At 37.6% G+C, this 72,089-nt stretch overlaps 1 protein-coding gene across 1 annotated transcript; it reads left to right on the forward strand.

The window, feature by feature from the left end:
- Positions 1–29,012: 29,012 nt before the first annotated feature.
- Positions 29,013–55,841, forward strand: LOC135221491 (uncharacterized). Its single transcript, XM_064259233.1, has 4 exons — positions 29,013–29,220; positions 51,266–51,404; positions 54,377–54,548; positions 54,725–55,841. Exons 1-4 carry the CDS (start codon positions 29,022–29,024, stop codon positions 54,920–54,922), a joined length of 708 nt encoding a protein of 235 aa, XP_064115303.1. The 5' UTR covers positions 29,013–29,021; the 3' UTR covers positions 54,923–55,841.
- The last annotated feature ends 16,248 nt before the right edge of the window (positions 55,842–72,089 follow it).

Below are 72,089 nucleotides of genomic sequence, written 5' to 3' on the forward strand. Positions count from 1 at the left end.
GTTGGATGGCCCACTCTGCTCTCCCTGTTGGAAGTCCCGCTCCGCTCTCCCAGTTGGATGGCTCGCTCCGCTCTCCCTGTAGGACGACCCGTTTTGCTCTCCCTGTTGGACGGTCCGCTCTGCTCTCCTTGTTGGGCAGAAGCTCAGCGCCCCCTGTGGGACGGTTCGCTCCGCTCTCCTTGCCGGACGGTCGCTCCGCTCCCCATGTCGGACGGTCACTTCGCTCACCCTGTAGGACAGACCGCTCCGCTCTCTCTGTCAGGGGGCTTGCTCCTCTCTCCCTTTCAGACAGACCGCTCCGCGCTCCCGTCGGCCACTCCGCTCTCTGTTGGCTAGCCTGCTCCGCTCCCCCTGTTTGATGGCCGCTGTTCTCATAGTTGGAAAGTCTGCTCCACTCCCCCGGTCGGACAGTATGCTTTTCATTCACCCGTGAGGGTGTGGCACCACTGCCCCGTTGGCCTTTCCCCTGCACGCTCCACCTGCCAGTGGGACTCCTGATGACTCCGCTGGTACGATCTCCGACTCCGCTTCCAGCGAGGCTCCCGCTTCCGCTGGTAGCCTCCGGATAAGGTGTCCAGCCACTCTGGAGTACTCCCAATCCCCATTGTGGGATCTGCTCGGGATTGAAGGGCAGCGATGATGAGTCATTCCTGACCACCCACCTGCTGACCTGATGGAAGGACTGGGTCCTGAGGTGGGGAGGCGCGGTTCTTGCTCACCTCCCGTGGGGCTTCCTGGACAGGGAGGCGGAGGTCCTCTGGAACACTCCAGGCTCAGGCAAATCCCATTCCCCAGATTGCCTGGTAGAAGAAGCCATCAAACAGGGTATGAAGGCGAACCAGGACTCCGTCTTCTACAGGGTGTCATCCTCGGGAGGTTACAGTGCCAAGATGAAGTATCGAGCCACAGAAGCAGAGACAAGGACCCAGACTGGGGGTAGGGGCCCCCTCGGGTATGTCAGAATTGTCTGCAGGGGACTGGGACCATCAGGGAACGCAGCCCTCCTCCAGGACCGCTAAACCCTTCCACTCGTCTTTTAGAGCCATGTCAGCGCCTCTTGCAGAGGTAAAGGCGGCCACTTCCCAAGGAACTTCCCGACTCGATGACTTGGGTTGGGGGATGCCTCTCCAATCATTGGTAGGGATGGGAGGTTCTAGGGCTGATCCCTGGACTGTCCAGGTCCTCAGGAACGGTTACTGGATCCCCTTCTGAGACGTAAACCTTCCCTGACGGGGGAGCCGGACAGTGGGGCATTCAGCCCCCAGACCCCTCGCTCTGTGCTGGCGGTCTTGAGGGAAGGGAACCTCAAGGATTTATACTTTCAGATCCTAGTACACTCCTCCAGAAGGAAATACCTCTGTGTAAGGTGGGAGGGATTGACGTACCAGTTCAGGACCCTCTGATTTGGCCTAGCCACGGCGCCGCAGGTATTTACAAGGTTATTCTCCCTCATGTCTGCCTGGGCCCACAAGAAGGGCATGCATCTCCTGTGGTACCTGGATGATTGGCTACCCCTTTCCTCCTCAAAGGATCTCTTGAGGGAGCATAGGGACAAACTCCTGAACATCGGCGCTCATCTAGGTATCGTCCTGAACTGGGAGAAGTTGCACCTCGAGACTACCAACAGGATGGTGTAATTGGGAATGGATCTAGATACATTATAGGCCTGGGCATTCCTGTCGGAAGAACGAATTTCCAACTTCAAGGGCGTAGCGACCCCCTTCCTGACAGACACGCCCCGACCAACTCGAGAGTGGCAGAGGCTTATAGGCCACTTCGTCACCCTGGAAAAACTAGTAAACCCAGGGAAGGATGAAGATGAGGGCCATCCAGTGGAACCTGAAGGATGGGTGGGCCTCAGGCGGGGAGACCCTATGGGATATGATAGCTCCCTTCGCTGGTGGTTAGTTGATGAGAACCTCCAGCTGGAGGTTCCACAAGTGGATGTCCCTCCAGAGTTGCTCTTATTCATGGACACATCGAGGGAGGGCTGGGGAGCCCACCTACAGACAGAAATGAGGGGGGGGAGTGGTCGGAACTGGAGCGCGAACTCCACATCAACAGCCTGGAGCTCCTAGCCACCCTCAAAGCGCTCTGTGTCTTTGAAACCAGCCTGTGGAACAAGAGAATGGCAATTATGTGCATCAACGCATCCGTCGTTGCTTATGGCAAAAGCAATGGCGACTGAAATCATGACCCCTCTGTGCCCTAGTGGGCACCGTTCTAGAGTGGGGGGAGAACGCCGGGATCTCCCTGTCAGAGAGGTTCATTCTGGGAAGAAGGAACATAATTGCCGACGGACGCAGCAGGCAAGGCCAGGTACTAGGGGTGGATGGTCCCTACACCCGGAAGTAGCGGGCAAGTTGATCGGGGGGTGGGGTACCCACTCCACGGACTTGTTCGCAATGCAGCTGAACCACAAGCTCCCGGTGTTCTGCACCTTCGGTCCCGGACCTGGCAGTGGTGTGGGAAGACGCGTTCCAGCACCCTTGGGACGGGCTAAACCTCTATGCATTTCCCCCCTTCAGAGGCCTCAGGCAGGTCCTCAATCTACACCGGACCCCCAAAACAGGTTACCAAGCGAAGTGGAAGGTCCTTGGGCCCTGGTGCAAGGGCCAGAACTTGGACCTCCTACGAACCAAGATTCCCCATGTTCCAGAATTCCTAGTCCATGGGAGGGAGGACAAGGGGCTCTCCATCGCAGCTATCAAAGGGGTCAGGGCGGCCTTGAGCCAGGTCTTTTATCAAAGTGGGGTAGACCTGGGGAATTCCAAGGACACCCCCCTACTCATTAGGGGATTCAAACAGACATGACCCCCCAGGTCCCTGTCAGTACCTCACTGAGACGTGGCCAGGATCCTGGCTGCTCTGGAAAAGCCCCCTTTGAACCGCTTAAGGATTTCACAGACCGAGAGCTCATCCTCAAGACGGTCTTCCTCTTGGCTTTAGTATCCTCCAAGAGGGTTGGGGAGCTTCATGGCCTCTCCTTCCAGGTGTCCCACTCACAGGGTTGGAGAGAACTAACCTTCAAATTCGTACCATCCTTCGTAGCCAAGACACAGAACCCATCAGTGGTAGAAGAGCTGTTTGGGGAGTTCTCCATTCCAACCCTTCCCGAGCCCGAGGATCCCAAGGGCCTGCTCCGCGGCCCAGTCAGGGCAGTGAGAACGTATCTCAGCAGAACGGAAGGGCTCCACCCCAGTGTTCAAAACCTCTTTGTCTCTTCCGGGTGCGAGAAGAGGACGGTCGCGAAGAACACCATCTCCTTCTGGTTGACCTACGATGGAGTAGGGCTGGTCCACCCACAAGGTGCAAAGCCCCATGACTTAAGGGGTATAGGCACCGCCTTGTCTTTCTCCAAGAATCTGGCCGTCGGTCAGATCCTACAGGCAGGGGTGTGGACGAGACAGTCCACCTTTATGACCCTAATATTACCTCAAGGATGGTGTGAGGAGGTCCCTTGATGCCTTGAGATAGGGCCGATAATATATGAATGCAAATGTGTGTATGGTGTGTCCATCCTCCATACCTACCCTGCTCCTCTTCCACCTTTCCCTACTTGGCCTTTGAAGTAATCGCCAAAATCCCTCAGTCTTCAGTCTATGAGAGGAATAGTAATTTTTACAGAACATTCCACTATACTCATAGAGTTTTATTCCTCCCCTACCCACCAGTCGTGATTGCCTCCGTACGGAGAGGGGATCCCCACCTCCGCACTAATCCGGCAGAGTGGGTCTCCCTCCTTTTTCCCCCTTCTCTTGCCTTCCTGAAAGAGGTTGACCTCTTCCTTGTAGGGACTCATCCTTCCCTAGATATTCCCGCCTCCTAAGGATTAAATCCCCTAATAAAGTAGTTCGGGGTAAGTATATGTTGTCGGAACAAATCACAAATTTTAATTAATTTGTATTTTTCCTAGCTATACTTACCCCAAACCATGAAATTTTTACGCCCACCCTTCCGTCCCTGCATATCTAAAGGCAGGAGCTCTAGGGGTGTGGAAAGGACTGCAAGTTTTCTTTTTTCAACGAAGAATTCATAGTCAGTTTTCATATCCAAGCATCGGCTTAGCCAGAAGGGGTCAATGCCCATGAAGCCCCCTACCACCAGAGCCCTTGCTCACCTTGTTGCTCACAACATTGTTACTTGCTATATGGACCATAAATAAAAAAACAAATATATAAATATTGAACCCTGGCTATGCCACATCATCCGAGAAAATGAAGTTGCATTTAATTAAAAAATAGTGCTAAATGTGACCATCTATTAAAATAAATAGGTAGAAATGTAAATAACTGATAAACAAGGACACATATCATTGTGTTGCGATGATTTTGTTGAAGAGGTTGAATTTTGTCAATGCAATCTCGCACTACTCTACAGCTTGAGGAAACCAAAAGTACTCAAGACACTTTCATCAAAGATGTCAAGCAAGTCACTAATACATTTGAAGATATGGGCAATCCGTTTCTGGATGGATCAGAAGACCTGCTTATATTATTAGACAGCCATGAGATTACAGATAAAAAAATAGTCAGAAAAGTGCGAGAAGCTGAAAACATTGGAAGAAAGCAGTATGAGAATTTTATGCAACAACGGTTCATTGATCGAAATGTGTCACTTTATGACCCTATCCCAAGCAATAAATTATCTATATTTCAATCACCACAAGTGTGCAAACGTGACCCATCTCTTCTGAAAAGTGACTGGGAATTGTTTTCCAGACTCTTCATTTCTTGTCGAATTCACGGAGGAAATATGAAAATCAAGCAATGTCACCATCTCTCTCCGAGTATGGAAAGCAATGGAAAGCTGACAAAGCTGGTTTGCTGCCCAAACTAGAAGCAGCAGTTCTGGCCATGTGGTGTTTGTTTGAGATGTGCCCAGGTGTCAGTATCACCAAAGGATTGGTGATGGTTCATTTCTTGCTCTCAGAAGGTTGTAGGAATTTCAACGATTATGCGGAAATGGAGGTCATGCCATACATTAAGAAGGATCTAGAAACTGTGCACAGAGTTGATATTGTGTGGGATACTTAAAACAGTTTGAAAGCTGTCACCAGAGAACGGAGAGGGGATGGAAGGCCACGTAGAGTAAACAGCTGGCAAAATTTCCTGAGTAATGATACAGATAAGATTGAACTACTCCATTTCCTGGACACAAAGTGCAAAAACATGTCCATTCCAGATGGAGAGCAGATCTATCTCACTCTGGAGGATGAAATCATTGCTGTACCAGATGTCGATATTACGTTGTTATCCCCATGTCCTCATGAGGTAGCTGATACCAGAGTGAGCCTTTATGCATCTGATGCAGTCAAGTTAGGTTTTGGAAGAATCAGCATTAGGACAAATGACAGATGTTCGGTGCCGAGTATTTGCTTTTCACAAGAACTGAAGGCCTTGAAGAACTATGGGTACAGTTTGGTTAGGAAAGTCGAAGAGGAGCATTCCCTGTCATGCCACTGGATCAGCACTAGGGAAAGAAAAGTCAAGCGCCCTGATATTTTTTCACTCATTTACTGGATGTGACACAGTGTCTTCATTCTTCAACTACTACAAAAAGTCGTCATTTATGACATGGAATTCATTCATACCCAGAAATCACAGGGATTTTCCAGGCTCTTGCAACAATGCCAAGTGAAGCTACAGAAGAAGAACTACGAATGATTTAAAGATATGTGCTACTGATGTATGGCAAAACTAGCAGCGAGAAAAGCGTAAACAAATGCAGGAAAGACTTCTTCAGTAAAATGTCAAGACAAATTGAGAACATCCCTCTAACACATGGCACACTTCTACAACATACTAAACATTCCAGTTTACAAGCTAGCTATGTATGGGTTCAAAGCACTGTGCGAATACCTTATTTACCAAACACACAGGATTGGCTTGTACTATAAACACAGACAATTCCCTATGGGAACCTTTGTGGGCAGATGTTCCAGAGGCCAGCAAAGCTTGCAGAGAACTTAATAAGTGTCATTGCAAAAGTAGCTGTAGGAAAGGTAGTCGGTGCAGCTGTACTGGGGCCAACCTGAATTGCACTTCATTGATTTTGACTGACAATACTGAACTGCGGTATTGCTGTAAAAATAGCCATTTATAAAGATGATGCTTACCATGCCAGACTTTTGTACATGTTCAGATCTGATTGCTTCAACTTATTTAATTGTCTAAATGTTTTCAACTTATTTTGTTTTAGAAACAACTCATCTCTTAGATATTGAACAGAAATAAGAATTGCCCAACTGGAAAAGTGCATATATAGATGACATATATTGGTCTTTCTTGGAAAATGAAAATTGGAATTAACTTAGCTTTTCTTATGTTCCTCCAGTCATAATCCTTCAAGCAAAAAGTATTTACAAAGTCCATAAATGACATAAGAATTTTGAGATGGCTCAAATGTTTGGTCTTGGAATTTCCAGTGGTGCCCTAAGGCAATCCAGCGCCTCAGTGGCGTGGTTGGTATGGTTTTGGCGTTCCACCTCGGTGGTCGTGGGTTCGATTCTCGGCCATTCCATTGAGGAGTGAGAGATGTGTATTTCTGGTGATAGAAGTTCACTCTCGACGTGGTTCGGAAGTCACGTAAAGCCGTTGGTCCCGTTGCTGAATAACCACTGGTTCCATGCAACGTAAAAGCACCATACAAACAAACAAACTAAGGCAATCCTATTCTACCATGAAGGGCCACCAAATGATAACTCATCGTTTTGCAAAGTTTCTACAAAAATAGAGAAGGGACAATGCTCTGTAATCCCTAGGGATTATGAGTTAGATAATGGGCATTTATTAGGCATCATTGGTTAGGGAAATAGATGTAGACAAATTTTTTTCTTACTTTTGCAGAAAATGAAGTTAAAGATGTCTCCCTGCACCAATATCAGTGGATGAGTCATTTAAGCCTAGTTTGCCCTGAATGATAGGCCATAAGGGAGCTAACTGTTGTTTTTCTATTTCTGATCCAACTACCATGACTCTATCGCACATATCCCCTTATACTGAGACCCAAATGGCCTAGAGGAAATGGGTCTATATCCAGAATTGGCCATATGGGTATGTAGTATGCCCCTGAAGTTTCATGCTTTTTACAGGATGTGCACAATATGGTCATTTTTAAGGCCTCAACAGCTGAACTAGATTGACTTGACGTCTACTTATGCAAAAGTCATTAACATTTCACGAGAACTGTTATTGCAGATTTGCAAAAGTATACGCAAGCAAGTAATGATGACTTTCTCATGTCTAATTGCAGGTACTGTGAGTTGCTTTTATTACTCTAAATGATTATAGTATGTTGAAGTTGTTTAACTGCGATCTAACCAACTTTAAAATAACGATTCAGGGAACGTTAACTTGCAACTCGGGGGAGACAATACTAAACCATGACCGAGGACATTAACCAAACTATTCTACTCTCATTTTTATCTTTTTTTTTTTTCTTTTTTTTATCGCCCATCTAATGAACATGAATGTCACTAAACTTTCGATGAATGCTGTCTACTATATTACAGCATCTTGACCACACTGCTCTGTAGCAGGGGAGAACAGATATTTGGATCGACAGATGGAAGCCCCATTTCTCTACCACGACAAAATAAAAAAATATTATATATCTGTTTAGCCAGTGTCAAATAATTTCTAGACATTAAAAGTAAACGCGGTTGTTTTTTGTTCTACGCTATTTAAAAAAAAAAAAAAAAAAAAAAAAAAAAAAAAAGTTTCCCTATGGGGTGAGTAAAGGGACATAATGGTTTGTGGTACCTTTTCCCTACGTATACTAATTTCCATTCGAAGCCTTATTCATAAGCAATATGATTTCAGGACTAATGGTGATCGAGGTCGGGAGTCACGAGATGTCTTGTAGTGTGAAATCATTTTGTTCCACGCAACAAAAACAAATAATATAAAGCAGTCTTTTTTTCTGACATTCTTAAATATGTCGGTGGATTTTGCAAATTAATCAGTAGCACTGCACATCTCTTTCTTTATTACAAATGAGCAATAATTAACGAAAACCATACTTCGCAAGAGATACTGGTATTCCTGAACTTGAGGACAGAAATTTTAAATTTTCCGATTCCTTCAGGCTAGGAAATACACAAAACCAAATGATGTTTCTTAGTCTTAATGTCAGTCGTCAAGATTTATATAAAATATGATAGCAACAGAATTTTAAAAATATACATTGTAATATGTGTTAACATGCACATATGGAAGCCCCTGGTACACCAATTTCATAAAATGGAGTGGATCTGCAACGTTGTTCTGCATTTACCATTTCATGAACGATCGTTCAAGTTGCGCAGTCACCACCATATGAGTTTTGATCGCACACCCCCCCACCTCCCCCACCAGTGCGGATTTGGTAATGAGACCAGTGCCAAATACAAAATTAACGTTTCATCCATCACTGCTAATATTTCCTCAATATTTCATCTTTGGAATCCAGTAGCCATAGTCTCCAGTACTAAAAGGAAATATGATGGCCAATTCATGACTTATCTTTTTTCTCTCTCCCTTTTGCTTCTCAATTTCGCAGCGTTTATACGCAAACACACACACACACACACAACACACACACCACACACACACACACACACACACACACACACATATATATATATATATATATATATATATATATATATATATATATATATATGCCAAAATATGTTGGTTTCACAATACCACAAGAATTTTTATGATTTTACCTAAGGTAGACTACTTATATATTTTGATGTAAAATTAGTTTTTAAAAGTTCAAATACGGTATGTAATATGCTGATAAAGAACTCCCCATTTCCATCAACCTGCTGCCTTTATACAATTCCTTGGAAAAATTATGATAAGAAAATACATTGGTGAAGCTGGCAGAGTTGTCTACTAGATTGAACCAACATAAATATTCGTTACAACAGGACAGACCGGAAGCAAAAGAAATTTTATTTTGTAACGATTATTTTAAAAGGAATACAATTGAATCTGCCTTTATAAAGACGTATTCCGGAAAACTTTAAAATCTTATAGATGAAATAGTGAAGAGTTTTAACACTGTCCTTTCATTTTTTGTACTTCTCAATTTCCTTTTTATGTATTTCTTATTGATATGACTGTTATTTTAATATTAATTTCGTTGTCGTTTAATGGTGATTCGTTTTTAGATATGTTGTTACTGACTATTATTGTTACTATTCATAATTGTGAATTCAGTTGTTTTATAAACTGGTTGACAAGTAATCAGTTTTTCATTTCTGTAAGTAATGGGGTCGTAGGACAATTGCTTTTCTTCTTTTGACTTGTTGAGGGGTTGAGTAGTTAAGTTATCTGGACGAATAGTGTTTCTGTTTGTAATGACCTTATTATACATATCTTTAATATTTTTGTTTTCTTCAGTTTGCTTTCGTGTGAGCTTTCTTGCTCATTCGCTTTGTATCCTATATTACTTTGTGCCCCGAAGCTGTGTTAAATACACGTAAGTACTTTGCACTCTGCCTTTTCATTTTTAACTTTAATAGTGGCTTCAGCTATTTTGTGCAAATATTTTGGGTTATTAAAGAAAAAGTAATTTTGAGCAGAAAATGTTTTGCCGGTGAGGGGAATTTTAAAATAACCGTTATCATTAGCGCTGCTTTCACATAATGGAGGTTGGTAGTAAGAAGCGGATAGCATGGGATGTGGGGGGAGGGTGGGGTGCCATATGGAAGGAGGTTGGAGCTATTAGGCTGATGTGAATAAAATACTTCCTAATCAAATGTATTATTTAGATTTTGAAGAAAAACTGCATGCATCATTTAATCCCTTTCCCTCTCTCTCAGTGGTATTCATTGGACACCGATGAATAAAAGTAAAATAAAGTAAGCCTAACTGAATCTCCATCAAAGGTAGGTTTGCTTCTTCATTATACGTATATAGCTATCAAAGATTCCAAATATCTCTTCCTCTCCAGTCATAGGCGTAGACCTACTCATGATTCCTAGTTCAACACTTTTGTGACAAGGCGGCAGGACAACGCGGGCTAAAATTCAATATTCACAAATGAATGTGGCTCAGTAACATTTACACTACTTACTTTATATGTAAAGCCTTACGTTACTGATGTTAGCTTATCATTTAAATTAGATTACTTGCAAGAAAAATATTCATAATTAAAACGCTATGTATCAACTTGCCTCATTCACTTCAACACCAACCACTGCACATCTCGGGCTACCCTGGCCTCTCACTACCAGCCTCCATCGCCTGAAAGCAGCAGTAATGACAACGGTAATTTTAAAATTTCCCTCACCGACAAAGGAAGCTTTAAAATGCATATGTTTATAGAATACTTTCTGCTCAAAACTAATTTTTCTCTTTCCCCAAAATATTTGCATAAACTCATGTTACACCATGTATATATGCCGTTCTCATGTGTAATTTTTTATTTCTTTATTTTCATTGCTACCAAGGCCTATTATTTTGATACACATTAACCCTTACTGTACCGGTAAATATATATCGATATGCAGCTCCTCAGGCCGGGTAAACTTTGAGGTCGGCCAATTTACGAAAAAACTCATCAATGGAAAGACGAAGATATGCAAATGTACATGGTGAAAGTAAAAAAAAAAAAAAAATCTAAAAAATTTTCCGTACCTTCCACAAGTTGAAAATGACTATTTACAACCCCTTATGGGAGCTCCTTTACAAGACAATCGTAAATTTTACCAACTTATATATGTTTTTTCTAATAAATAAATTTATTTTATTTTGTATAATTATAATTACTGCTCACACATTATCAAAACAGATAAGAAATAAAAGCAGTAACAAATTCTTAGCATATTTGTTGAAAAATATTACGTAAATTTACCGAGAACAAAGAATCAGAAACTTTTTGTTACATTTATGTTTTTTCTGATATTTCTTTGCTATTTTCTTTGTAAGATTACACTTACAACCGACATCCTATCGTAAAACACAAGAACAAAAAACAAATCATGTAAGAGAGAGATGCAGAACATTCACCCTTCAAGTAACAACTAACAAGCACTACTGAAGTCCTGAGACGCCCAGTCAGCCGCACTCGCGATCTTAGTCAATATAAGAGTTGCCAAAAGTGAATTTATGGGGTATAAAAGTATTGGCACCAATTTCCCGCCCGATTCTTTCCAAATTGATGGCTTGTAATATTGTTTAAAGGTAGGTTTACACCTACGCACTTTTGTGTTGCGGGCTGTTACGGCGTGGGACCGCAAGAAACTGCCAGAAAATTGACGCGTTGAGGAGAAAAAATGACCGTTTTTGGGCGGCATGGCGCGGACCCATGCGGTGTGTTACGGAAACGTCACGGCCTGTTCTCACGCTCTTGCCGCTTTGTTACTCCGTGTAGCGGTGTGTTGCGGGTGGCTTGCGGTGTTGTTGCGGAGTAATAATAACATAATTCATAATAATGAGACAAATGAGAAGCAAATGATGGACATAACAAAATTGCTTATACCAAACAAACATGAAAAGTAAGAAAATGAACATGAAAAGCATAGAAAGTAAGAAAATGAACATGAAAAGCATAGAATATAAGAAAATGAACATGAAAAGCTTAGAAAGTAAGAAAATGAACATGAAAAGCACAGACTGTAAGAAAATGAACATGAAAAGTATAGAATGTAAGAAAATTAAATTGGGACTTGATTTATACCATAACATTCTCAACTGCAAATATCATATATTATCAACTGAGGTCAATATGTCTCTAGTCTTGTTACTGATTTTTCATTGTTCACCTGTTAATATATCCAGTCAATGTTAATTATTGTTTCATTATCATATTTGTATGTGTTCATGTTCATTTGATCATGTTCTCAATATTTTATTATTGTTCTTTAACCTTTTATATTATTATATCATTTGATGGCCATATTTAATTCATGTTACATTTCATTTTATAGTTAAAGTTATTTTCTGAGTTCTATTTATTTCATATATCATATTTCATGTTAGATTCCCTGTTATATTTCTTCATGTAATTATTCTTTATGGCCATGCTTTTTCATTTTTCAATTTTATTTCACCCAATCATATCATCATATATATTGTCATGACATAAATTAAGCATCAATAAGGAAAATGTAAATGCAAGTCAGTATTGTAACATATTTATTACAAAAAGAAACATTATGAATGATATAAAATGTACAAAATCATTTAATATTAAGAAAATAACTAAAAAATAATTTATTATTAAAAAAATAAAATTCCATTTATTTATACATTGTCGACAGGCTGTCAAAGCGCGAATGATGCCCCGTGGTCTGTCCGGCCCATTTTATCCTCCCCAGAATGCGCGGCAACCCTCCATCCAATCGATCTATGTTTTTGTCAAAATTAAGAGGTGGTTGTGGAATTATTGATATTCAGTGTAAAGCGAAGTCAGTCATGTTTAGTACATTTCTAAAATGTTTAAAAGATCGTTGTTTTGTTTACCAAATGATTATTTATTATTGTAAAGTCAGAGCAACCTACCTTATAGAAAATGAATGCCAACATCAGGATTGCACTATTTTTACACCTAGTTTTTATGAAAGTATGATAAATATATTACGAAGTGCTAATAAGATGACCTCTAAGCCACAGATAAAATCGAAAGTGGTATATGAACATTAAATGAAAAACAGTGAATATGTTCCAAATATTGAAAAATTGTATCCACCATTCAATAACTGGAAACTAATTTGGGAACATGTAAATAATAAGTATATAGAAAATAAAATAGAGAAATTTTAAGTATGTTCATGAAGTTTTAAGTACAAATGAGAGGCTAGCTATGATGAATATAAAAGATGTTAAGGAATTCGGTTGTGCATGCATAGAAACTAATATGCATATGGTATATTTCTGTCCTTTGGTTAAGAATTTGTTATCCTGGGTATTCGAATTGCTTAGAAAATGTTGTAAATTAAAAACTAATAGCAGGTTAAGGATTTTAAAACTATATTTTGAAGCAAACTTAAAAAGGGATGAAAATACAGCAATGGTAATAATTGAAGATTTTATTTCAAGTATATGGATGGCAAGATATTTGGGAATAAGTACTGACCGGCTAATTATTAAATTTATAAAGAATGGACTGTTAAATAGTAATGTAAATATTATAGGATTTAAGTCTAATGTTAGCAAAATTTTCACAAATCAGTATGTTTCTAATTTAAAAACATATTTAGAAAAATAATAAATTGTAATATTTTTATATTATACATAGATCTTATAATGTATATACAAAATTGTAAAATAATTTTGTAAAGTAATATTTCTTATAAAAGAAAAAAAAGAAAAAAAAAAAAGTATTGAGGTTCACCTAAGAAAAAAAAAATCTACCTAGGGAGACGCTATAACATGCTGCACGCACACCGCACGCTCGCCACATGCACGCCGCACGCCCTGCAACATGTGCGCACCATTTATTAATCGTGTATGAAGGCGCCGTAAAGGTACCTCACGGGCACCGCACAGCGCCGTAACATCACGCCATAACACTCCCTCGCGGGTGGTACGACATCGCACCACGTGGGGTGTGGTGCGGTGTGGCACAGCACTGTGCGGTTCTTACCTCTTGTTGCTGGACCGGTGTGGCACGGCACCGCTTATGGCTTCGTGTGACTTCATCAACCCGCCAGACGCTGCGCAGAAATTTGAAATGATTTGAAATCTGGGCGGCATCGTGCGGCTTTAACTGTCTTCGCCTGGCCCGCCCGCTTTTGGTGCGTTTATAATGCGGTTTCGTGCGGTTTCTTGCGATCCCACGCCGTAACAGCCCGCACCAATAAAGTGCGTAGGTGTAAACCAGTCTTAACTACAGGATCAATCGGTCCACCACCCTAAACCTGTTATTACTACTCCCGAGGATCAATCCATCCATTAAGGGTTAAGAAATTAACTGAATATATAACACCTATTTTTGTATTTGTTATTATCTAAGCTTCTAAAGAATTAAAATTAGCAGGAAGTTCAACATTAACTAAGATAATGTTAAAAACCAGCCGTGAAGAAGACTAGTACCATGCTCATCAGTGGAGAATGTCACCTCCTCATCACAAAAGATGATTTTCTTCCAGAAATCATCGGCCACCGATGATTTCTGGACGATATTGTAACACAAACCCTAGCCTGTCTTCTTTGTGTTTCTCTATTATGAAGGGTTTCTTGGCAGGAATATGATGAATTCGTATCTTGGCCTCGTGTAACCTGCTACAGATGGTTTGGGCATCACCTTGAAGGGAGAGCTTAAAGTTCTCTCTTTATAACATCACCGGTTGTCAGGGGAGTTAAGCGGAGCTCCTCCAATGATCACCCGATGATGATCTTCAACAGTAGTGCAAGCATGGGGTCGTCCTCCACTTTTTTCAATTAATTTTGTATATTTCTTTTTCTCTCTGTTGCCGTATCCATCTATAAATGGTTGTTCTATTTACGCCTAGCTGCCGACCAATATCTACAATAAAAACATTAGTCTCATGCAAGCTAATGATCAATGACCTGTGAGATAATGTGGTGCGGTTGAGTCTGTTACCCGTCTTATCGGTGCAAGTGACGAGAGAGACAGTTTAACTTTACTTCTCAAGTGGGACGTCACATGATAACATACGACTTTATGAGATTTTTTTCTTTTTTATGTTTTGACAGCGATTATGGTAGAATTATTTCTATTTTTATCTATATAATTTTGCTGATGATTATTCGATATTATTTTATCAATCAAGACGATTTTGCTTTGATTCTAAATATAGGCTCTCCTTAACACTTTTGCCGAATCATCTGGCACGAAATCTTTCAAAATGAGAACAATATTTAATGTGACACCTGGGTGTTGGTCACGAAGGTCGAGTATCTGGCCTCCGATCAGTTCAGGGAGAGTAAACTTTTATACGGAAGTAATGATGTAAAGTGTTGAACGGTTAAGGAGGGATACTCATTAACCCACTGCAACGGAGACAGGAAACAATTCTATTAATACAGTAGATAAGATAAAAGCCAACCACGTCCTCAGAAAAACTAAGCTCTCTAGATTCATAAGGGAAGCAAATAATCCCTGGACTGATACCTCCAATGTACACAAAGTTTGGATGGATTCCGGTGTTTTGGAACGCTAAAAGCACAACGAACATTCGAACGGCCTTAAACGTGGTCCAGTTAGGAATGGAATATAAAATTTAGGCCGAGGGTCAAGGACTGGAACTTCTGACGTCACTCAGAGCTGAAGAGGGAAATTGATAATAGACAGGTTTCAAAGCTATATCAAGGGGAAAACCTCGTAGTTTAGTTGCGCTATGAAAACGTTTTTAGTGGAATAGGGAGAAAGAGAATATGATCAGAGGTACAGTAAAAAGCACGAAAGGAATCGTAGCTAGAGACCGAAAGGGCGCTGAAAAGTGTGAGATGCGCTGATGGCACTATCCCTTTACGAGGTTGGTAAATAGAAACGGTATGAGAGGAGTGAAAAAAAAAAAGTTAAAAGATTCACAAACACAAAACTGATATAGTATTCATCTCTCTCTCTCTCTCTCTCTCTCTCTCTCTCTCTCTCTCTCTCATATCCGAATAATTTCACGTGCAATAGGGTAAAATCTCAAAACAACTCAAAAGAATGGAAGATCACCTTGGTTAATAAGCCATCAAAACAACATGAAATAAGACAGAGTAAGATTTAACCTAAATAAGCCAGTACAGATTTTGATCTATGATTCGCTCAGTCATGAAAGGACGTTAGAGGCAGAAGTCATGCTGTGAAGAGTAAGTGATTTTTAAATTTATTGTGACAGTTTTTATCGTTCAATATCATTAGAATGTTTCTTTAACCTTCTAAATCTATGATTTGCATCATTCATCAAAACAGTTAAAGAAAGACTGATGGTTTACCTTCACGGCATATAGATAATCATGGCAAGTAAAAATATGGAGACGAATAGACAATAGAAAAGCGGATCAGTCAAATGACAGTGACAAAATACCAAGATACTCAGTAATATTTAATGCTGTCCAACCAATCACTAATCAATAATTATGCTCGGTCCCTGAACACGACACCTCACCTATCGAGATACATTTAGTTGCCTGGTACGCGAGGTACAGAACGCATCGCTGAAGGTTAGTCTTGGTTGAGTTAAGATTACATTTTGAAATTCACATCTCGCAGTCATACAGACGTACATTTCTTTTTATGAATTTTATTATCATAATAGGTATGCAGTTTTGAGGCATACTAGTATTTAAATATACAGCCATTATAAGCGTGTAAATATATATATAAAATAAATATATATTATATATATCTATATATATATATATATATATATGCTGGTGTGTATATTATTGACTGTCATATTCAGCAGTTCTCTATAAAACAGACATAATGTCCTCTTAATTCCTCTGCTTCCTGATGTCTGGACACGTTTTTATAATGGCAGCATTGAAATCCGCAAGAAAATTGATAAGAGAATATCTGTTCTCCGAGAGAGATTCACAACCACCTTTGCCCACTACACCAAGAAGAATGCCCTGGCATTCCACTTGGGAAGGAGAATTTGTTCAGTCTTTTCCTTCTGGGTTTCAGGCCTCTCTATAAAAAAAAAAAAAAAAAAAAAAAAAAAAAAAAAAAAATCCCAAAACATGTTATAAGTCGATAAACCACTAATACCCACCTATGTATCTCTATACCTGAAGAACTTTCTCTTTTATACATTAGTATAGAGCACTCAATTTCGAGTGGCCTGTATTAATTTAAAAAATACTCGGATTACAGATTGAGTGGTTACATCATTTGATAGTCATGATTTTTGAATGATTTCGGATTTATGTTAAGTTATGGAAACAATTTCATCTACCAAACGCCGAAAGGTCATAATTCCATCCACATCAACCTTGTTGATAATTATAATATTTACTTTATCAAAATCCATTAGCGGCTGTAACGTTGCAAAGCAATTAACAAAGATGTGGAACTGTTGCACTTCGAAATAATTCATTTAAACTTCTAATTTATTTTCTTCATAGTTATTTTGACATTGACATAATTGAAAAGCAGAGCATGGCCAAAGACTCCAAATGTTTACCTTCTTTGTGTCCATTGAAAAAACGTGTTACATGAATAATGGCACACATATCAAATGAATCAGCATTCAGTGAGCAAAAGATATCCAGTAACCAAAGAGCTGAAATATGGAGAAATCTAGTAGTAACTTAAGAAAAATGAAGACATGTCTGTTCACCAGTGGCGAATCTAGAAATCATCAATTGGGAGTACTTACGATTATCATATTTATATTATATATATATATATATATATATAGAAATATATATATATATAGTATATATATAGATATATATATATATATATAAAAATATATATGATATAATATATATATATATATATATAATATATCGAGATATCAAATGTTATTATATATTCGAGATATAAATGTCCTTTAATATCTAATTCGCTCTACCTCGGAATTAATATATTTTCATGTATGTTAACCGATGGGGAATTTTTTTGTCGATGAGAGATTTGTCGGCTAAACGGCGCGAACCATCGAACCCAACAAATCCAGGACGCACAGTGAAGCCTTTTTAAACCACACCGCCACCGCAAGAGGGTATAAGTTTATGCCCGCCTCTCAACTGCAAATACCTGTCACTTTCAGGTGTTCGTTTGTTTTGGAGTCGGCATCAACCCACCTCGACTTCGGTAACGTTGAAGTGCTTTTGTCTGCACGTAGCCAATATACGAGTCATATCACATTTATGAAAATATATTCCGAGGTAGAGAGAATTAGACATTAAAGGACATTTGTAGCTCGATCTATGTATATGAATCACGGTAATGTGGTATGACTCATATATATATAAATAATATATATATATACTATATATAATATATATATATATATATATATATATATATATATATATCTATATATATATATATAATTATATATATTAGTATATAGTATATATATAGATATATATATATATATATATATATATATATATATATAATATACACACACATGCACACACAAGTAGTTGTTGTTGTGTTTGTTACTATCGTTTTTGTCGTTGTATAATTACGAAAAACATATCGTACGGATCGTTTTCTTCTTTATTTTCGATATAATAATTGGTGTGAGAAAAAAAATTTATATGAATATTGGAATCTATTATCACAAGTAAAAAATAAAACTGCATGGAAAAACCTTGTTTTTCCCAGGTTTTTTATGTATTTTGTCCGAATCATTATGAAATATTTCAATATGTTTAGTTCGGAACAGGCCTACCAACCGTGTCAACAGAGTATCATCTGTATAAAGATTGTTATTTTATGCAAATAATACGTGAGCGAGTAGAGTTTAACTTATCTAATGTTACCCGGTTATCATTTGTTTAAAGATATTTCTATTAAAAGAAAAAAATCGTTATTTCAAGTTATCATATGAAATATAATATCCAAAATATTATATAATTTAAAACTTCCTTAAATTATTAATTTAAATATATTTCGCTTGACTGAAGGGTGGTGCAATGCATTTGAAGTGTACGGTTTGGTTGCCACGCCTGTAACACCGAATTTTGAGGAGACTGGTGTTGATGCACGGTAACTTATAAATCTTCCATACGCCAATTTTCTTTTTAATATCAAAAAATACGTCAAATTGACAGAATATTTTTTTATAAATATGAAGGAGAATTCAGATATACCAGAGAAGAACATTGGAAATATTTTTTTTATTCATTTCTATATAAATGAATGGTTTAATGCGAGTCAACATAGGCCTAGAATAATCGAAACTGATAACGACATCTGTGTGAACTGAGTGATCGGTGCTTTTGGGATTTACACTAAATATCAGGATATGAATAGCATTCATAAAATGAAACTGGCTAGAAACCGCACTCTTACTAACCTAAATGGGATAAACATAATTTACTGTTGTTTTTCTTTAATTTTGTTCAAAAGAATATATTGATTATCTGTAGATGATGATGTTCCTTAATTATATTCTAAAGCATGTATTGAACTTTTATTACTGGATATTTTTCTGCTAAATGAAATATTTTAATGTTACGTTTCAACCTCTTGCCCACTATCAATATTATATACCATATGAATAGTGTAAGCATTTTTCTCACAGAGTGACTAATTCAGTCCTCAACCATACGGTTTCAGGATTAGGCCATTCAACGCTGAAATGCTCAATTATATACTTGCATAACGGCTGTAAACGAACACATTATTGGTTATTAAAAGTTGAATACCACACAAATACCTATAACCCAAATCATGCTGCATATTATAGGATTCCCTTGTCTTTCACAGACCAGGCGAGGACCATTAAGCATAGCCAAACATTTATTTTACATGTTTTATACACACACACAACACACACACATATATATATTTTTATTTTTTTTTATTTTTTTTTGACTGTGATAAATAAACAAAATATAAAAAATAGTTTTGCTTTTAAAGCTGTATACGCAAAACATATGGGCCTACAATTTTGAATGCTAAAATAAACTCTCTTCAGGCCGAAAAACATGGTTAGGCCGACTTACAAGAAAAAAATAATACAATTATTAGAGAAGAAACATGAAAGAATGATAATAATTTTAATTTCCTTTAAACAATGTTATTTATCTTGCCTGCTATGATATATAAATTTTTTGTTTTAGAGTAAGCCACTATGGGTTTCACAGACAGTGCAAGCACGTTTTTTGGCAATAAATCTGTAACGAACACTCGTATCAGTACGAGATTTTGCTTTAGTGTATTATACCCAGTGCCGTAATTTATAAGAGTATCATGAATCACTAATTGTAAAGAATAAAGACACTTGTCCCTGTACCAAGAGGCAAATACTCGATTAGCCAAAAATGGATACGAACACAACAGTATAAAAAAGCTCCGCCTACGCTCCTCTCCGTCCTTCAAATCCACCACCCTCCTTCTTCCTTCCCCCTCCCTTCTCTCTCTCTCTCTCTCTCTGAAAGTTGTTTCAGTTTAAACTTATTATTTTTTTTATCTATCTCCCTAATAATTTACACTGTTATATATTCTTAATGATCCACTCGGTTGTTACCTGCCAGTTGACTGATTTATCTATGCATTGCTCCGCTCATATATATATATATATATATATATATATATATATATATATATATATATATATATATATATATATATCTGAAATTTACTTCACTTTAGAAATATTTTGTACGATTTTTTATCTAACTATCTATCTAATAATAATTTTCATTGTTGTATCTATCTAATGATTCACTCGGCTGTTACCTGCCAGTTGACTGATTTAGCTATATCCGCTCATCTGTGTGTGTGTGTGCGCGTGTGTGTGTGGTAGCCAACTATAAATGGTTATTCGAGTGAGAGATATCTGAATGTATAGTGTAAAACTGATTCACTTAAGGTAGATTCTCGGATGAGCCTTATTCTTACGAGACGTTTGTTTGGTGGCCGCTGATTGGCTGGTACCGGGAGGTAGGCAGCTCCCAGCCAATCAGCGGCCGCCAAACTAACGTCTCAAAGGCATAGGGATCACCCAAGAATCTACCTTAAGTGAACCAGTTATAGTAGTAGAACGTAGACACGATGATTGATGGTAAAGCGACTGTTATACTTGTTTGGTTACTTTCTTCGCAATTCTCATTTCGAATCTGGGCATCAGCCATATACTACTTGTATTACGTAGGTGAAGAAGAGATGACCACCTCGGAACATAACCTGTCGGCATGGTTGCAGAAATGCGTTTGCCACGCAACTCTTCAGCTTTTTTTTTAGCAAAGAGAAAGTCGCCAATTGCCTTTAGATTGGTTTGAATAGGTAACTATACTCTGTTTTTTTTTTCCATCTGTCCATCCGCCTGTGGTGTTTCCGTATGGTAACACTGCGCTCCGGGCTTTAGATAGTTACATTCAGCTTACATTCAACAAAAATAATAATATCCTATTTCGAATATTAACGGTGTACTTCGCATACAGTAAATTATTAAAACACTTTTCAGTTGCAAATGTACCCAGATATCCTTTTATTTACCTAAAACTTACACATACCGTAACTATTTAAAGCCCGGGACGCAGTGTTACCATACAAAAACACCACAGGCGGATGGACAGATGGAAAAAAACAGAGTATAGTTGTAGTTACTCTATGTATCATAAATAATGCCTTCATTATACTGATGCATATATTTTTAAGCCGTGAATGTTTATTTTATGAGCGGATCAATGCATAAATAAATCAGTCAACTGGCAGGTAACAACTGAGTAGAATCATTAGATATATACAACAATGTAAATTATTAAAGAGATAATAATAGAAAAAATCAGACAAAACAAGTTTAAATTGAAGCAACTTTCAGAGAGAGAGAGAGAGAGGGCAGATGAGAGAAGAAAGGAGAGGTAAGGAAGAAAGAGGGGGTTGGAGGTGGAGATGGAGTTGGGGGTGGGGGGAGAGGGCAGGCGGAGCTTTTTCATACTGTTGTGTTCATATCCATTTCTGGCTAATCAAGTTTTTCCCTCTTGGTACAGGGACAAGTGTCTTTAATCTTTACAATTAGTGATTCATAATACTCTTATAAATACGTCACTGCGTGAAATACACTACAGCAAAATCTCGTACTGATACGAATGTTCGTTACAGAGTTATTGCCAAAAAAACGAGCTTGCACTGTCTGAGAAACCGATAGTAGTCGTGTGCAGGAAAAGGATCTTGCTCTGCAGTGGTTCCCAAACTTTTTCTGCCATTTCCCCCTGCACCCAGTTCAACCATCCAGATTTCCCCCTTCATGTGTATGAGGGAAAGAGTAGTTAAAACACAATGTGACTATTTACTAATCTATTTTTCAAATGTACAAATATACTGATAAACATATAGTTACAGAGTAAAGTGGATAGAGAGCGGTTAGTAACAACTAAACGCATAGCCATAGAGAGTAGTAGTAACAAATAAAAGGACTTTTGTTTGCTCTTCTACTTTTGAATTAAATTAGTGAGAAGGGTGATTTTTTTAGTTAGTAGGTAGTGTAATTATTTCCCCCTGGTAGCTTCAAATTTCCCCCCAGTTTGGGAACCTCTGAGTCTAGCCCAACCAACAGAAACTTGGTGACAAAGTTTGTCATCAAAGCACATCATGCACTTGCGTGATCAGGCTAATAGTTGCCAGATACCAGATACCTCTTGCTGAATACTTCCATATATATACGTATATACCTTTTGTCCGAAACATTAAGGAAACTGATGCAATATTTTGTAACGTGACTATACAGTTCTTGTTGTTGTTGAAATAATCATTAACTAAGCAAATGTTTGCTACTAATAATGATTATTGAAAGAAAACAATGTCCTATTATTCATTTCCATGGTATGGTGGGGGTTTGGGGGCACGTTAGTAGGTGGTCACCCCCCCACCATCCTTATCCGCCACTGCTGTTCACCACTCACCAGTAGTAACAACTTGAGAAATGGTAGTTCTGGCAACTTATGCGCTTATAGTGTACAAATAAGAAGGAACGTTTAAAACTACGTCCCGTCAGCCAAGAATATCAGAAGCTAAGAAAATTGCACAGTTGGGAACAAAATGAATGTTCCTGGATTTTCAGCAAACTTCCCAGAGTACTTGATAGTAAAGCGATAGATCCAATCAGCTGATTAAGTTTCAATAACATCTATTATTACTAACAAAATCTATACTTTGAAAAAGACAACTTTCATACTTCGAAAGAACTTAGTTTCTAGATCAATAATAAAAAAATGAGAATCAAAATAAAACCAAGAAAACTTATCATAGCGTACCACACTGTAATCACTGATAAAAGAACACAAATAAAACTTGTCTGCTTAATAGACACACCTCCAAAAAGTGACAATATGAAAAAGAACAGGTCGTTTAGTACCATCGCCGCACAGATAGTGGGGCAGATAAGAGAAAAATCATGCATATGATGATACAAGCATCAAAATTTTGGCACAAGTGTCCTCCAAGGTATACTAATTAAATCTGCCCAATTGGGCAATTGAAAATCCAAGATGGCAGCCATTTTCAAGATGGCCGCCAAAATAACCACCCGAAGTAGATGTTTTGCTTAGAAATATTTGTAGTTGTCTGATTTGTATGATCTAAGTGTGGATTCCTATGTTTTGAGTCCTGCTGAACAATAATTTCCTGTTTAAAAAGCACTCTGAGACATATTTCTCAAGATAACCACCAAGATGTTTGTCTTTCTTTACATAAGTTTTGTCCCGGCTAGGACATTTTCAAAGTTATGCATACCGTTCTGCTGTTCCTCGATCTGTTACTGTTCACATATGCAGCTACGGAGTGATGTGCAGGGAAGCTCTGCCTGAGAGCACTTGAATCTTCCTTTGCAAACCTTCTTACAGGAGCATTTTGTCAGTTCTTGACAGCTAGCTGGAATCGGTGGTAGTGTTGTCCAATGTATCTGCCATGCTTCCCCTTTCTGTGTCCCCCCCCAACCTCCCATTCAGCTGGACTGCTCATGTGTGGATTACAGTGGGTTGCCTAGCCCCAGATGATCCCAGCTTGGTAGGCTGCACGCTTTGCATGTTCTCTGAGGGCTGCCTGAGTTGGTGGAATTGAGTTGTACGGCCTCCGCATGCGGGCAAACAGATCTAGTCTTGCTTCGTCCACACCAGTGGCTGTGCTTGAGGACAACGAATCTTTCCAGCTCCTGCATGTCAAGATCACGAATCATTGTTGGATGCTGGCTGAGATTGATGAGTGTTTCAGTAATATCATCAAATACATTCCAAGTCTGCCATGCAGATTTCTTTGCTTTCCCATGGAAGGCAGACACAATGTCACATCCAGTGAATGCAAGAAAGTAGGGTATCCCTCTAGCTTTCTCAAGCCCAATTGCAGAAACTACCTCATGGACTGGAATCCATCGCATATGGGCTCCTTGACCAAAGGCAACCCACATTTCCTGAAGACCTAGTTTCTGGAAGGATGGCAGTACAGATATTGCTATGATTTGCACATCTGTGTCATTAGCCTTGATGAATATAGACTTGCTCCCGTCAGTCGTTGCATCCCTAGCATGAACAAATATTCGACTGTCAGCTTCTTTGTGACAACATGGGGACACAGCATCCAGAGGCTTCCCTGTGTTTCTAATGGCATCCTCTCCTTTTGTGATGATGAATGTGATTGTCGTTTCTGCTTCACACATCTTTTCGGCCAGGAAGCGAAACAGTTCAGTCTTGTTGCTGGGGTCATGAAGGAAGCTTTGTCAGTTTCCTGGTGTCTTGCTTGTTCCTGTCACTCTTCTTCTGATTCTTTTCCCCCTTTTTGACCTCGTCTCTGATTTCAGACTTGACTTCTTGTATACATCAAACACTGTCCACCCGCTTGTAATGAGCACCATAGGATTCCACCTTTGGGATGATGTCTTCTTTGGCATAGTCATTAAATGTCTTTGAAGTACGTGGAGGTGAGGCATTGATAAGCGCTGAGCCATCAATGATGATTGTATCTCCTTTTGGTTCTCCCATTGGAACATTCACTTGCACTTCAAGAATTTCAACCAGCTGTGACTTCTGACATGTATGAAGCTTGCAGCTGTCACTGAGAGATGCAGGGTATGACTGATTCTCGTGCTTGGAGAATTCTTGCAAGTCACACTGTCTGTTCTGGCTTGAGATGAACAGTTGCAAGAATAACTGACAATCATCTTTTAGGACTGTCCCTTCAGAAATTCCCTTAGCCTATTCTTGTTTGGAGAATGAAACTTGGTTCTTCTTGATTGGATGATAGAAAAGACTTTCAGCTTCATCCTCTAGTCCTTTCATAAATGATAGGAACTGCTCTTTGCCTCGCTGGTTACGTGTAGCTACCATTTCAGCTAGAGTTGGGTCAGCAATGTTCTTTGTATCTAACACCATCAGGTCAGCTGATTCTTCTTGGAATGCATTAACCATCTCCTGCATCACTGCAGAGAGTGATTTCACCTTTTCACAGAAAGATTTCTGGGCTCTCGGTGTCTGCTTGTGTTGTCTGCTGCTGTATGTGGCATCATTCATACCAGACATGGCTTCGTATCCAGCTAGTAGATGACTAACTTCAGGTCCAGTGACCATCCACCTACAAAATGGTGACGGGTCTTCTGTCAACCCAATTGCTCCTCCATCACCTTTGATCACTGATTATTGTGCTCGTCCGCTTGATCAATCGCCATGCTAGAGAATTCTCTTCTCGGCTTGTGGATGACAAAGTTACCATTGTGAAACTCCTTGGCAACATCTGGATGTTGTTGTTTGAGTGACATCATATCTCGGATGTGAATAGTGATCCACCGGGCATAGTTAACATTGTTATTTGCCAAGAAGTAAGGCACCAGTTCTGGAAATGTTTCACGGTACAAGTTGAAGTGTCCTTCTCTGAATGAGCAGATGAGGGTGAATATTGTGAGTTCCATGTCCAGCACCAGACTCCAGAATTGGAACTGTGGACTCTCTTTCTTCCGTTTTTCACACCAATCCTCAAAGGTTATTTCTGATGTGCTAGACTCTTCACAACAGAAACCATGATATGCCTTCTTCATCAGTTTGTACAAGCTGCATGCTGTAATCTGGTGTGCTTGTCTTGTTTTTGCAACACTAGATGCAGACAGGTAAGACTCTGATGTACCAATTGAGGCCATCCCTGCTTCCAGGATGGCACTGGTCCACCTTTGTCTCATAGTAATGTTCCTATTGATCTCAGTGAAGCCATTTCTATATTAAGGCCTCCGAACATGACAAGGAACTTGTCCTCTCCATATTCCTGCCACTTCTACTGTATTTGTTTCGCCAGAGCATACAACGGGCGGTCAGCAACAAATGCAGGTGTCTGCTGTGGGTTCAAAAAAGCCACTGTATCACGGACCTTCTCCATGGCATGCTTGATAGTTGCAACAGTGTGCACCTGGTCTTGCCACATAGGCATCATTGCCAATATGCTCACTTTAAATGGACGGCTCCTTTTCTGTGTTGCATGATATGCTGACCATATGATGCTGACTGCATCAGGCACATTCTCAGTGAGGAAGACTTCTTCCAACCAAGAATATTCTTCTTTCAAATGTGACCTGATCGACTCTGGCGCTGGTAAGGATTGGCTTGCAACTGGACGAGGATTGGGGTTTTTGGTGATGTATGCTGGTCGAATATTGGTGTATGCTTCTGGAAGCTCTGGAACTTTTTTAATCTTCATTTTTGGCTCTATATCTAGTTTGAGTGGCTCATGTTCATCACCAGGATTTCCTGCATTTGGATGCTGGAAAATGGACACACGTGGCCCGTGTAAAGATGTTTCAGCTGTGGTAGCAGTTGGATTATGATCTATGTTGTCAACTGCTCCAGTTGTGAACAAATTCTTTCTCAAGACTGTGCAACAACTGCTTCTCCTAACTGTGCTGAGATTTCTAGGACTCGGTCATATGATATGCTGAGCCCATTCTCATGGAGCATTTCAATTATTTGTCTCTTCCTCGTCTTGGTAAACACATTCAGGCCCATGTAGACTGCAAAATGTGGCTCCCGGTCCTTGGAATGCCTGTGGACATCTGTTCCTTCCTTGTATTTAGCAAAGCAGTTGTACTGTAGAAGTTGTGACGTAGCAAAGTCTGATTTCTACGCTCCATGATGGAGTTGGGACTTGATGTCTGCACCATGTTCGATCATGCATACAAGCTGAAGCAGTGATGGTGGCACAGCCTGTTCTAAGTCTATGTCATGAAAATAGCTGCTGAAATTCGACTTCTGGCGGAGCATGTCTTGTCTTATTATCCCAGCGGCTTTTGCTAGATGGATTGCTTCACCATAACAGGATGCTTCTGATAGGATTGAACCTGCATCAGTTTCAACAGCCAACAGAACTTCTCGTCCTTGGCGATTAGCTTGCAGCTGTGGAAAGTGCAGCTGATCTTTGAGTCGAGTAGGATGAACATCAGGCGAGCCAACACCAAGCTGTTCCAGCCTCTGCTTGTAAAGCTTGGTAAAATCAGCAAGCTTGAAAATCGGTGGCCTCTCACTGGCATTTTTCATCTCGCAGATGTAGGTGACTAGTTCAGAGAAAGCAACTGGATATGCATCCTTCCATTGTTCCAGTGCTTTTTCTTGCTCCTGCACCTTTAAGTATGCCAGTTCTCGGTTATACAATGCCACCAAACAGCCAGGGTGATATTCCACTTCTTGGGCTATGACATCTCCTGCACTTAGTTTGGCGAGAAGTTTCGTATCACGGAGTGTTTTGGCACATTCATTTATTCTCCTATTCACTTGTATTGTCATTGCTTCTTTAAGCTCCCCTCCTTCAGTCTTGCAAAAGAAGCAGTCTTTTGTTTTAATTTCTTGGAGCTTTTGTGGAATCTTCCTTCTACTGCCATCATCACTTGTACCTACATGACTTGCTCTTTTTCCAGCTCAGTGTAACTTTGTGTTGTTGTACAGAAGCCTGCAACTCTCATGATATTGGGCCTTATTTTTTCTCAAAGTTTCCTCTATCCCAGAACCTTCGTCAAGTCTTGCAGGGTCTAGCTTGATTAGTAGCGCATTGAGAGAGTGAAACAGAGGAATATTCTTTGCCAGGTTCGTATATCCATCATCCCCTCTTCTGGCAGGATTGGCCTAGGGAGATTTTAGATCTTCTTTCTTAACCTCCTGACATAGGCAACACTTGGTCCAGTCTGTTTTCCAAGATCATCCAGTAGAGTTCGCATCCATAATTACGATAACGTTCAGGGTCGAGGGTTTATCCTTTTACCACCCTGCACATGTAATAGTATAATAGGCCTCTTATGTCCTGTAATATACAATAGGCGCTTTCCTGTATGGGATACAACTAGGTTTTTGCACTATGTCATACACCTAGTCCAATCGTTCATCCAGTGTCATAAGTCCCGTGCGATCTGTACACCATCCAGATAACTAAAACCCTGTTATCCTTGGTTCGGCTCTCCCGTGCTGGCACGTCCTGTCCACTCAGATGCGGCTGCCTATCTGATTTGGGGTTGAATAGGCAGTATTGGGTATATTAGTAGATTGTTGCAGTATGATGCCAACATAAATTTTCTACTTTGTTGACACTGAACCCCATGCTGAGTTTCACAGCAGTGATGTCACCAATGTGCCTTGGTAGTGCCCGACAATCACTCCTTTAACACAGTGCCTTAACTATGTTGTTAACCAGGCTTAACAACATAGGAATCCACACTTAAATCATGCAACTCGGACAACAACAAATATTTCTAAGCAATACATTAACTTTGGGTGGTTATTTTGGTGGTTATCTTGAAAAATGGCAGCCATTTTGGATTTTCAATTGGCCAATCGGGCAGATTCGATTAATATCCCTTGGAGAACAATTGTGCCAAAATTGATGTTTGTATCATCATTTGCACTATTCTTCTAAAAAATTACTCTTATCTGCCCCCCTAAGATTTCTCTACTATTACACAGTGTCTTTGCAGCCTTCCATCGGCCCCCAAGCTGCAACCACTGACATTCCCTTGAATGCACTTCAGTTCATACTACCTTCCTTTCATCTTACTTTCCACCCTCTCCTAAAAACTTTTCACTGTGCAACTGCAAGTTCTTCCTCCTGTTACTCCTTTAAACCCTTCTTTTCTCTCAGTTTCCCATTCAGTGCTGAGTGATCTCATAGGTCCCAGCGCTTAGCCTTTAGCTTAAATTTTATATTCCTATTCCAATTCCAAATCTATCCCTTAACATCATTCACGTTCAAGATTATTTGTTCTATTTTGTTTTGTTAACCATTCTAGGTCTCACTCTTTACCTAGAAGATTGTAAATGAACAGACAGTATCATTCTGACTTAAGATCTGTGGTTTACATTTTACCTTATTTTCATAACTAGAGATCCCTTCTTTAATGCAAATTGCTACAAAGTACTTTTATTTTTGTTTTCCTTAAGAGAAAACATAAGTGTTTTTTTATCTTTGCAGATCATCTGTTCACCATGAGACCCGGCCTTATCTATTTCTTACTGCTTTTGGTTGCCATACCAAATGAGACCTTTCGGCAGGTGCAGATTCCCCCCGCTGTCGTGGTACACGAATGGCTCCCTGGGACAAATAACCAGACAATTACTATGCCTTCTTCGCTCCTCTGTGCCATGATTTCTTTCCAGAATGCCTGCATAGCTTTTGATTACCAAGGTAAGCTTAAGGTTCCTCGAGAGGTGTAGCAAATAATGCATGCGTTCTGTTTAAATACAACCAGAAGCACTCGACTACAAAAGCTGGATGCACGAGCGTGCGGACACACACGCATATATATATATATATATAATATATATTATATATATATATATATATATATATATATATATATACATATGAATTTTTATCCATGATATCGCCGTCATTCAAATAGATGCATTAAGATACAAATGTTCTTTAAAGGAGAACTTATAGTTGCATTTTAGCTGTTCCATATGTAGTATTAGTCTATTAAAGTACCCCTGGTAAAAAAAGATTTTTGAAAGGGACGTTTTATTATTTTTTACAACCAATTTTCTATTGCACCATGGGCGCTGCCTTTTTATGTGGCTCATCTGTTATGCGTGACATCATGTAGCAGTCGGCTCAGACAGGCAGAACTAGTCTGAGGGAACAGCATCTTTAGATAATATCCTTTTTGGTTTGTATTTGTCAGCTGAAAATATATGATTGAAAGTATGCCTAGCTAGGCATATACAGCCCTAAATTCTAAAACCCCATTAATTAAGTGAAGGCCCTAATCAATTCATGGACAAACTCACACACACACAAACACACGTTTAGAAAACTGCCATTCACCCCATCGCACCACGAACATGGCAATTGACAAGAATAAATTTCCATTCAAATTTATACAAGTGGAGGCACCATAGTATAGGTAGCGGTAGATAGCTGCCCTATCTTCGTCGGCACCGTGGTCTGTTCAGAGGGGATATTAAATTCCCAAAACATTACATAAATAAATTTCATAGCCATATCTAATACCCTGCTCCTAATGTCATATTTTAAATATGTTGGCAAGAAATGGTCCTAACAGATTATTCAATTTATTTAATATTTTCAGCAAACCTTTCGTACTTGTCGTTCATTGTGTGCAATCAAAATGAGTATTTTATTAGTATGTAATACTTTTAGCAATTATAGGAGTACAGAATACTACCTATTTACGGAATTACAGTAGACTTTTTACTAAGCTGGACTAGAGCAGAATTGATGCACAAATTTATTGAAACTGTGATATGCTTTAACGTAATTATAGACGACACCTTTTTTCCAACTCTTTTAACAGAAAATTTTATGCAAATATTCAACATGTATTAATTTAATTAAATCCAGGGATAACGGTACTATATGAGTATACTAGTATTTTTTCATACAAGCTCACACTCAATGGCCAAATGTATGCCTTAAATTAAGTGCATAGATTTTTTTTTTGACACAGATTTGTGGCATTATGCCATTCACTGGGGCAACTAAGGCCATTCAGCGATGAAACGGAAATTGACAGAAAAAGGTTTGAAAGGTGTTACGGAAGGAAAACCTCAAAGCAGTTGCACTATGAAGTAATTGTTAGGTGATGGTGGACAATAAGATGGAAGAAAGAGAATATGAACGGAGGTAACAGTAAAATGAATGAAAGTAGTTGCAGCTAGGCGCCGAAGGGACGCTGCAAAGAACCATAAGTAATGCCTACATTGCACCGAATGAGGTGTACTGACGGCACTATCCCCTTACGGGATGCAGAAATGTCATCAAAACTGTATCCTCCACATTTCTTTTAAGCATACGGCAGTTATTATTTTGGTTCTGCACATAATACCGTTTTATAGCCTGGAACAACAGGCACTACGCGTGAAAAAAGGTTTCATGCTCCATGCTTTTAAAATCGTCACTTTCAAAGTCTAAGATTCTTGATGGGAGTCGAAGTGCCGCGAAGTTCTTGGCTTCTTGGCCTCCTGGCTGTAGTCTGTAGTGCTAATTACAGGTCATATATACTATCATTTTTACCATTATCATCAATTTTACCATCTTGTATATTGTTTTATTCATTCCATGTGTTATCGCAACTTTCTAAATGGCATTAAATATGCATTTTCAAGTATATAATTTGGCAACTCGCAATGAAAATATTATTTTTGCACTAAATATCGACTTTGCAAGTAGGAATTAAGAGGCACTGAACACTATTACCATGAGGGAGAAGCCAATAACGCTTAATATATTTCACTCTGTATCTCATTTGAAGTGTATATTGTTTGTTGAATTAGTGTTGCATTATATTTAGATATATCTGACTAAAATGTATAGGTCATACAAGCCGTAAATTATGAAATGGGGACGTTTTTCTTCGGGATTGTGACTTTTAGCTACCGACTGTAGCTAAAAGGTGTGGCTTGTGACGTCATGGATCAGCTCCACGCGCTTTGATTGGTCCTAAGTTTACCCATTCCTAAACTCTTCCAGACTTAAGAAATATGCGGACGGGACCACGTACTCATCGGTACTAATCCGCCAGATGGCAGCATGGTCGAATCTAGGAGAAATGGCGCTCTCCATTGAAGTACCTCGACGCTACTTTGAAATTAAATTGTAAAATAATGGGATTACATACAGATTTGAGAAATGGCTCATTTGATTTAATGGCTATTAACCATAAGTTCCTCTTTGATATCCAATTCGCTCTACCTCGGAATTAATATACGTTAACCGAAGGGGAATTTTTAGTTAATAATTTCTTCCTCTCGTAGATTCGAGCCAGCGCACAGGGGAGACATTAGGACTTCAGTGACGTCTTTATCGATTCTGGAACTGTCTATCTTCTGTTTTTTCTAATTATCTTTGCATAATTTTTTTTTAGCATAGTCTTTCTGCAAAAAAAATTAGACACCCATCCTCCAGCTACCACATACAACTGGACACACCTAAGCATAGAACTTTTAACAAATTCAGCTACTTCACAGATCTACAAGGAAGCTAATGTACAGTGTTTTCCCATTTCCAGTCTCATTCAATTGCATATGGAAGCATAATAAATGATAACATGTCGGATGAAAAATGGATTAGGTTAAGAACATAGTGTGAAACGAGAATGTGAGGAATATGTAGTATTTAAGGATAGTGTCACAGAGTCAAGAAAAAGGTAGGAAGAGGAAATTGAAGCAATACATTGTGGAATGAAGAAATATAAAAAGTACATAGAGGATCTTCACCACCCGTACATCTACCTCTCACAACTTCTTGAATACAGGACATGCTTATGCCTGCACCTTTTCCCCCTTAAATACAGCCATCCAATTAATTTATCTTTGTTTAGTTTAGATTTCCAGCCCCCTCATCTAGGAATAAATCATTTACGCAAGAGTTATGGAAGTCTAAAAAAAACGCTGGTTGGGTTCTAGAGTAAACACAAAGCAATGGCTACTGCCGCAATTATATTTCGACCGTTGGATCGTGGATGAACTTTCTCAACAGGAAACTTTAACAGTAAGCTGCTTCATACACTTATAGTACAACAGCACATAAAATCTGATACACATTGCCCCATTAACCAGTTTCACATGAATTCTGATGCTTCTTGGATATCAAGGTCCTTTCATTTAAATATCTCTTTCTCGTCATTTATCCAGGACTTTGTTGACATTCGTCTCCTCAACCCCACAAAGGCTACAAAAAAGGCTTTTCGGTCTTTTCATCCTCCCTCCATCCCTCGGTTCCAAACTACCTCAAAATAATCGACTCTATCTTTTCGACATATCTCCACATTTCTTGAGACAGACCGACAGACAGACAGCTAAAGAAAGGAAGAGAGATGTGCGTGGAAACTTATCAGAGGTTCATATCGTCCGTACTTGAAAAGCTGGTATCTTGAATTCACTTTTGAGTCATTCCCATAATGGGAGTTACTCAAAACTAATCAACATAATAGTTAACAAAACTAAAATATTTAAAGAGAGATGTACAAAGAAACCGGAGGAATCAAGGGGAACACGCTCCGAACTTCTTATTGTTTGCCTCAGAAGGCGGGCCAAGAAAACTCCAACTGCCACATCAAATACATTGTAACATATAAAATTTTAGGAGTGGTTACCTCCAAAACACATCGAAAAACTGTTGTCTCAACATATATGTACCTGTCAAAAGTAATGGACCTTTCTCTTCTGACATCCCGTGTTAATTAAAAACAGAACGAAATGAGACACTACTCTTACAAAAAGTAATCGAAGATTCCCCCGAAAATCAACCAACGCGCCTGAACTGGTCCGTCCTTACAAGGGAGGTTAAAGGTTTGTACTAAGACGGGTGCTCTGCTCACGTCTCAGAGGGACGGGTGCTGATCAGACCCAAACAGTTGAGACAGAAGTAAAGCTCGGCCGGATTGGTGGAAGCTAAGCACAAAAGAGCAAGTATTGCTACAAACTGACGAGTTTAACCTAGCATTAAATCAGCGCGTAAATCAAGGTCAAATACAGCCTTCGTTTCAAGTACGTATAGATCATTTTTCAAATAAGTACCAATGTATTAATGTACATTTACACAACATCTGTAACCTTTCAACATTAGGTTACCCTGACATACTTGGCACTACACGAACGTCGTGATAAAGCCTACTTACACTAGCAAGCTGCATTCACTAATCAAATAATATAAATCAGGTAATGTGTTTCACTGAGTTGTATTATGTAACATGGCTAAAGAAATTCGGTCAATATGAAGATTACAATTAAGAGCTTTCTTAAATCGTACTCTTAGATTATGAGGGGTCTTAAACCCTTCAAGTCGCATCTTAGAGTAACTGAGTAATATCGGCAACATATTTCTTGGCTTAAATAATTTACTAGGCTGCATCTTTAATTAAGCAAACGTAGCTTCTGAGGTAATGAGACTGCAACCAATTACACTTCAAGGGTACACAATCATGGAACACAGTCTCCTAAGGATTGGTGTTCAAAAGATCTCCCCATCCCCATGATCAAGTACGTAGAACAAACTGAGCATTTTAAAGGGACAACATTGCGGCGTTTAATCTTTTTACCATACATTACCTAAGGAAATGCAGTTAAGAAAAAAGACCATAACCAGTCGCTATGAAATCAGCGTTCCAGTCGCGTACGTGCATGGCCAGATTAACAATGCGAAAATCAGTCACGCGGCAACCTCCAGCTACATTCGAATAGCAATTTCGTCATTGTTACTTTCTGCTGATATTCATAAACCTATGGGTACTTACCGCAGGATCCCTTGTCTTCTTGAAGGTCGCTGAAGGGGTCGTTCCTCTCCATTACGTACTAAGGAATGCTTGAAACTAAATGACTGAGTTATGCTAAACCTGAAAAGCGAAAAGAAAAATCATTAGGGCTAAGAAACGAATACTACTGATAGTGTTCATAGTTTCAAATTCATTGTTCAAGTCAATCGAGGTCCATGTTTCTTGGCATGAGAAGGAAGTTCACCTTAATTGTCTAAGAAAAAATTCTACACTACAAAAATGTTCCTCTTCCCTTGAGCGGAAGCTGGGTTCAAATTAAAATCGATGAATGAAGAACTCCATGCTACATGCGCCCACGCGAACGGTAAAATTACAAATGTTACCCATGAAGTAAGGAGAAAATTCTGCATTTTACCTACAAACAGGCGAAACACTTAACCAAAACTCTACACAGTGAAAGAGAAGCAGGTAATTGTAAGGGGCGTTCAGTTTTCAGCAAATGTTCCAAGAACAAGTAACGGGGACGCTCTTTGAACTACACAATGAAGAACCAATACTCCTCCAGTGGATGACTGCAGTTTGCTGTTCGTTGTACTAGTTTCTAGTCCTGCCCTTTTGGGAATCACTCATGAACATGAATAAGGGCATAAACAAGAGAAAAAAATTAAACTTTCGAAATTCTAGTCGAAAACACGCCATGGTAAAATTTCAATAAACAACTTCACAGCGATCAATGAACATTTCCACTAAGCGTGTTCAGAACTGCTTATAATTATAATTCTTTTTGAGAGAGAGAGAGAGAGAGAGAGAGAGAGAGAGAGAGAGAGAGAGAGAGAGAGAGAAGCCACCGATAAGTAATAAAAAAACATGATACTGTCATAGTAATGAGAAAGAATAAAAGCTAATAATCGATACAACAGCTATGCTTACCAGGTCAGAGGTGTAACGGATGAGAGAGAGAGAGAGAGAGAGAGATAGAGATTAACTACTATATCATTTGTAAACAATAACAATAAAATTGTCTGTTATAAACTTTCGTCTACAGAAAAGCATGAAGCGGTTGTCTGAATAATTGATAATTATTTGAATTCACTAGAATTACTGGAGTTTATTTCATTCTGTCTACACTAACTAATAATAAAATGACGTCCTACATAAAAATTGAACAATAAAATAATGCTTGCTGAAACAGCACTCATCTTTTAAAATAATTGACTTCATGACAAATTACTATTTAGTGGGACATTTTCACGGAAGTCCCACAGTTCTCTCCTTTATTTCTCCCCCTCGACGAAGTTCCATAATGTTTTTTTAAAACAAGATTTTGGGGACTAGGAAGGGATCAGGGGGAATAAGGGTAGCAGTTCTTTGTTTCTTGTCGGCATGTAGTCCCACTTCCATGCTCTCACACTGTCTCGGCCATAATGGTCTTGGCAGTAGAATAGGGTATAGTTGGGCCGATTAGCATGCTACGCCACATTTAATGGCTGACCGGTCGATGGTACATTAACTCTCATTATCACATCCTGTTCAATCTAGTTTTACAGTTATTCCAGGTATGGCGTGTAAGGCATTAATTAGAGCACTTGATCTCTCTACTTTTGTATAGTTGTAGGTATTAGCTCTTTGCTGGACGTGCCACCGATTTCTTTCCCAGCGCGTTGCTCACGCAGGAAGTATTGCCATCTGTAGCTATTGCTAAAGTGTATTTGCAGCGTACCCTCAATCTCTAGCTGAGCCCCCTATTTGGCCTTTTACTTTTCCTTCATTCCTGCTGTCTTTCTTCAGTCTCTCTAACTATTACTTCTTAGTGCAACTGTGGGACCTTTTCCCAGTTCCCTCTTTTGATCTTTGTACTTTTCGTTTATTATCTTGATCCCTTCATATACATAATATTCTCAGGCGCACTCGACCTATGACTTTATTGGTGGTTTGTCGAAATAATAATATGTACATTTCTTGGCTTCCGTTATACAGCTTACAAATGCAATTTGCTGCAATGTGATCTGGTAGCTGTATATGAACAGCTCTCTTCAGATGGAAGTCGGTATTTTAATGGAGAAAATTGGCAACCTGCTCGTTCGTTAGGGTAACTGCCACCTATTACAAGTTAGGCTTAATCATCATTTGCAGCCCGGGATTACTCATATCTACGCTGACGGCAGCATCGAATCTATTTTTCCAGTAGCTCGAAGTTTCGGGAACTTTCCAGGGTAGTTGGCATCTGCAGTAGGCAATTTTCTTTATATCATAAGAATATAATTACAATAATATATATATCTATATATATATATATATATATATATATATATATATATATATATATATATATGTGTGTGTGTGTGTGTGTGTGTGTGTGTGTGTGTGTCCGTGTAGTTTACATATATTTTGGTAAACTACAAACCAGTTATGATATAAATTCAAAGAGTCGTGGAAATCGAGAATACATGGGATTTTTTCTCACATTCTTAGGACAAAGGCACACTCATTTAAATGTCAATCAGAAACTGCAAGCCGGTCTCTCTGCAAGTTTTTTCTCCTAGAGTTAGCCTTGGAAGGAGGTCCTAGAAAGAGCTGATATATCAAAATTAGTAGAGTATACCGGCTCGAGTGTCAGTGTATCTCACACAGAGCGCTGTAGGCATCACTAATGGGTATTTGCATCATTCTTCCAGCCACTAGCTGAACCCACATTTTAGCCTTTTGCTGTATATCCTTTCCCTCTTCATTTCTTGTCTTGCTGTCTAAGCTTGGTCATTATTACTGTGGCGTTTCTCCCAGTTTCAAATCTGGATTCTCAAGCTTCATCTCATTCAACGTCTGGATTTCTTTTGCCTGGAAATCCAACTACTCCAGATCCTTTCCACGTTTTCTCAATCGTCAGGCACCTAAAAGTTTCCCTGTACTTGGCTTCATCCCCTAAATCCCGCGATTCATTCGTTCATTCCTATTAACTAACTAAGAATATACCCAGGGGTTGCTGGCAGGCTGAATTAACAAAGCGAAAAGTACATTTATAATATCATTATGAAAAACGTGGAGAATATGAAAAATAAATCATTAGATTACACTTTACTAGAAATTGTGATAGTGTATTTTTTACTAGTGTGCATAACCAGAGGGACACCACTCTAGAATTCTACCGTCCCTCTCTCAACTGCTATCCTTTGTTAAATATAAGCACAACAAGATGAGACACTAATCTTAAGAACAGGACTAAAATAACAAGTCACCTCCTCCCAAGACATATAATACCAAACTTGAGCTTCTAAACACCGCCAGCAATCGTCTATATTATTTGCGGCAGCTCTGGCCGACTTTGCAAACGAGGATTAAAGGCCCATGTTAAGAGAATATTCCCTGAAGGATCCCCAGACGGACGGGTGTTCATCAGATCTGAACAAGTGAACAGTCAAGAAAATTTTGCAGCACGATCAGAAGCTAATAACAAAGGAACAATAGATAGACCGATAGATAGGTTAGGCAAAACAAAAGCTGGTATAGTGAAAGAAGTATAGAAATTGTAATGAAAGGAATAAAGAATGGAGGAAAGAAATGGCATTCTGCCACACATACTTTAAATGTATTATTTAAAAAAATTTCAATAAACATTTATTTTATAATAAATATTCCCTTAGCTTAAAGAGTTAATCATCCAGAATCTGATGATTCAGTGATGGTAAAGATTGCCCTATATATAGCAAGTGAAAGCTATAAATAAAAATCACGAACTTTAAAGTTGTGGATTAGATAAAACGCTTTTCTCGAGAGTATGATTTTATGTTTTAACATTAAACCAAAACCACTTAAAATCATCAAGCTTTATGAGGAATCTGACGATGTCAATAGTCCCTGTAAAGCTCAAGGATATTAAATGTATTTTTAACAATGTCCTAAGATTACACTAAAAAATGGTTTAATTTGTTCCTTAAATAATCATGAGTCCAAAGACCAATATTATGGAAGGTCTTGCGTCGCTATGGCATTATTGTTAAACATGCAAAGTTAATTGAAATTCTATGAATTAGATGCAAAGTTAATATTGTTGAGGTTTTGTCAAGAGAATTTGCAATTGATAGTGGGGTACTAAAGGGGAAGTTATTTGGCCTTTGTTGTTTACTATTCTAGATTTTACAATAAAAAAAGTGGTCGGAGATGGAAGAGAAGGTTTAGATCAGAGAAACGAGGGAAGCCTGACCACAGAACGTATCAAATATCAAGACAGATGGGACACAAAATAAATAATAAGAAAAACAGAAGTAATAATGACAATGCACAAAGGGACAAAATAACACGACATGGTAATAGTATTAATGAAGTTGAATATTTCACATACTTAGGAGCAATGCCATCCAGTAAAAGTAAATATAGATACTGAACAAAAGTAAAATTATTAGGAGATATCTGCATTCATAGTTTAACTGCTGATATGAGGAAAGACCCCCATGTGTAGAAAATTACCTAGGCATTACTAAACTCTGCTACCTACTTAGAAGGCAGCATGTTTAGCATCTTGTGCATGATGAGTTTTATACCTATACATACATATATATATCTATATATATATATATATATATATATATATATATATATATATATATATATATGTGTGTGTGTGTGTGTGTGTGCGTGTGTGTGTGTATGTGCACTATGGATTAGACACTAATATCTGTCGTTTTCGGTTATTTTTACACGTCACCCCTTCCCACCCCCTTCCCTATTGTGGCTGAACTTGGACTTAGAAGGGCATTGAGAGGGTCACTATTCCTCACGGCGACCTCAAAAACTAGGGATTAGACACCAATACCTGTTGTCTTAGGTTATTTTTACATGTCAACCCATTCCCACCCATTCTCATTCCCCCCTTCCTATTAGGGTAGAACTTGGACTTGAAGGGGATCGGAAGTGTCACTATTCATCTCAGCGACCTCGACATCTATGGATTAGACAATAATATCTGTTGCTTTCAATTATTTTTACATGTTGCCCCCTTCTCACGCCCTTCTCACCCCCTCTCCCAATCGGGGCTGAACTTGGACTTGAAGGGCATCGGGAGTGTCACTTTTTACCTCGGTGACCTCAAAAACTATGGACTAGACACTATTATCTGTTGTTTTCTGTAATTTTTACATTTCCCCCCTTCCCACACACCACCCTCCTTAGTGCCAGTGATGTCTTAACCCCAAAGTGTTCATTCCCAGATGGTACGTAGTATGTATACCAAGTTTGGTTAAATTGCTCAATGCTTTTCAGAGCGTATGTGAAACATGCACATACACACACACACATACATACATCCATTTTCATATATACAGATGATAGACTGAAAGCTCTCGCACACTCTATTCTAGCTAGACTAAATATATTTGTATAAATATTTACAAAGCTTAAAGCTTTCGTCCATCCTTTAGTGATCAAGTCCTCAGAAGGATGGACGAAAGCTTTAAGCATTGTAAATGTTTATACAAATATATTTCGTCTAGCTAACAAGAATATTACTGTGGATCCTTCTATCGATAACTGAGAAGCACAATATGGTATAAGTCATATGCATTCAAAAGTCCAAAGAAAATATCAAATAAAGGGACATAAATCTTGAGAATTATGTCCCATTGCGAGTCATCACATGAATCCGCAGAAAAACATTTATAGCAAAATTATCTTTGCCCTCTAGTGATTTGTAGTGATAAATTGTAGTGATTGAATTGCAGTTTCTTAACCTTCCAGAACGAAATAGAACAGAATAATTCTGGAGCGTTTGAATAGTTTGTGACAGGAATCGCTGCGTGTTAAGTATTGATTAAGACCCAACTAATAGGTTTCTTTTCATAAAGTTCAACAAAGAAACGGTAGTCTAAGCATATTTGTAATTCGTAAAATCGCAATAAATTAAAGTAGGAGAGAGAATTGCCTAATGTACCAGAAAGTGTGCTTTGCTGGAAGACAAGTTTTTATTTTGATTTAGTTTAAGGATTGATACCAAGGACCTTGACAACTGCCTTGATTTATATATCTATCAAAAATCGCTTGATAGATATATAAATCTTTAACAATTCATCTGATGTAAATAGTGAGTGTATCATTTATATGGAATGTGTTCAGCATTTAGAGATTTTGATATTTCATTTAAGTCTGAAAGACAAACTCCGACATCATTCTGTTTCCAAAGATTCTCAGCATCTCCTCCCTTTTGAAAAGTGTCGCCTCAAATGTTTAATGACTCGACGGTCGACGAAAATTCCACCCTCGAAAATTTCTCCCAGAAAATTTCACCCACGAAATTTCCACCCAAAAAAGATTTATTTTATAAATGGGAAATGTGAGAAATAGAAACACAGGTAATGTAAAAAAGAAGTTGAATATATAAAAACACTGATAATATAAAACAATTTTAATTTTGAATGAGTTGAGAATATAAAAAACGCAAAATTATACTTAAAAATTTTAATGCATTTTGATTAGCGTAAATCAGTTCTTAATTCAACCTGTATTAAATGATAACATAAACAGAAACAAACATAAAATTTTATTCATGCAAGTTATATGCTATAACTTTTAAAAATTCGATATTGCGTGATGGTTCATAATTTTCTAAGAGATGTATCAGTCTTTAATTTACAGACTTCTATTTTTTTATTATTTTTTTAGCGGCGTCTCCTCGTCTTAAATGAATAATTTTAGTTTGTGTAAGAGCCTCCTATTTTTGGAGTGAAGTGCAAAGTGCCCACAAATTTGGAATTTGGATGGATACTTGTTAGCAAAGCTCTTAGAGCACTATTAAAACTTCCCACATGATTGTTCATCCTTGGAATGGCATTTAGAGTTCATTCATGTACATTCCACATTTCGATAAGGAAAAGAGGCTCAACTCTTCGTCTCCGTTCCTCTAACCACGTTGAACACAAACATAAGTCTGTTCAAAATAAAAAATAAATTCATCGGAAATTAGTTCAAAACCATCAACAACATCGTGGACGGGTAGAAATGCCAAAGCACTAAACCACTGAACCTTCTTACCTAGTTCACAAATCTTACACCAGCAGGACTGACCTAAATGAAATAAACACCCTGATATATCAGCACTTACAAACACTGATGTGAAGGAGTTGTGCAAAGATAATTCAAAATCCATGATACATTGCATTGGTTGTCTTCTGTAGGTGGCCTCTTGTTTATTAGGCAACAGTGCAAAAACTCGAGGGAAACACCTTCCTTTGACAACGAAATGGATCGTGAATAGCTGCTGGGTCCAGAGATTTGGAGTAGCTTTAAACGTTCCATCACAGGACCAAATTTTATTTGCTGATAGATCATCCAATCCCGCTTCCGTTGCAAATGTTAAAATACGGTCCGAGTCCTCTATACCACTATCATACGCTAAGAAAAGTGATCTATCAGGAAGATATTTACGTATAAGATCTGTAATTTCATATCCTGTGCGAGATGTCGGAAGAGAAAGAATCCCTAAAGTAGTTCGTCTCCAGTTCTGAATATTACGGGAAAGGCAGTACACATTTTGTAGCAGTGATTTTCCATTCTCGTCTAATGGCTGAGTGGCACCTGCAATTATACCTCTGGTCGATGATCCACATCCTCCATATGCTGTATCACGCATAGCACTCACAGCAACCCGTGCTTCATTAGCTGCTTGTGTAGCGGCATCAGTATGCTTACCCAAACCATACAGCAATGTAGGCTCATTACAATAACAATGCGTGTGAGTAAGAGCCTTGCAGCCTTGATAAAATAATTTGCATCGCCAATATGTTTTCGTTTTTGAGGGATTATCTCGGTGCTTCTCGTATACAAAGTTTTCCTCGTCTCACAAATTCTTCTTTCTCTTCTCACTTCTAATAAACTTTAAGGCCATTGTAAATATTCAAAACGTAAAATGGCTTCAATAAATATACTAAACAAGAAAAGGCTCTCGTTATTTTATGAAGGTCTCTCCAATGAAAACATTAAAGAAGACAACTATTTAAATTAAGTAAACAATATTTTAAATACACTTCTGTAAAGATAGTGGTTGCTTAATGATGATGGTTGTTTAACGATGATGGCTGTTTAATTTGATAAAACAGAAAGAGGGGGAAAGAGAGACTGAGGAAGAGAAAATTTTATTAGATAAAATTTTCGGAGGGGGGGAATTTTCGTGGCTGAAATTTTCATGGGTGGATTTTTCGTGGGTGGAATTTTTCATGGGTGGAATTTTCGTGGGTGGAATTTTTCATGGGTGGAATGTTCATGGCTGAAATTTTCATGGGTGGAATTTTCGTGGGTGGAATTTTTCATGGGTGGAATTTTCGTGGGTGGAATTTTTCATGGGTGGAATTTTCGTGGGTGGAATTTTTCATGGGTGGAATTTTCGTGGCTAAAATTTTCTGGTAGAAATTTTCATGGGTGGAATTTTCGTGGGTCGAACTTTCGGATCATGCTCAAATCAAGCACCCTGATGCCCTCGGACTTTGAGGAAGGAGGACTTTTTTTTTTTTTTTTTTTTTTTTTTTTTTTTTTTTTTTTTAACAAGTCATAAACACACTTCGGAAACTTTTCATATATATATATATATATATATATATATATATATATATATATATATATATATATAATATGAATAGATCATAGATAGACTGGAAAAAGGTGAGTGACCGTAAGTCGAGAACGAGTGTGAGGCAAATTCTTTACGGTTTATGAAGCACGGGTTAGGGCTGCAAAGAAATCGGTAACTTGTATGCAATTTGGTTTTTTTGAGTGTGCTATAAACAGAATCGTGTTTATAACATGTTTTACTGTAGTGTGGCTCATCTATACCCTTCCCAAAAGGACACTTCTACCTGTAAGCGATCTACTATTAATGTTGAGTGAACAAAGAATTTTTTTTCGTCTTTTTTTTTTTGCTTTTCATAAATCATCAGTTTATTTCTGATTCTATCAGTTATTTCAAGAATCATTACATATACATTTGAAGGAGATTCAGACCTCGCTGCGAATTTGCCATATCTTAATAAAAAAAGGTATCAGGAATACATCTGGTAAATGTTAGTAAATGATAATGAATTTATGCTCAGAAAACGATGAGATCAAAACGAAATTGGTAAACATATTTAATATTTACTTCTCTGTGTAGTTAATGGATTCCAACATGTGGCCTCATTTTCACGTCCTCGTGAAAATTGGCCTTACGTTGTGTTGCTTTTGTGTTAAATGACAATTTCATTACCTTAAATGTTTTGCAAAACGCTGTGCAAAAGGTTTTAGTGCCTCTCAGGGTCGGTGTCGGTGTGGTTAGTAGAAGAAAAATATAAATTGAGGTTCTTAAAGTGTCGGGATTACTGCTATGATAATACCTTTATTTAACAATTAGTTTTTATTTCTTGATGGTCCTTCAGCAGGATGCCAAACAAGCAAACAAGCACGTGTTCAAGATTATCAGTTTGACCATCTTGGAACAGATGAGCTTTCATAACTCTGATCCATAAAAATATGTTGCATTGCCACACTGGGACTTTGAGTAGAACATAATATAAGAAAATAGAATTGAGGCCAAAGGCCAAGGTATACCTATGAGGTCATTCAGCGCTGAAAAGGAAATTGACAGTAAGAAGGTTTGAAAGGTGTAACAGGAGGAAAACCTCGCAGTTGCGCAATTGGTGGAAAGTCAGATGGAAGAAAGAATTTGAACTGAGGTACAGCAAAAGGAATGAAAGAGGTTGCAGCTAGGGGCGAAAGGACTCTGCAAAGACCCACAAGTAATGCCAACAGTGCACCACTTGAGGTGCACTGACGGCACTGATCCCCACACGGAGGGACTATGAGTAGACTAGAAAATATGGCCGAAAAGTGTCCTTTTTATGTTGATTTTGAAGAAATGTTCCATTGGTGCACTGTTGCTGTGCCTAAAGTTTGGTCCAAAAATGCCATTTTTACGCTTTCGATGCAAGATCATGTTGTCACCGCTATGGCACCTATAGCGGTGCCAGATGCACGAATATAGTTAACTTTAACCTTGAATCAAATGAAAACTAATGAAGCTAGAGAGCTGCAATTTGGTAAGTTTGATGATTGGAGGGTGGATGATCAATATACCAATTTTCAGCCCTCTAGCCTCAGTAGGTTTTAAGACCTGAGGCGGACAGAAAAAGTGCGGACAGGCAGACAAAGCCATTTCAATAGACTGCTTTTCCAGAAAACTAAAAATTCACTATTTTCGTCTGAAGGATGTATTTTGGATTATGCTTAACCGAGAGCTTCTCCGAACCGTGTACTTGTGAAGTATTTGTCAATGAGGTGAAAAAGAAAAGTGCTGGGGTAGAGAAGTGGCGGGTGGTCAGTTTGTGCAAATTGTGTTAATTTGAAAGTTTAGTTTAGTAAAATGAACGGAGTAACAAATTATGGATGGGTGAAGTAATAAAAAAATAAATGCTCACAAAAAACAGAATCCGCGTGAAGCAGAGAATACTTACTTAGAAGCAGTTGGCTTTAGTCATTGTGTTTTTGTGAATACATAACGATCAAGAAACTGGCAAGTTTTTTATTTTTAATTCCTTTAGCTTCAGTTTACCTTATGAAATTTGTAGGACACTAAACAAGCAAAAAAATTCTGAGTCTGAAGTTACTAAGATGAAGTTACCTTTATAATTTTTTTCTTTTTTCAACGAATGTGTTGCAACAATGATGTTACTTCATATTGGTTAGAAAAAAATGGATAGGAATACATTTGTTTCGACATTTACCGTGAAATAATCTAATAATTGCATGAATTACAATATGTAAAATCATTTCAAAATGAGAAGACTACCAAGAGAAATGAAGAATCGGTAGAGACGAAAGCAGTGAAATTAAATGTTGAAAAATATGATTACAGCTTCTCTGTGTTTTATAATCATGATTACACTTTTACTGTGTGAAAAGTGAACGTAATGATGCGCTACAAAATTAAAACGTGACAATGAAGATAGTATTAACAAGGACGAGTGAGAATTAGGAAGTCCTCCATAGCATACACAATGAACTTTTGCGTGACTCACTATTCTTTAGGAAAAGTAAGATTGCCTGCCACCACAGAAGGCCCCCAAATTCTCGAGGTGTCTACTATAGTAGGTTCACATCAACCGTGCATTTGATGTCTAGGCCAGTCCCTTACGACGCTCCTGATTGGCTGTTGATAAGCCAGTAACAGGACTGGAAACTCTCAGTCTCTCGCGAGAGTTCGCATAGGCAGGATGTATGTTCCACCTCTCCTGAAAGACGTATACTTCAGGAGAGATGGAACATACATCCTGCCTATGTGAACTCTCGAGAGAGACTGGGAGTTTCCATCCCTGTCATTGGCTTATCGACAGCCAATCAGGAGCGTCGTAAGGCAAAGGCCTAGACAGCAAATGCACGGTTAATGTGAATCTACTATAGCATTGCACCAGCCCCGGTTTTTTGCCATGCCCCTAGGTTACGGAAGGTTAGGTAGGTTATGTTAGTTCAAAAACATGCTTGCCGACTAATTTGCGCGTGGGAAACATAATGAGCATAATGAGATTATGTTCAAGAAGATTCTGTGGTAAAATTTTAAGATATGGCGTCACATTTTTGCAGGGAAAGTCCGAAACTAGGTTACAGTTCGGGAATCTGCAGCCGGCCAAAGGCATCAGCGAAGTAAGCAGCTGCTTGAAGTCCCAATGCATTGAGGTGGCTTCCCAGGAACGCTTGGAAAATATTAAATTCGTCCAAATGAAATAAGCAAAATTGAATCAATAAAATACAGACTATTGAAAAATAAAGAAAACAATATCCAGTTATCCAATAAAATTGGCCACGAGCCGCCACCGAGGTCTGGCCTCTATTTAGTATGTAGGCTACTCCCTGGTGCAACTGCAAATCCATTTGAATAACGTGAAGTCAAGATTAATTCGGCGCATATTCAAGTATTTTTTTCAAGTAATTTATATATTTATTTACTTTTACAGCTGCTATTTTTTTATGTAAGAAGATACAATTATGTTATTTGGTTTTATTGGTAAAGGAAAATTGCATCTTTACACAATTGCTCTATTTTTCCAAATATAACAATTAAACTGTTTAACTTGTTTCGTTGTAAAAGTAGCGTCTTGTCTGTTGAGTTGTTCCGTTATTTACAAATACAAGTTCAATACGCCACACGCCACTCTGAAATATAAACAGAACAAATAATACTGGGCTATACTGTGAATTTGCCATTCCTATATGGTTTGTGACGCCTTGATAGTACAGGAAATGATCTAGTACTCAAGAACAAGTGGCGGTGGTGGTGGTGGTAGTGATAAGGGGCAGGGGGTCACCAAATCCAATCCTGCTTGGGGCCCCATAGGGGCTTGGGCCACTGTGGCTTCAACTATTTGCTCAGACGCGAACGTAGCAAAGACTCATTCATACAAAGATCACGGATCAAACCCGATACTAAATTTCTCTTTAATTGTGATAAAACTCACCGATGAAAGTCATAGGCCGAATAAAAAAAGGAATATATTTCTTATGACAATGATAGCTTTTTTTATATAATGTTCGATGTCATAGGCCGAATAAAAAAAGGAATATATTTCTTATGACAATGATAGGTTTTTTTATATAATGTTCGATGTCTGGGGAGAGAGGTGGAAGTACAAAGGCTACAGCAGGCAATAATTCAAGATAGGTGTAACTATAAAGAGAGGGCCTTCTTTTTATAGCTACACTTTCCTTGAATTACTGGCTGCCGAATCCTTTATACATCTATACCTCTCTCCTCAGACATCGAACAATAGACATAACTCGTCATTGACATAAAAAATATCATTTCATTCGGCTTATGACTTTGATCGGCGATTTCATCACAGGAACCAAAAATTTCATAATTATACATTTTTCACAAAAGCACCAGCCACTCAGTATTAGAGAGTATAATGAAATCTAAGATGGATACAAACTGAGAGAGAAAAAACGGACTACGAATGATTTAGCTGGCGTTATGCTAGCACGGGCTCTTGATCCTAGATCAGCCCATAATATAATTGACTGGTTACAGAGTCAGTTGGAGAAATATAATTATGCCACAGGTTAACATTTTTTTTTTTTTTTTTTTTTTTTGTAAAAACGCGAACAAACTGAGATAATGAAAAAACAAGTGATACTTTACTCCTTTCTAACATCTACTTGAGTTAAATGTACTGAGAATCTCCAATAACCGTCGCATGTTATGAAGACACTTATTCTATAAACTTGGGATTGTTGATACTTGCTTTCTCATAATAGAGTATCAGTTTTATTCGTTCAGGAATATTCCTGAATCTGAGACTCCTTTGTACCTATATTAGTTTATGTGCACACAAGAAGTGCTAAAACATAAGTTGGGGTATTGAATCTTTCCTACGCTGCTTAGAAGTCTTGAAGACCACACTAAGTCACAATAGAATGTCATGTATCCTTTACAATTTCATTTGCGTTCTTGAAGACCAAAAAGGCCAGACAATACAGCGCTCAAGGTCTTGGCCAGCTCAAGGACCTTACTATAATAAACTGAAGGAAAACATTCTCCTTGCGTGACTGTTCTCAAAGATGAGTGATCAGTTATTCTACTGGGGAAAAGAATGCTTTACAGTACAACTCATGTTAAGACTAACACGAAATATTTTCGCCTTAATACAACACCATTGGCGAAGAAATCCTTCATGATGTGGTGGCAAATATATAAGAAAAATGTATATAAAACGAAAGCTTCCGAGAACCTGTTGGATTCTTCTCCTTAATCTGATTAAGCAGAAGACTCAAGCAAGTTTTCGAAAGCTCTCTTTGTACTTAAATTTAATATACATTTATAACAGCGTCATTGTGCATTTCCCCATACCTGTTGTGACTGATGCGATCATGAGATTTTCATAGTATTTACAGTATCACAGACATATTCCCTTTTCGTCTCAGATTCATCCACGGTAGTATACGTTTCCTCTCCTTCGTTGTTTTTTTTTCTCATCGTTCAAATAAGTCTAGTAGATCCTCATTAAAAAATGTCAATAAACGAAGAGTCAATCGGTGACAGTTAAGAACATGCTCAAGTATCCCTGCCTTGCGTGTACCTCGACACTTATGTCTCTATTTTTTTTTTTTTTTTCCTGATCACTAAAAGTAAATATGGTATTTTCTATGACCTACCCAGCACGAATCTAGCTTCAAATGGTTTCGTGTCAGATAAGCCGTGATACATTTCCAATAGTGGTTTTAAACCCTTCATTATGTAGCCTCAGGCTTCTACAATAGGCTCCCTCTTGAAATTAGGAGTGACCGAAAATGTCAAGTCTTTCAAGAAAATATTAAAGACATTTTCTGAGCATTATGACAGAGTAGATTCCCCAATCAATGCGTGCATATATGAAAAAATCATAAGTTCACCTGTAAACATCACGAAACTCCAATTCATTAAAACTGTGAACATTATGAAAAGGTTTCAATTACATTATAATATAATATAGTATAATATAACATTACATATTATATTACCCTGATTTCTTTGTTGTTCAAGTTCTGGAATTGGACCAACAAGGTCTTTAATTTCCTCGCCTGGACGAATATAAATAAATAAAGCGGGAACATGTGTCTGGTCTTTTTACGACTACCAGACGATGAGGACAGAAGGTCCTTGAAAGCTTGTAACTTTCTTAATAAAAATCACAAGATACCATCCTTTTTGGATGAGGTCCTGTTATCAACTGAATTACTTCACATTACATAAATATTATATGTATATACATATGTACGTATTATATGTGTTTAATTTTATATCACGAATAAATAAAAAAAACGTGATGATTATATCAACAAAGTTACAGCCATGAAGGAAAATTGAAACACCGGAGATGCCAAGTACTTTCGTCTCTTTACCAAGACATGTTCACAGCAACTAAAGGTATACAGGAGCAAGGGCCCATATGTATGGCATGTATACAAGTCATAAAGGTCGGGAGGGCACAGAACGATCAACAGATTAAAATAGAAATCTACTCACTAGTAATTCTCTTTATTCTATCTTTCAGTTTCTTCTGGAACATATGTTTTATTACCGGGTCAAAAGAAAATAATCCTTGACTTACATTAAAATTAGTCACCAAGGATAACCGAATCAAAACAGATTCTTTCCGATAGAAAAAAAGAAGTGGCCTCAAACATCCTCTGTGTGCCACATTTTATTGGATTCGAAGCTGTAAAAACTTTTTAAAAATTGTTTAATACAAGTGTATCCTTCACATTTAGTACCGTAAAAAAACATGCTTATAAAAAATTCCATGTTTGGATTGTGATTTATTTTACTTAGGTCAGACCAGTAAAGAATTGAACACCAGACTAAAACAACTCAAATACTCTGTAAGAACAGGTCAGACTAATTATGCCAAATATTGTCACGTTGTAACGAAACTATTTCAAGGAACTTGTTAGAATTTGTTTTGATTCGGTTAACCTGGGTGAAAATTTTTAATGTATGTCAAGGACTATCTTCTTTGAACTGTAATAAAACATATGTTCCCTAAAGCATTGAAAGATAGAATAAGGAAGATTACGAATAAGTAGATTTTGATTTTAATCTGTTGAACGCTCTGCGAGACCTCAATACCTATTCGTATTCCCTTGTGACTTGTACCACCGTATATATAGTAGGTCCTTGCTTCTGTATATCTTTAGTTGCTGTGACCATGTCTTGATAATAAGACGAAAGTACTTGGCACTACAGTGTTTCCATTTTCTTTCGTGGCTGTAACTTTGTTCATCTCTCTCTCTCTCTCTCTCTCTCTCTCTCTCTCTCTCTCTATATATATATATAATATATAATATATATATATATATATATATATATATAATATATATATATATATATAGTATATATATATAAACGGTGTATTTGCATTCATAATTCAACTTCTGATTCAAGGAAACGGCCCCATGCATAGAAAACTGTCTTAAACATTACTAAACTCTTTTACCTAATCAGAAGAAAGCACGTTCAGCACCTTACGCGTATGTATGTATGTATATATATATATATATATATATATATATATATATATATATATAATATATATATATATATATATATATATATATATATATGAAAGCTCTCACTCTATATTTATCAAACATACATATATATGATATATATATAATTTATATGATATATGTATATATCTTTATATATATATATAACTATATATATATATATACATATACATTTATATATATATATATATATATATATATATATATATGAGTGCGTGCGTGTAAAGAGGGTTATATTCATTCAGAAGTCTAAATAAAATGTCAAATCTAGGGATATACACCTTGGGAATTGATGTCCCCATTGCGAGTTATCATATTGAGTCCGCATAAAATCATTGATAGGTAAACCATCATTGCCTTCTTCATAACTTTCCATTTGTTCTGTGGAATGGTGGGGGGGGGGCTCTTAATTTCAAAACACAACACCCGGTATATATATATATATATATATATATATATATATATATATATATATATATATATAATAAAGTTAAAATTGTCGTTTAATATCCAGTTCACAGTACTTCACGAATATCACCATCACCAAAGGAAAATTTTAAGTGATAAATCGTTTGGTAACTCAGTAACTCGAACACCCGACAGTACCCACCAACGACTTCCAGTTGACATTTAAGACCATTCGGCTCTACCGTACATATACCTGTCGAGTGCAGAATTTATACTATATATCTGTATTCTTTATGCATTTGTGTGCGTGATTGCGTATTTGTATACTGCCCTTTCTGTTTGCCACTGCTCATTTTTTATCTTAAACCCTCTCATATGAATTTTCATGTATTTCTTGGCAATATGCATTAATTATCATTGTTGACAAAATTCACCTAAGAGAATTCGCACGGAATCTGGTTAGACACAAACGCAGCGAATGTATGAATTTCAGGAAAGCCGAGTTATTCGTCATAACAATTATTTCTTGTATTGCAGATCAAACATGCGCCCTGGAGGGATGCAATTACTTCTCAAAGCAGAACGGCAATGGGCAAGTGGCTCCGTCATCTGTGTTCATGAATCTTGTCAATGTAGCCAAAAACAAACCGACTTACAGCAATCCTTCTTACCCTTCGTGAGTATTCATTGGAGTCCTTTGCTGCTTCTCCTGTTTCATCATTATCATTATTATTAGCTGATCTGTTTTTATAATAACTGATCCCTTCCTCCTGTATTTCCCATTACCTTCTGTTACGTCTTTCGAATGAACACCATATTCTTTGGAAGCTTGAGTCTCAAATCAACGGCGCCTGCGGTCTTGTTCTATATGATTAGGGTTCATCCGAATAATAATAATAATAATAATAATAATAATAATAATAATAATAATAATAATAATAATAATAACCCTCCACTGAAGCCTGTGCAAGAGACACCAGCTATCTTGCAGCAATAAGTTGTACGAGCGCCAACCTGAAGGAGTGATAGAAAACGATCAGGCAAAGATCCTCTGGGACGATTTGCGGACAATTTTTCGAAAACCCATTATTCGAAAGGCAATTGTTCGAAAAGTGTTTTTTAGAAAACCAAATTTGTTCGAATTTACAATTGTTCGAAATACAAAATATTCGAATAAGCAGTTTTTCGAAATGAATAGTTCGAATCTAAAACATACTTTATCTAACCATGTAGGATAATATGATTGATGTTAATAAACGATTAATTTAGTTTAAATTTATTAGTTTCCTTAACATATCTTTGCACAATTTATCTTCAAAATAATCTGTTACCGGAAGTAATTCTGGTGAAGATAACTCTTCTACTAAATTTTCAAAAGTTTCAATGAATCTTTCTTCTGGGATAAATGCCAATGCTATAATAGCATTCGAATTTTGACTGAAAACTCTCTTCTTCCTGACCCGAATCAAAAAGAAGAAAATCTTCATTCTTGAAAGTCCAAATATACTACTCGACTGGGAATACTATATCCTTCCTATGATAGGGTGTAGTCCACAATTTTCTTCTAAGCGAACCCTTCTAATTGAGCGCTTAATACTGTTGACAGTTGGCAATCCCTGAGCTCCAGATGCGCTAAGATCCGAAGATGCATTTGCAATTATATAATGAGGGGAATCACGTGTACCTTTTGCGTCGTCTTTCACTTTTTCAGTAAATCTCCGCACTTCTACGCCAGTTGGATCACCTGCATGATTATGTTCTTTAGAAACGGTAACATCTTTTACTGTTATAGCGCGACATTTACAGTAATTTACAAATTTTATCTTGCATTTGCTTGTCTTTAACAAATAAATGTCCATTCACTAATAACATGGGCTTTCCTTGTTCACTTTGAACGAACTCAGCCATCACAGGGTTTAAGAGCTTCTCTACTAAATGGGAAACCGTCCAAAATAACAATGGGAACTTTAAGCTTTTAAAGATTTGTTAACGGTTTATTTTTATGTTAATTTATTTTTTATTTAAGGTAAATAGAATACAAATAATGCGATAAGCTGTTTTAAGGTAATTAAAATACAAACAATGCGATTGAGTTGTTTCTCGAATAACTACACTTTGAGAGAGAGAGAGAGAGAGAGAGAGAGAGAGAGAGAGAGAGAGAGAGAGAGAGAGAAAGTGCTAACATACAAAACTGCCGTCGAGCTTTTTTCAACAAGTCGACGTTACTCATGAATTCGAACAATATTCATTTCGAAAAACTGCTTATTCGAATATTTGTTATTTCGATCAATTGTAAATTCGAACAATTACACATTCGAAGTATTGTTTTCGAATATTTGGTTTTCAAAAAAAAAAAAAAAAAAACTTTTCGAACAATTGCCTTACGAATAAAGGTTTTTCGAAAAATTGTCCGCACACTCTCTGGGACTATGGTATCTGAACAGATAGGGTGATACGTGCAAATAGACCAGACGTGACGTTGATTGACAAAATCGAGAAGAACGTATCACTCATTGATGTCGCAATACCATGGGACACCAGAGTTGAAGAGAAAGAAAGGGAAAAAATTTATAAGTATCAAGACCTGAAAATAGAAATAAGAAGGATATGGGATATGCCAGTGGAAATTGTACCCGTAATCATAGGAACACCAGGCACGATCCCAAGATCCCTGAAAAGGAATCTGGAAAAACTAGAGGCTGAAGTAGCTCCAGGACTAATGCAGAGGAGTGTGATCCTAGAAACGGCGCACATAGTAAGAAAAGTGATGGACTCCTAAGGGGGCAGGAGGCAACCCGGAACCCCACACTATAAATACCACCCAGTCGAATTGGAGGACAGTGACAGACGAAAAAAAAATATTTTGAAAATTCAATCAGACACCAGTCTGAAATGTCTGTGAATCAAATTACAAAGGAAAAGCAAAAGAGATATCAGTATTTATTCATGAAGAATAGACAGAATTGGTAAAAGAGTCGGTATGAGCTACAAAACAAATGCGGAAAAGGCGCTGACTGACCGGAGAGCAGTGGGAATTCCATTCTTTCTGGAAAGATTTAAATCAAAACAGTTCAATATGAGTGTTACAGAGTGCTATGGACCACAAAAGGACTCTCCAGCGAAATGAAAGTGTTTCGCTTATAAAACAAAAATTTTGTTGTTGATATGAATGCGGAAGTTGATAGGGACAATGAAAGTAAGAAAGGCAAAGGAGAGTGAAAAATAAGTGTATTTCAGGGCGATCCTCGGTTAGCAAACTTGAACTGAGCACTGCACGACCCTGCCACGGCGTCTCCATTAGCGGATTCCACCTTCCAAATCATATTTTATGCTTCATTCAGCGTCGCCCATGGAATGTGTGTGTGTGTGTGTGTGTATGCATGTGTATATATATTACCTCTACGTTGTTGCACACTACATTTTTTTTTTTGCAATTACACAGATACATTCTTTCATTTAAGTCCAACTATACACACACATCAGTTCAACACGAACGAGTGCCCATTTCCACATCAGTTATTACAAGTGTCTTTGTCAACCTCTAAACAATCACTTACACTTTGAGACTTGATCTGTGAACACACAACTGAAGCCGCGGTCGCTGGCATAAATAGATATGTGGCCAAAACATTTCCTCATGTACCACAGGCGTGGAAGTAAAAATGTAGTGGACGACAATAACTGCCGAAACGACACATACTGCGGCCTAATGACTTACTCCATAAGCAATCCTTGGTTCCTGGTTGACATTGGGACAGCGAGAAAGATCTTCATGGTTGACCTGGGCCCATGCACTAATAACCCTATATCAAGAATTGAGGTAAGACCTAAAAATGAAGTTTAAGTAATTACTTATTCACAACAGAGGTTTGTTTAACATTACTGTACAATTATAAACATGAAATATTTAGATGTACTTTAAGATATTTCAAGTCAAATTTTATCTCCGCATGCCATTCCGATCATTCTCCTTCTCCACAACCTTATTCTCAATAGGTGAGGATTGGACAGCAGCAGGAGTCCGGAAACTTCACCTCCTACCAGCTGTTTGGAAGTCGCCCTACCTTCAACAGGACCAATCGGTATCTCTTCTCCCACCCAGACGGCATTTTGGGAAGATTCGTCAGCGTGCAAAGTATGATCTCTACCAACTTCTATTTGTGCGACTTGGAGGTCCTTGCATTGAGCATTTGAAAATCTCTCTCTCTCTCTCTCTCTCTCTCTCTCTCTCTCTCTCTCTCTCTCTCTCTCTCTCTCTCTCTCTCTCTCTCTCTACTTATCTTGCGATGAACTCGTAGGTGAAACTTAACATCGAAATAATAACATAGTTATTATAATCGTATTGCAAACGCAACAGCGAGTGTCCCGAGAGTTAATATCGATAAAGTTCATACTTGCATGAAGTCATCTCTTCACCTAAAAGTCTTTCTCTTTTCATATCTGCATTGTCCCCTTAAATGTGGCCATATGTGAATATATCCTAATTAGTTGTTTTTATTTGTCTGTCACACGGATGGTCCACAAACGAGATGTTTTTGTCTTCGAAGGGACGCAACCACATGTCCTCTGGGACGACGTGACATCATCATATCTCCAGCGAAATAATCAAAGGAGAAAGAAACCGACCGATTGACTGAAGGTGAATGCAATCAATTTTCAAATGTAAATGAAGAAAATCATAGAAATGATGGAAAGAAGAATAAGCAGGAGGATGAGGAGGAGGAGAGACAAAAGAAACTGCAAATGATTATGAATATATTCCCCTCCGTGAACAGTTTGATTTTAGAGAGAAAACTAGAAATCAAAAACTCTCATGTAGTAAATTACGTGGACGATATAATTTAGCTACTAAATATCTTGACACTTTCGTTTAACTAAATGCTTATATATTGACAGAGTTTGTTCCACGAAAGGGAGCTATAGCAATATAGAATAAGATATAGAATGACGTTCAAGAAAATATCCCAGAAATCCGCCCCTCCATCTTTAAAGTTATAAATCCTGTTAAGTATAGGTGAATTAATATCACTATGTTAAGATGACATCGCTAGCTCGGTCGGTGTTCAAATTTCCTCTGGAATACATTACAGAAAGTTTAATACAGGAATTGTAAGCATGTTCACTTTAAATAAAAACGTCTGAGTGAAACACTAACACTTATTCACCTTTGTCTTTTAAGTGAGGCTCATTATATAAACAGTATTAAATAACATGTTTGATGACTCGCCCTACTGACCTTCTCTCTCTCTCTCTCCTAAGAACCTGTAGCCTCAAATTTAATTGCAGAAAAACAAAGTAGAGGATTTTAATAGTTTTCTCTTCTTCGCAAAAGAAATGTATTGACTTGACGGCCACTTAGGTAAACGTCATTAACATTTCACGAGAACTGTTATTACAGATTTACAGAAGTATGCGCATGCAGGCGATGTTTACTTTCTCATGTCTAATCTCAGGTACCGTGAGCTGCTTGTACTACTAATTGATTATATGTAGAACTTGGCTAACTAACTTTAAAACAACGATTCAGGGAACTTTAACTCACAATGCGGGAGAGAAAAAATTAAAACATGACCGAGGACCTCCAACCAAACTATTTTACTCTGATTTATAACTTTCTTTCATCTCCCATCTAATGAACATGAATGTCACTAAACTTTCAATGAATACTGTCGACTCTGTTACGGCATCTTGACCACACTGCTCTGTAGCAGGGGAGACCAGCTATTTGGATCGATAGTTAGAAGCCCCATTTCTCCACTACGTCAAAATAAAAAAATAAAATTCTAGATATCTGTTTAGCCAGTGTCAAATAATTTCTAGACTTTAAAAGTGAACGAGGATGTTTTTTGTTCTTCTACGTGATTTGAAAAAAATAAAAACAAAAAATAGTTCCTCTGAGGAAATGGACAAAATAATTTGTGGTACCTTTTCCCTTCATATACTAATTTCCATTCGAAGCCTTAGTAACTCGTAAGCAATATGGTTTCAGGACTAGTGGTGAATCGAGGTCCAGAGTCACCAGAAGATGTCTTGTAGTGTGAAATCATTTTGTTCCACGTGATAAAAATTAATGATATTAAGCAGTCTTTTTTCTGATATTCTTAAATATCTCGGTGGATTTTGCAAATTAATCAGTAGTACTGCACATCTCTTCTTATACTACAAATGAGTAATAATTAGCGAAAACCTTAGTATTGATACCTGAATTACAACCATTACCCTTGGGAGAGAGAGAGAGAGGAGAGAGGGGAGAGAGACGAGAGAGAGAGAGAGATTGGGAGAGGAGAATTCGAATGACTTTTTTCATTCTGCGTTAAAAATAAGCCAGATTAATGTGGCATGAACTTTTCCAGTATCAAGTGTGTGTGTGCGTGTGTGTGTGTGTGTATATATATATATAATGTGTATATAAATATATATATATATATTATATATAATATATAATATATCTATATATAGAGAGAGAGAGAGAGAGAGAGAGAGAGAGAGAGAGAGTACAAGGAGCCCATAAAAAAGCCAAAATATAGAAAGTAAGTACTATATTTCAGAGACTGCTGTCTCTCTCTCTTTAGGTAGAAGTGAGACAGCAGTCTCTGAAATATAAGACTTACTTTCTATATTTTGGGTATTTTTATGGGTTCCTTTTATTAGATGGAATTCTGTAGTAACAGAGCATTTTTACCAGTCATATATATGTATATAATTGTGTAATTAATATTAGTGTGTGTGTGTGTGTGTGTACACAATATATATATATATATATATATATATATATATATATATATATATATATATATATATCATATATAATATAATATATATATAATATATATATATATATATATATATATATATATATATATATATGTGTGTGTGTGTGTGTGTGTGTGTGTGTGTGTGTGTGTGTGTGGTGTGTGCGGTACAGTAATGAAATGAAAGACTTCTTGCATTAATCTAGCTTCATTCTAAGACTTTAATTAAGAAGCTGGGAAAAAAAATCTTAGCACTGAAAAATCATGTATTTTTTTAACTAATGCTATTCATCCAAGAATGCTGGTGAAGAAGGACAAAGAGTAGGTCAGTAAGTCACTTAAATAGCACGTAAAGACAAGTCAATTAATTTGCTGATACACAGAAGAGGTCAAGACGCCACAACACTTATTACCCAGTCCGCAACTTAGCAAAGGCTGCTGGGTAGATAAGCTGAACCCTTTTCCTTAAAACAGATCGTAAAATCAACTCGTTCATATGATCAGCGGATACATGGCAGATTACCATTTTTTCTGGAAGTTGGGTTGTTGTTCTAAATGCTCATCATTATTGCTTTGAAAATTATATAGACGCACATTGAATTTTGAGCGCAAAGATCCCCGATTCACCGACACATTTGCTCAGCTGGTGTAGTTATTATCACCTCAGGCGGTAAAATTGTATTCCTTGAAGAATGATTCCCGAAAATGACTTTCAAATGCATATTTCATGCCAGCAGGACATGGCACAGTAAGCACGGCTCGATTTTCGTCACGCTTGCGAACGCAGCACAAGCACAGGATGACGATGGAGGCAGAAATTAGTCATCGTCTCTGTATACAGCCGAAAGGAAACTCTGTTCAAGGAGAAAATACGCTCACTTTCACGACATCTGTCGCGGCCTGAATATGCTCAAGCAGGGAATCTTCGGTTACTCGTGCGAATTATCATCACATGCCTCATTATCAAGAATAACCACTTCACTGAGTATTCAGGAACATGTGGGTGTATTTACATCCAACATGGAATGTAAGACAAACATTAGCGGTTATCAGAAGGCAATTGTGTAATCAGGACGATTACGTTGCAATGGCCAACCGGCGATTGTTATAAAAGCTTAAGCCATTTACCACTCAAAGATCGTACATGCTTCTCTTACTGGATCAGCCCTTCTTGTTAAAATAAACTAACAACTGCTGTATTTCTTGGAATTCATTAGTCCACGGTAAAAAAAAAAAAAAAAAAAAAAAAAAAAAAAAAAAAAAAAAAAAAAAAAAAAAAAACTCTCTAACATTGACCTGTCGAAGCATTTCATCAAACATACGAGAATTTCTGAGAAGTTTCTATGAAGCGGTGCGCTTATTCTTTATATTACAGTAGATTCACATCAACCGTACTTTTGATGTCTAGGTCCGTCCCTTATGACGCTCCTGATTGGCCGTTGATAAGCTAATCACAGGGCTGGAAACTCTCCTCTCAGTCTCTCGAGAGAGTTCACATAGGCAGGATGTATGTTCCACCCTCCTGAGGGAGGATTTTGAAAAAAAGTATCCCTCAGGAGCGGTGGAACATAGATCCTACCCATGTGAACTCTCGAGAGAGACTGAGAGTTTCCAGCCCTGTCATTGGCTCATCAACAACCAACCAGGAGCGTCGTAAGGGACTGGCCTAGACATCAAATGCACGGTTGATGTGAATCTAATTAGTAACAATGACGAAAAAAGCAGCTAACACACGAAAATATCTTCATTTGCTGCATGCATAAATTTTACATTTTGCTTCGGCACTTCCGTCACTCTTCAGCTGGAAGTTGATGGAGTACTGGCATAGTATCACCTGGTTAACCTGGTGCTCACACTCAAATCAGGGATGGTGCTTCAGTTGTTCGCGTCTACACTATCATTTTCCATGTACTCTCCGTCACTACGCTCCAAAACCACAGGTGCCCGCTGATAGCGCAGACGGGCCTTTAAACAGCAATTACGCAGGGTTAATGACGCGAGGTAAATGGAAATTACTGAAGGATTGTAAAGAAATATCTTGGAAATGATCAAACCCTAACCAGTACCATCATTACTATTAGATAAAAGAACACAAGAATAGCATTAAAGAATACTAATTAAAAATCTAATCTATATAAATAATAATAATAATAACAATAATAAATATATATTTATAATTAAATCAGCGAAGAGTGACCGCCAAGGCCTTAGAACCACAAGGTGGGTCAGCAATGGAGGAACCAAAACCTCATCCCAATATCTGGGTCCATTTCTGGATTATTATTATTATTATTATTATTATTATTATTATTATTATTATTATTATTGTAAACTGTCTAACGATCGCTAAGCTTCTATTAATTGTTTTAGGATAAAATGGCTGGAAACGTCACGGTTGTTGCATATTTGTCTACAGAGAAGAAGGATTTTCTATCAGAGTAAGAGGGGAAGTTAATAATAATAATAATAATAATAAAATAATAATAATAATAATAATAAATAATAAATAATAATAATAATAATCATAATAATAATAATATAATAATAATAATATAATATTATTATTATTATTATTTTTATATATAATTGTGGATATTTTTTAACAATAATAATTTTAATAATAATAAACCGAACTAAAACTTCTTCAGTTTTCTTCTGAAGATGGAGAAAGAAACTCACAAGGTTACTGAGTATAACTTGTTTACTTATAAGTATTTACATAGTATTTTACTTAAAACTCGAGTACTTTTAGGCCCTAACTGTGCCCCTTTTCAAGAGATGTGAAAGTAATCAAACTCACTTTCACATCTCTTGAAAAAGGGCTACTGTTAGGGCCTAAAAGTACTCGAGTTTTAAGTAAAATACTATATGTAAATACTTACAGCATTAGGGTAGTAAAGTAGTATTGACCACTTATCGAATGCTTTTCCTCTACTCCCAGTTTCAACAAACTACCTTTCAATTTTCTGTGATAACGACCGATAGAATATAATATCTGCTTCGTAGCATCAATTCTTAGGTCATAACCCATTTCGTATGTTGTTTACCTCGACGTCACGTGCTCCTATGGAGTTACTACGATATTCTGACTTCCTACAGTTTCTGATTTATATCCTGCTCACCAATAAGATTCAGCATTTATTATTTTTACTAGTGTCCACATACCGTCAAATATGAAGGTTAATATAATAGATGGTTTAGACGATATGTACATACGGCCTCCGTCAATATATCATCGTTATGCCCGCCTAAATAGGGGTTTGTGTTGAGATAGCCTGCCTGCCTGCCCTGTGGTTAACGAAGGTAAGTCTAAATGCTGGGTTTATTACCCGTAAACCATCGTCGTTAGACACAAAGAGAATTATGTGGGTACACGTACTATTATTATTATTATTATTATTATTATTATTATTAAATACTACACAATAACACGAATAATTATCAATTAAACCCCTTCATGTTTATGTGCAAGCATCATCTTTTGATCTGTACGGCTTCAAAATAGTTTTTAGACCTAAACACAACTGTGGAGTTACATTGATTATTCCCGGTCCCAGTAAAGCGATGCCCTAAAAGTAAATTAAAACGATATAACCGGGAATTTTCGAGAGATGTTATAATTCTAAATTAGACCTTTTTTACATATTACAACTACGTATATGTAGATTTTATTTACCCATTAATTACTCTTAATATTAAAGTTTCTAGTCTATCATCATCCCACATATTACCAATACTAAAATTTTAGGAGGAAAAGGATTGAAATCTTTTCCCAATCTATAGAATTCTGAGTTAATGATGTTAAAGACACTATTGCATCCATAACTTAGCCTTTGGTGTTTAAATAGTTAATGACTTTACTTAAAGAACGATTCATTCAGACAAACTGTCGATGATTACAAAATGATTTTATTTGATGGTTATCTTCCGCAATGAGTGAATGCACAAATTATTTGCTTAACACACCGTAACATTTAAACTTTCCAAAGGGATATGTTACTTGAGAGAGAGAGAGAGAGAGAGAGAGAGAGAGAGAGAGACCTTAATCTATGTAACCTGTCACTATAAAGGTCATGGTCAGCAACCCAGAAATATATTTTGCCGATACAAAGAAATGGTAAATCTTGATCGAAATGTCAACGCACGAATCGTTACCGAGTCCGTATATGCTTCATCAATGCTTTCACGCTTTTAAACCCACAGAATCATATAGAAAAAAACTGAGAAAAATAGATAACAAATTACATAGCCGAGAGAGACACAGAAGAGAGCAGTTCTTTGCCCTCTCGAGCATCTCAAAAAGACCTAAAATGGAATGAGGTGTATGTAAACTGCTTTGTCATAAAATCTCTCAGCATGACGCCATAACCGTATCTAGTCACGAATCCAGACATTACGGGCGAACATCGAAGTCACCAAAGCTTGAGGCTAAATTCGAATCATCCTGAGCCATCTTCATTATTTTCGTCCATTCATTCCAATTGGAATATAAGGTTCCATGATTGCAAAATTCCGTGGGAATTTTCTTTGCATAATAATGAAGGGACCGTCGAAACAGATTGGAGAGTCACTCATCGAAGTTGAGAGATTACATATTCGCCCGTGTCAAGTCTGTGAATTAGCACCGTCACTCGAAAACGGAAGACCCGGATGTGATGAAACTTGGCAAATTTGTTCACTGGGTGACCTTTTCCAGATGATTAACTTCTGAGAAATGTCGGTGAGCAATTGCCAAGGAAATCATCATACTCATTGAGATACTTAAGAGCTCTTCGACGGGTTTAATGTATATATATTGTGATACAGACTGTCATACATTCATAGATACGAGATTCACTCAGTTTATTCTCTTCTTAGAGGCTTCCTTGAAGTGACACGAAATCAGAGCGCTGTTTAGAGGTAAAGAAAGAGGGAACATTTGACCACAGTAACGAAAGCACCAGCAGAGAAGATTTATAGTGAGAGCTAAAATATGGAAGCCAAACGAAAACAAATCTCTTTGTTTATTAGAGAGTGACGTTAACTTTCATTAAAGGGGTTAATCACAGTTTCCAGTTATTCAGTAGCCCTTAAATGCAGCAGGTGTGAAACTGCAACTCATTCAGCGTGAGTACTGATTGAACTGCAAGATAGCATGCAGCTTAGGAAAAGTTACGCGAACGCTAGGTTAGACAGTAAACAGTTTGGTAAAGACTAATTAATATTCTGTTGTGCGATTTTAATCCTTATTCTCAGCAAAATACAATGCACTGATTAACACAGACAAGTCAAGCAAGACGCAGAATTTACAAGAGGTTACCTTCTACCTTTACTTATTTTTCTTATTTACTACGAAATATAATAAAGCGAAAGTCAGGGAAATAGTTGAAGATTTGTACTTGTAGTACAAGACTCTTTTCTCTGACTTTTTGATGGATGGAAATGACGATAATAGAGAGAGAGAGAGAGAGAGAGAGAGAGAGAGAGAGAGAGAGAGAGAGAGAGAAAGGATGTAGTATTCAAGAAATTATGTAACTGATTGAAAGGCCAGATAATTCCCAAGTAATACTTAATATTCTACTAAACTATTTATACAGAAAATAGTTTAATAAAGAATGATCAATATTAGGAATTTCGAACGTTTCAACCACACCACAGTTATATTAGACGCGCAAGTTATATTGGAATTTCTTAAATCCTGCATCCTTTCCTTACCACTCTCTCTCTCTCTCTCTCTCTCTCTCTCTCTCTCTCTCTCTCTCTCTCTCTCTCTCTCTCTCTGTCAATACCATCATTTTCGGCAAATAAAAGAAGTCAATCTCTCTCTCTCTCTCTCTCTCTCTCTCTCTCTCTCTCTCTCTCTCTCTCTCTCTCTTGTCAAATACCATCATTTTCGGCAAATAAAAGAAGTCAATCTCTCTCTCTCTCTCTCTCATCTCTCTCTCCTCTCTCTCTGTCAATACCATCATTTTCTGCAAATAAAAGAAGTCAATCTCTCTCTCTCTCTCTCCTCTCTCTCTCTCTCTCTCTCTCTCTCTCTCTCTCTCTCTGTCAATACCATCATTTTCTGCAAATAAAAGAAGTCATCTCTCTCTCTCTCTCTCTCTCTCTCTCTCTCTCTCTCTCTCTCTCTGTCAATACCATCATTTTCTGCAAATCTCTCTCTCTCTCTCTCTCTCTGGGGGGGGGGGGGTTTCAATACCCACATTTTCTGCAAATAAAGAAGTCAATCTCTCTCTCTCTCTCTCCTCTCTCTCTTCTCTCTCTCTCCTCTTCTCTCTCTCTCTCTGTCAATACCATCATTTTCTGTCAAATAAAAAAGTCAATCTCTCTTTCTCTCTCTCTCTCTCAATCTCAAATAAAATCAATAAATTTTCCGCAAATAAAAGAAGCAACTCTCTCTCTCTCTCTCTTCTCTGTCAATCCTCTTTCTCTCTTCTCTTCTCCTCCTTCTTCCTTCTGTCAGACCATCATTTTCGCAAATAAAAGAAGTCAATCTCTCTCTCTCTAAATCTCTCTCTCGTCTCTCTATCATTAATTTTTCGCAAATAAAAAGAAGTCAATCTCTCTCTCGTCTCTCTCTCCTCTCCTGAATTTTCTTCACTAAAAAGAATCAATCTGCTCAATAAAGAAGTCAATCTCTCTCTCTCTCTCTCTCGCTGTCAACTCAATATCATCCTCGGCAAATAAAAGAAGTCAATCTATCTCTCTATCTCAATCTCAATAAAAATCAATAATTTTCGGCAAATAAAAAGAAGTCAATCTCTCTCTCTCTCTGCCTCTCTCTCTCTCTCTGTTAATACCATCATTTTCGGTAAATAAAAGTCAATATCTCTCTCTCTCTCTCTCTGTCAATATCATCATTTTCTGCAAATAAAAGAAGTCAATCTCTCTCTCTCTCTCTCTCTCTCTCTCTCTCTGAATATTTAGCTAACATAGATATTAATGAAGCTGATATTGTGCAGGCTATTAATGAAATTAAAAATGTAGCTGCAGCAGGGCCTGATGGAATTCCTGCTATTTTGTTAAAGAAAGTAGTTCATTCTATCGCAAAGCCACTTGCAATATTATTAAGACAAAGTGTAGATACAGGCAAGATTTATGATGAGCACAAATTAGCATATATTACCCCTACTTTCAAAAGTGGATCAAGACTAGAGGCAAGTAATTATAGGCCTGTAAGTCTAACATCACATATTATGAAAGTGTATGAAAGGGTAATGAAGAAAAATATTATGAAACATTTAATAAAAAATAACTTGTTTAATATAGGACAACATGGTTTCGTACCCGGAAAAAGTACACAAACCCAATTGTTAGTCCACCGTGAGAACATATTCAAAAATATGAAAAGCGGAAATGAAACAGATGTGGTTTATCTAGACTTTGCAAAAGCTTTTGACAAAGTAGACCATAATATATTAGCGAAGAAAATTAGAAAACACAATATCGTGGATAAAGTAGGAAGATGGTTAAAAGAATTTTTACACAACAGAAAACAGATAGTTATTGCAAACGATGAGAAATCGGATGAAGCCAATGTAATATCCGGTGTGCCACAAGGTACGGTGTTAGCTGCAATACTGTTTGTTATTATGATTGAAGACATAGACAGTAATGTTAAGGATTCGGTAGTGAGTAGTTTCGCTGATGACACAAGAATAAGTAGAGAAATTACTTGTGATGAAGATAGGAACGCTCTACAAAGAGACCTTAACAAAGTATATGATTGGGCAGAGGTAAATAGGATGGTATTTAACTCTGATAAATTTGAATCAATAAATTATGGAGACAGAGAAGGATAGCTATATGCATATAGGGGACCTAATAATGAGACAATCACAAATATGGAAGCAGTTAAAGACCTTGGTGTGATGATGAATAGGAACATGCTATGCAATGATCAAATAGCAATTCTTTTGGCAAAATGTAAAGCAAAAATGGGAATGTTGTTACGGCACTTCAAAACAAGAAAAGCTGAACACATGATTATGCTTTATAAAACATATGTTCGTAGTCCACTTGAATATTGCAATATGATATGGTACCCACACTATCAAAAGGATATTGCACAAATAGAGAGTGTACCAAGGTCCTTTACAGCTAGAATAGAAGAAGTTAAGGACCTTGACTACTGGGAAAGACTACAATCCTTAAAATTATATAGTCTAGAAAGGAGAAGAGAACGCTACATGATAATTCAGGCATGGAAACAGATAGAAGGAATAGCAGAAAACATCATGGAACTAAAAATATCAGAAAGAGCAAGCAGAGGTAGATTAATAGTGCCCAAAACTATACCAGGAAAAATAAGGAAAGCACACAGGACATTAATCCACTACGCACCAGCATCGATAATGCAGCGTCTATTCAATGCGTTGCCAGCTCATCTGAGGAATATATCAGGAGTGAGCGTAAATGTGTTTAAGAATAAGCTCGACAAATATCTAAACTGCATCCCAGACCATCCAAGATTGGAAGATGCAAAATATACCGGAAGATGTACTAGCAACTCTCTGGTAGACATTAGAGGTGCCTCACACTGAGGGACCTGGGGCAACCCGAACGAACTGTAAGGTCTGTAAGGTAAGGTAAGGTTTCTCTCTGTCTCTCAATACCATCATTTTCGGCAAATAAAAGAAGTCAATCTCTCTCTCTCTCTCTCTCTCTCTCTCTCTCTCTCTCAATACCATCATTTTCTGCAAATAAAAGAAGTCAATCTCTCTCTCTCTCTCTCTCTCTCTCTCTCTCTCTCTCTCTCTCTCTGTTAATACCATCATTTTCGGCAAATAAAAGTCAATATCTCTCTCTCTCTCTCTCTCTCTCTGTCAATACCATCATCTTCGGCAAATAAAAGAAGTCAAAGAAAAGAGTATTGTTTTACAAGTATAAATCTTCTTATATTTCCCTGACTTTCGCTTTCATCTTCTTTGGAAGCAAATAGGGAAATGAGTAGAGGTAGATGGTAATCCCTTGCACCTTCTGCGTCTTGCTTGATTACTCTAAGTTAATCCAAGGAGTAGAGATTGTCTATTCACAGTGGTTCCCAAACTGGGGGCCATAATCTGAGGATATGTATGTATAAAACCATGGGTTTTATACATACATGGTTTACGGCAATACAAGTATCCTGTATGAAAAGTGGGTAATGACGAAAAAAAGTTTGGGAAACGATGCTCTAGACCTTGTGTTAATTAATAGGCTGTACATTACGATGCGAATTAAAATATCAGTAAAAAATTTTCTCGGCTTCTCCACACTACCAGAGGCGATTAAATTTAATGTTGTATTAGCCTTTACACAAAACTATTTAGAATGCAATAAAAAATGTACCTAGCAAAATCGAATTATCATTCCACGTTGCTGTCACCTGCTTACAGGAAAGCAACGGACGAAAATGAGAGCTTAGGGGACACATATAGCCACGTCTGCCTTTTGTTTTTAGGGGATGAGGGAACCGTCTATCAAGCTCATCCCATTATTCAGGAACGTTCATGTTGCAAACTGTTGCACTGAATCCGCAACTTACAAGCAGGTTCGTAAGATAAAAATGATAATTTACAAGATACTAAATACAAAGTCTGCTTTTACAATTCTAACTATAATTTTCAAGATAGAAAATACGAAAACTGCTTTTACACTTTCACCTATCACTTCAAGTTACAGATATAAAACTGCTATTCAATTTTTAACTCATTTCATCGTTGTAAAACTTAAATTGAAAATAATGCATTTAGTAAACTTTTAGTTTTTATTCAGAAAACAAAATAATCACCAAAACTTCCGGGATTAACACAGGAATGTGAACTGTTAGTCCTTTTCAGATGAATCAACAAAACAAGCTGTTTACGAAACAAGGATTGACGAGTTTTTGGGATATTAATTTAGAGTTCATACCCAGCAAAATCATTTTTAACGACATTCCGTGACATTTGAAAGCACTGGCTTTTAGTTGATTTGACTTATAGACTTTTGGCATACATGCTGATCACTGGGGCAACCAAGGCCATTCAGCGCGGAAAAGGAAATGGACGGTGAAAAGGTTTAGAAGGTGTAACGGGAGGAAAACCTTGCAGTTGCACTATGAATCGCTACAAAATGGGGGACAGTAAGATGGAATAAAGAGAACATGAATGGAGGTACAGTAAAAGGAATGAAAGGGGGTTGCAGCTAGGGCCCGAAGGGACGCTCCAACGAACCTTAAGTAATGCCTACATTGCACCGCATGAGGTGCACTGACGGCACTATCCTCCTACAGGGAAACCTAGAACAGAATATGAACGCGCTGTAGCACCTGTGCTCAGTAGAGGGAAAACGCTACAGAATGTCGGAAATTCTGCTGCAGGTCTGTGAAGGAGCAACAAGAACCAGAAATTATGAAAAGTGTTGTGTCATTCCTTGTGTTGGTTGACTGTTCTTGACAAAATAATGCAACTCCAAATTTCATAACACTAATTAAACTAACTGCGCAATACAATAAATGTTAGAGGCATGGCAAAGTACACAGTAATTATTGTGATTCATGGCTTCTAATGAGAACTAAATGCTAACAATTTAAAAAAAAATCTCTACGGTAAAAAAAATGTACTACTTTATTTCATTCTTTCGCCGTACATGTATCTTACTGGAAGGAAAGTAGTACGTCTTTTATGATTTTACGATCCAGAGCTGAGTGTTTTACCTGTAGAAATTATGCTCATGCAATCTTGGACCTGGGATTACTTTAGCATTTCCAGAAAAGAACAGGGCCAGAGATGTGCAGGAATTAGAAAGTGGGATTTTGTTTTTCTCTCACCTATTCTGTGAAAAGAGTTGATACAAAAAAGGCATGCTAAATTGCAAGTGAACTTGGCCATTCTCTTTGACAAGTTTAAACATCATTTTCTACATTCCGACTTAATTCGCCTAGGAAAAGAAAATACTCACTATATTTAAAACTATTTCATTTTTTACAGTATCTGGTTTACCAATGGTTTACCTTTCGCAGATTATGTTGCCATGAGAAAGTACTGATTTCTATATCTGAAGAGAATATCAGAATTAATAAAAGCTGAATACATAATAAAATACTGATGTCAATGAGCGAAGGCATGATACTAATTAGACATTTGTGCGTTAAAGAAAATGAAAGATCGCAAACAATTCATTTTTACCGTACAGGTACTTTTGCTATTCTTTTATAAAACTCGTTATTACTGCGTGACTCTTCCTCACTAGGTCATCTGAATTTTTACTTCCCTCTCTGACTTTGTTGAAGAGTAAAGTAAGTTCTTGTTTAAGAAGAGGACTGACTGTTCGAAATCGTATTCCTACAATTAAAATTAAAAGGATCAGCAAACTCAGCAGACTACATGCCGCTATAATGGAGTAATGCCCACCATTATTAAATGTATATACAATATCTTTATTTTGACAATAAAGGTATTTTTTATTATGTCTTAATTGTTTTACTTGGAATTAAATTTTGTTAGAGTTTTATTTTACTTAACACATAGCACTGAAATTCTGGAGGGATATGCGATACTGACAGTAGAATAATCTGCATGAACAATACCAACATCTACAACAAAGCAGGATACTGTAAACAGCAGACTTAATAGCAACAACGAAACGTACACTGGCATAACGCTCTCTCTCTCTCTCTCTCCTATATAATTCTATCTATATATATATATATATATATATATATATATAGATATATAATATATATATATATTACAAATACATGAGTTTTACAATTAATCCAATACCCTTCTAATTACGTAAAGTGCACATAAACTATTATTCTACTGTGGAAGATGATGTATGGGTTTATACACTTACTTCAGTTTCATATCTTGTCTTGAATCTGTCCTGGAATAGAAATGTGCTTACTCATTTCCTTTCGCCTTCTACTGCTTTCACTAAAGAGGATCCACAAGTATTGAAATAGCAGGTGTCCCCCCCCCCCCCGCCCCCATAAAGGAGCCATCTTGGTAGAGTAATAGTTTAAGCCCACTCAACGATTGATATAAACGTAAAATTAAGCTTTATTTGCAAGACAAAATTTAAAAAATAAGTAAACACACAGACGGCATGACCCACAGAACAAAGAAGAAAGTCGGTGCTCATCGAGAATTCCGGTACGAGTACGCATGAATGTTAGTTGCCGACCTTCAATGTGCTTTAGCAAAAACTGCCCCTCGGCCAACTAGGATAGTCAATGAGAACAGTTTCAGTCATTTCATTAACTGCCAGATTTAATAATAATGTATTTTGTTTATGCAGCTCAGTACCACAACCTTCAAAATTTACTGCATAGCCAGAGGTATATAATTATAAAAAATTGTTTTTATTGTCTTATGGAATTCTTTATGTTTACAATATTGTTGGTTATGTCAGGAGAGTTATGTACTTACTTCCCCTTTGTACAGTTTTTCCGAGCTGGTTTTGTTTTCCATGTTATACAAAGTGAAGGGGGTTACATTACTGACATTCCAAATACCCAAAAGGATACGTGGGGAGGAAAAGGTTGAAAACCCTTTCCCTAGCCAATCGACGGGTACGTGTTTATTTCGGTCTTCAATGGAAAGAGACTTGGAAGCCTCAAGTTAAATTATATAAGGACCTTTACCAGTTGGAGACACTTCCGTGTAGTGAAGGCTTGAGAACCTGGTGCTTCCAGTCTAAAAATTAAAAAAAAAATCCACAAATTACTTTTTAAGTTTTTACAGAAGAAAGTGAAAATACTAAAATTTGTTGCTATCACTTTACGGGGTGAGAAATAATGCGCCCGAAACCTACAACGTTCATGGGAATAAGCACGCTAACCACAGCGCTGGCAGGAGAGATAAACTTTGAGAAAACAGCGATTTCTACGGATGTCTATTAGATGTGACACGTGAGAGGGGGAACTAATCCAGTTTAAAGATCACCTGCAGGCCACTAGTCTAATTACCACAAGAACTGACAAAGCTCAAACTTTTCGCAACGCCACGTACCGGAGAACTATTTCATTGGTCAGTATTTACAGATCAGGAAGTTCAAAATTTTAAAACATCAGAACTGAAGTAAAGATGAGTTAACTGCTATATAAAATGGAAGGCTGCCTCGGTAACCTCCAGTCAAATAAATCCATTCTAATGGAAATGAAAGATGCTATAGCCTGTGCTGTTTGGTTGATAAATCCGATTTCCTCTTGTTAGACTGAGATTCCTTCTTTTTTCAAAAAAACTTAATCGAATTGCTACAACGATTGCGACACTAAGTTTATTTTTTACACTTTTTCTTGATGACATCAGTTTCCACGTAATTCTCAGATCCCTTCCATCGATTCTTTCATTCTTTTTTGTAGAACCTGTGGAACCTCTTTCCTGTCTTTGACAAGCTACTTCAAACTAATCTGCGAGAGATCGCATAATACTTCATTATGTTAAATCTGCCCTTAAAACATGGAAAGTATTATTCTCTTGTTATAAATTCCTCATTCATCTCAGTTAATGAAACTTAATGCTGGCCGTATCGCCCCTACTTGGATTATGAATCATTATTCTTAAACTGATGGCGCTTCCTTTTTTTTTTCCTGCTTTCTAAGACCCTCGTTCTCTCCCGTCCTTTTCTAAAAGAACTACGTATATCGGTCGTTGTTCCGCTGAGCTCAGCGGAAAGTCCGTCCATTTAGGTGGCCTCACAACACCCACGAGGCCATCAGTTCCCTTATCAACCCTCAGAGAGTTTGTGGTTCAGCAACACTTCTTTTCCATTACTGCCAAACATTGGAATCCTCTTTATACCTCCATTTCCATGATTCTTACAGTGACTGTTCTTTGGCAGATCGAACCCCGACCCTGATTTTTTTTATTAAGGTATTTGGCTGCCAATGCCTTGGCTAATAGAGGAGCCATAATTTGATTTTCTGTGGAGGAGGACTTCTTTAGGCCCACTCCACTCTATCCCATTATGCCTACTACAGTGAACTATGTATCTGGTAGTAAGTAGACTATGGAAGGAAGCAGCTGAGTGAAAGGAAGCCAAAGGAAATTTCCATTAACAAATGTTTGTGCGAGGAGGCAAAAGAGACAGAAAATGAAGAAGGGATTAATGAAAACAGGAAAATCTACGACTGAAGAATAACAATAAATGAAATAATGGCACACTTAAATCGGGTCTGTTGTTTATATCATTTTAATTGTTTGGTTCAATTATTATTTCTATCACTTTGCATGCGTAGTACTTAAGGTGTTGTTTCTTATCAAAGAAATGCTGACAAGACAAGTGGCAAATTAACTGAATGATAATCCTTGACATTTCCAAACATTAAAAAATTCCTAATTAAAGCAATCTTTGTAAACAAAAAGTTAACACGAACCTTGCCTCTTAAGTCTCCATATATGTCTCTTAGTCGCTTAGAAAATTGGCTGGTCAATGAATGGGGTTTGCATGCTGTCGTGAGAGCCATAAACACGAGAAAAAGAGGTTTAACAGCTTTCCTTTCGTGAATAATTTCCATATATTGGTATGTAATTACTCCTCCAATCAAGTGTTTGAATATCTGCGATTTAACAACGATATCTCGTGAACTGCAGAACGAATTTTGATGAAACATACTGAAAACACTCACGGTTTTTTTTTTTTTTATCTCCGGATCATTA

The sequence above is a fragment of the Macrobrachium nipponense genome, chromosome 2, assembly GCF_015104395.2.
Source record: "Macrobrachium nipponense isolate FS-2020 chromosome 2, ASM1510439v2, whole genome shotgun sequence".
NCBI lineage: Eukaryota > Metazoa > Arthropoda > Malacostraca > Decapoda > Palaemonidae > Macrobrachium > Macrobrachium nipponense.

Excerpts from the sequence above, each read along its gene's own strand:
- LOC135221491 (XM_064259233.1), top strand. The coding sequence starts at position 29,022 with ATGAGACCCGGCCTTATCTATTTCTTACTGCTTTTGGTTGCCATACCA. Across the intron at positions 51,405-54,376 it reads AGCAATCCTTCTTACCCTTC|GCGTGGAAGTAAAAATGTAG; the intron begins GTGAGTATTCAT and ends CATGTACCACAG. Across the intron at positions 54,549-54,724 it reads ACCCTATATCAAGAATTGAG|GTGAGGATTGGACAGCAGCA; the intron begins GTAAGACCTAAA and ends TATTCTCAATAG.